At 29.1% G+C, this 72,089-nt stretch overlaps 3 protein-coding genes across 5 annotated transcripts in view; 2 read left to right on the top strand and 1 right to left on the bottom strand.

Moving 5' to 3' along the window:
• LOC129957024 (alpha-crystallin A chain-like) overlaps positions 1-649 on the bottom strand; it is a 734-nt gene extending 85 nt beyond the window's left edge. The window contains exon 1 of the mRNA XM_056069133.1: positions 1-649. This exon is cut by the window's left edge and continues 85 nt beyond it. Within this exon, the coding sequence (XP_055925108.1) occupies positions 1-530 (530 nt within the window). The 5' untranslated portion in view covers positions 531-649.
• Positions 650-19,309: 18,660 nt separating this feature from the next.
• LOC129957025 (histone H2A-like) lies at positions 19,310-19,621 on the top strand. Its single transcript, XM_056069134.1, has one exon. The coding sequence runs from the start codon at positions 19,310-19,312 to the stop codon at positions 19,619-19,621; it is 312 nt and encodes a 103-aa protein (XP_055925109.1).
• Positions 19,622-33,343: 13,722 nt separating this feature from the next.
• Positions 33,344-46,561, top strand: LOC129957027 (probable methylmalonate-semialdehyde dehydrogenase [acylating], mitochondrial). 3 transcript variants are annotated; one of them, XR_008782718.1, is made up of 8 exons: positions 33,344-33,421; positions 34,884-35,026; positions 37,342-37,487; positions 40,407-40,463; positions 41,356-41,420; positions 41,763-41,927; positions 44,863-44,978; positions 46,434-46,561. XR_008782718.1 is itself a non-coding variant. In XM_056069135.1 (8 exons), exons 2-6 carry the CDS (start codon positions 35,012-35,014, stop codon positions 41,816-41,818), a joined length of 309 nt encoding a protein of 102 aa, XP_055925110.1. In that variant the 5' UTR covers positions 33,347-33,421; positions 34,886-35,011; the 3' UTR covers positions 41,819-41,927; positions 44,863-44,978; positions 46,434-46,561. The 3 variants fall into 3 exon arrangements, 2 of the variants coding, with proteins under 2 accessions (XP_055925110.1, XP_055925111.1); XM_056069135.1 differs by having other exon boundaries at positions 33,347-33,421; positions 34,886-35,026; positions 37,342-37,440; positions 41,746-41,927; XM_056069136.1 differs by having other exon boundaries at positions 33,347-33,421; positions 34,886-35,026; positions 37,342-37,440.
• The last annotated feature ends 25,528 nt before the right edge of the window (positions 46,562-72,089 follow it).

Raw genomic sequence — 72,089 nt, forward strand, 5'->3', positions numbered from 1 at the left:
GATAACTTTGCATTCCTTTGAGCACGTGTTCGCCGATGTTCAGCAAATATCTTCCTGTCTTCTTCTAACCACGTTTCAAATTTTTCAATTAAAATTGGTTTTTCGAAGGTGATGGGCACAACTCTTTCCTTTGTACGAGATTTTGGAGTATAGACAGTAAGTACACCATCCGGACTCCACGATGATTTTATTGCATCTCCATCCACATCGGCATGCAGTTGGTAACGTTTCGTGAACTCTCTCGACACAAGACCATGTTGGTCAGCTGGTTGGTCGCGTTTTCCATGGATGACAACAAAATTATCAACTACTTTGACCTCGATGTCGCCTGGACTAAAGTGCTTGACGTTCAGCGTAGCCTTGAAGTGTTTTCTTTTCTTGCTATCAGGCTTGGTATTAAAAGCTTTTGCAGGGAGACAGCGATCACTTTTTTCTTTGAAATAGCTTAACACAATTTCATCGTCACGCATACCGAAATAAGGCCATGGAAAATAAGGATCATATAAACCGAGCGAAAATTTACCAAACATTTTCACAACACGATCTCGAACGTATTCTCAAATAGGCCTTAGAAAAAGAAGAAAGCACGTGGAAGAACAGCAAGACACGCCGCAAACTCAGGTGAGTGATATTTCAAAAATGAATTGATCTTCCCAGGCAAATTTGCTCGAGGGATAGGGTTGCCAACTCATGCACAATAAGTGAAAAAGATTGCCGATTTTCGAATAGCGAATGGGTATCGGGAATAGGGATTGCAATACCGGACCAAAATTTCAATACCGTTATTCGGTATTTTTTAAATCTTAATACCGGTATTAGAAATTTTAGAAAAAGGAAGAAAACACCGGTGTTTCTTTGTTTTATTTGCCAGTTTTGTTAGAGAGTGTAAATATCACAAAAATAATTTGTAACTTATAAATTATAACTATATAATGACAAAAAAAGTAAAGAAATATCTTATTTATTTAAATCACAAATAAAAGTGTAAATATCACTATTCAGTTTGTGGTACTATTACAAATTTTTGAAATGTGATCTAAAAAAACATAATGCATCAATCGTACTGTCATTAAACCTGAAAAGTAATTTTGTGTAAAAATTACCAGCTGTCGAAAACACTCTTTCGACATCTACGCTAGTTGGTGGTACTGTTAGCAATGTGCGATATACTTTTTCCAAGTATTCACCTCTAAATCCCTCATCTTCAAATAAATCGATTTCTCGTCGGATGGTTTTTGGATATAGCTGATTTCTGTATTGTATTTTGGTTCGTTGAAATTTTTTTATTTATCGTAATTTTAATTTTTGTTCAAGTGACAATACCTTTTCCCTATCGACAGTAGTGACGTCATAATCTTCGATAATTGAGCCGAATTCTTCTGAATGTGGATAGTTTGTGGGTAAAAAATTTTAAGAAAATTTATTCTAAACTTAATCAGATTTGAATTGGTTCTTTTCTTTTCTTCTTTTTCATCTTTAAAATCATTATAATTATGTAAATACCATAAGACATTTTTTATTTTGTATGCCTATCTTCTGTGCGATTTTTCAATGTAATATATAATTCTTCAGATAGTGATGTGTGCTGTTTTTTCAGTGACTGCAACATGAAATTTATTGTTGCATTAGCTGTTATTAAATTAGAATCTCTCCGACATAATGCTTCAGTAGTCAGTTTTATTGGAAGTAGAACTGATATAGTTCTGGATATTAAGTCGAATTCATTACCTGAAAAATTAATTTACATGTTTAAGTCGATTATTGCATCGGATTGGATTTCTCAGTTTCAAAAATCGTTCCAACATTAGGAGTAAACTGTTCCAACTTGTTTTAGAATCTAATATTAACGTATATTCTGTTTTATTTTCAGTAAGAATATATTTTAGTAATTTATCCTTTTTATAGGGGAACATTTAAATATCTTAACAATTTTTCGAACTTTATAAATTATAGGTGGCAATTCTTGATAGGTTACTATTTCATCCTCATTAGCAAAGCTTCTTGAATAATTACATTGTCATTATCTTCATTGCCAATATTACTCTCACTCTTACTCTTTTCAAAGTTGGAATCCGAAATTTCTATATCCACAGTATTTGGATTCTTCTGTTCTTTCTTTCTTTCTTTCTTTCTTTTTTTTTTTTTTTTGGTATAATACATCTGTTACTCCTAATTGAATTCCATATGCATAGCACAACTGCTGATTTGCACCAATTAACTTTCCAACTTTTTTCATAATTGTTGCCCCGTCAGTCGTTATAGATACAATATTTTCTTTCAGGGATAATCCATGTTTCGCTTATTTAGATTTAAGCAATTAATTAGCTAATTAATTTCGCCCGTTAGGGAGACATAAAAACAAAAACGTATACTATTTTGCTATGTTCTCGATATCTGAACGTATAGTGGAGACAATTTTAAAAATTTCTAGTAAATACCGAAAAACCGGTATTTAAACTTGCGAATACAGGTATTACAAAATTGTACAAATGGCTCAAAATACCGGTATCCCGGTATACCGGTATTGCAATCCCGATTCGGGAACGAATAATCGCCAAGAGGAAATGGGATGCGTCATAAATAATAAAGCAGTAAAAATGAAAAAAAAAAAAAAAAGTAAAACTATTTTTACATTAATTGTTCCTAGCAGATGCTACGATTCTTTCATGTGTGATAAAAAAATACTTATTATAACATTATGAAACAATAATACATATCTATATGATTTAGCTGAAAGCCAATACGACCATGTGTTGAATATAAAATAATAGTATTAAATATAACTTATACAGTGAAAAAGAGATTGAATGATTGCAAAGATCACAAAGAAGCTCGAAAACTTATTTTAAACAAATTTTTACTTTCTTGTATACGAAACATAGTAAGATTATTGTAAAAAAAAAAAAAAAAAAAAAAAAAAAAAAAAATCAAACTTTGGAATTTGACGAATTTCTATGTTTTAGATCTTCCCGAGTTGAAAAATCACATTTTTGGAAAACGTCTGTTTGTTTGTGGCAAAGATAGCAAAGGAAAAAAAAACCCCTTTTAGCTAGGCAGATGAAATTTGGTAGGTTGTTACCAAATTAGTATATTTCTATTAAATTTACAGCAACATCCGTTCAGAGAATGTCTGTCTGTCTAAACCATCAACGGTTTAGATGACAATGCAAATCAGAACATCTTTTTGCAAATCGATTGATTAAACTGGACACAACTATTTCATTTATATCTTCATTTTCGTTCGATTTCGCAATTGCAATTGCTGAAAATCCATTTTTTGCATAAGTAGTAACTGGTAGATCGCATTAAAATTATGTGAGCTTTATTACTTAGGAGTCAATATGTTTTAGCGACAACTCGGTTAATTTTACTTTGTTCATTTTCTTAATGAACGGATTTGAAATCCAATCCTTGGGTTTGAAATCCAATTTCACTGAAGAACAGCCAAATAATCGTATAGGTGCGGTAAATTTCTGCATCAGTCCTTTATATGACAAGATTAAGACTCCACCGACGTCTCAAAATTAAGAGGTCCGTTATTTTGAATCATAAAGTTGCTCAAAACGATATGGTACTGCAATATAATATAATATATTATTAGAGATATTGAATAAATCTTCGCAAACCATTTTGCTTTTTAAAAATTTGTACAAAATCCTCTTCTTCTTCTCTCTCTCTTTTTTCTCTTTGTTTTCTCAATTATTCCTTTTCTTAAATCTATCTTTTTCTCTCTTTTCTTTTCCTTAAATCTTTCTTTTTCCCTTCATATTTTTCTTATTAATTGCGTTGTCATATTTTTTAATCGCTTCTTTGTAAATTGGATAAGTTAAGAGGTTTTTTTAATTATTATTTATATTTCTATTAAATAAGTCTCTGTTAGACACTTTCAAAGGTAAATCTTTAAGGGGAGATAGGATATTTGCAATAATCAAATACAAATCAAGATAAATCTGGCAAGTTGAAATATGTTAAAACTTCTCCTTTGCCGCATGGTTTTGTGATAAACTACTCCATTGTAAGTTTTCAATCATTTCTGTTAATTTATTAAAAACAATATCACTATGAGTAAACAAATTAAAGCTCTTTGACATTTAAATTTTTTTAAAAAAAATCAACGTTTTCTTCCTAAAACTGGACATTGAACATGTTGGAGGAAGTAGGAATCCATTATTAATTCAAATTTAAAGAGAAGCTGGGATATCTAGCAATGCTTTTTTTGGCACATCATTTCGGACGTAAAAGCAGTCGAAAGAACGGTGTTCAGGTTCAAAATGGCTTCTTTTTTTATAATTATTTTAGTTGAAAATTATTTTACTAAAAGCAAATCGAAAAAATTTGTTATCGTTCTTTTTAGTTTTTATTCCTCGCAAATTGCCCAAGGTAAAAAGAATGCTAATGACAAAACTATATTTTTTATGTTTATATTTAAAGATGTCCATAAATAATTTTTCAATTCCATTAATCTTTTCCTTCAGCTTCTTATTTATTTAGCTCAACAGCATTTGTTATCTGAAGAAAAGGGAATTTAGCTTTTGAAAAGGAATGAGCAATTATATCTGATAAATGAAATTAAGAATTATGAAATCTCAGCCATTACAATAACACGAAAAGAATTCCGTTGTATTGATTCATTTACACATTATAATAGATGTAACTATTATTAGCTATTTATAAAATAAGCTTTAATCAAGACGTAAAGCGTAGGAATTAAAGTGCTTGCAAAACTTAGTATTGACCGTCAAATACGGCAATTGTATAGACCTGTTCTCCGCAACCGGCAATTGCTTAGTTACAAGAAAGGCTGTAATGATCTTTATCTCCAATTTTAAACTGATAGCAACAGAAAATTAAAATAATAATAATAATAACTCGGTTACAAAGCATTTCAACCTTTCGTTTTAATTACTTTGAAGTCACTGTTGTCATCATTATTATGACTTGGTTTCCAGAAATCTAACCAATTTCTTAAGTCATGAAATGGATTTAAAAGAACATCACGAATGAATTGAATTTAACAAAAACAATTTGTTTACAAAGCCGTTGCCAGAAAAATTAAAATAAGTAATTGAGTAAAAAAAAGTTCTAATGCTTTCGCTCACTCGGTTTATTGTACAATTAGATTTTTAGCTCTTTTGAATTAGTTTCGTTAAACAACAATCAAAATTCTGTCAAACAAAACTCTATACGCAAAGAAGGAAAAACAAGGATTTCACTCTTACAAACACTAAGAAAAACTCGTTTCACATGCCGCAGCTCATAGCAGCGATCGGAACCAACAGAAAATACATCATTCGAAGGAACTCCAATAGCTCTGACATTTCATTGTCCTGTCAATCGTACAAATAACTTTGCTTTTCGACAAATATTGTAAAATTTAAGAATACACAAATTTCTATTACCCATTTCTAATAATTCTGACCAGTAATTCTGAAACAGTATTTTTTTCAATATATGTCCCATTTTTAGAGATGCATAATCCACGATTTTTTGAATAACACATAATTTTGCTATTATTATTTTTAAATATTTGTTCCAAATATCTGTTATTTCAATCATATTATTAATTAAAAATTATTACTAAGTATTAAATATAATATTTATTAATTGTAATTAATACTTAATTTACTAATTTAAGTAACGTGTGATTGAATCAATTGATCTATTTCAGCTTCTTAAATTCTACTTTTTTTCAAAACTCTTTATTTAATTTCTTTATTGGAGTAAACCGTTTTCTGAAAAATTTGAGTTAAATACGTATGTCATTTCTTTAAAATGTTTACTTTAGTTCCATATTCTACCAATAGATGGCTCCAGCAGTAAGCAGAATATATGCAAAGTCATGTCACAAGCAATTAAAAATGGCTTATATGGAATAGTGCATCATCAAATGCGAATATCGGAAAGTCAAGGTCACTCTCATGAAGTGGAGCGGCGGCTTCACAGTTTCCAGTGAAGTCACCGCTCCGATAAGTTTCAGTGATATGCAATTCAATGATACGATATTTCCAAAAATAACCGGTTTGTTCACTTTTCAACCCATTCACAGATTTCTCCTTTTCTGTTTTGTTCGAGAGCTTCCAGTGGATAGATCGTATCGATTGTTACTTTCTATCTTGATCCAAAACTTGTAATCGAAATATCACCATTAAGATCGCATCAAGGATTTGAATCACACCCCTCTTTGAAAAGTATTGGTCACTGGTGCTCATTTCTTCCCAATGTTTGTATTTATTATTTCTTATAAATTGCTCGGATAAGGATAAAAATGTCATAAGAGCGGAGATATTTGGTGTTTCTGTTTAAAACGGTACATCCATCCTATTCATTTATTTTTTATCATTTCCATTTATTTTATTTTCTGTAGCTCTTGACTATTTATTTAAATCTAAAAAAAAAAAAAAAAAAAGGACTTTTGATTATAATTTGTAGTGACATCTCTTAAATGAAATATTCCAAAACAAATGAAGAAATGATACAAGAAAGGAACAGGTAGGCAATTACAAGTTTGAAAAATTGCGTGAGATTTTAATTTGATCTAAAACTAAAAAATATTGTATTTGTTTTGCTGATTTATTAGTGAATTTGAAAGTAGTGTATTTCCCGGTTAGAGGGATGAGACTGAATAGAGTTCTAACAAGATGATAACAATCTGAACCTGAGCAGCTGATCCTAATACTTCAGTAAACAAATGTATGAAGTCGATTTTTTTTTTCCAGTTTTAAAGAGATTATGAATGAGGATGCATATCAGACGATGAATGAATGATTGCGCGTATGAGTACATGACAGATGTTAATAAACTTATTCCTTTCTAGCACATCTCTAATAAGTAATTAACTGTTAATATTCACGATCATAAGGTTAAATCAATAGCAACAAGGTTTGAATTAATTAAAAAGATTCGGCGTTAGAGACTGTGATCCATTGAGATTGGATGATCCATCAAAAAATAATAATAATAACCCTGTCACTGGTGGAACTGAATGTACAACAGAAAAAGATACAATTTTATTTGACCAAATTCAAATTCGGGACTGGTAAATGTATATAGTCATGCATGTTATGTCAAAAATATTTCATATTAATGTGGCGCTTTGACACTATTATACGGCATTTTTATATGTTAATCCTATGAACTCTTGTATAATTCCAACGAAAATTTTTTTAGCCTCTTCTTATTATTATAATAAAAAAACGTAAAATGGTCGAATTGGAAGTCCTTTTAAAAATTTGTAAATTTATTTAAAATAGGATGTCATTTACATATATATATTTTGAAAACACTAAATTTTCACACAAGGACACAAGGGAAATATTAGGAGCGCCGGCGCCCTTAGGGCGCCATCTCCGATCGACTAAGACTTTCAGCAGGACGAAAGATGGTTTGCACAGGAGTGGGGAAAGGTCTCAGTTTTTGCTTTCCTTTATATAAAATTTCTTTATTCGCTGACATATCGTTCTAGGGAAATCGGTTCAAAATAGCACGAAATATGCATTAGAGATTATGACAGCAAGTTAGTGCAACACATAGTATAATAAACCAAACGGTGTAAGGTTTCTAAAATGGTATCAGTTATATAACTATCTGAATGAAAATCTAAAGAATAATTTGCCGGAGAAACCATGATATAAAATATTTAATTGAAAATTTGAGCGACCGTTAATCCCAGCGAGCTGGCTGGTCGCCAAATACGGCAAGTTGAAAATTAATTGATATTAAACTTCAGAACACGAGCACAATTCTTTATTTGACAGTATCAAACGTACATCCAGTCGGAAAAGTTCACCACAAACCTTAAAACTTTTTGTATCTTACAGCACAAAACACTCCCCAAATATCCCATAACTAAAAAAATTGAAACCTGTGCGTATCAGTATCATTGGTGTAATTTGGTGCTCATTACTTGGGTAATAGGCCCCATTTGATTGAAATATATTATATCTTTAAAATACTTAATTATTTCATACTAATTGTCTATTTTATTGGTGCTAAAGAAGCCAATTTATAAATCGCAAATAAAAATGACATCAGTGAAATTTTTCGCTTTAATTCACCCCCATAATTATTGGATTTAATAAATATTATACACGTTGAAATTGCTTTTTAGATTATGAGGGAGAATTATTAGTACAACTAAGCACTTATGATGGTTTTAAGAATTCAATTGGAATTTCAAATCCAAGGACTTCTAGCCCGTTACTGTTAATAGGATGGTTCAAATAAAACAGGTATTTGTTTATAAAATTAATATGGCTTTAATATTTGTGACAGAGATGTTTAAAAATACTTTTCGGAAAAATTATAAATTTTGCATTAGAGATTTAATTAAAACAATGAACACAACGATATTCTCGGGAAACCAACGAGTCATCAAAGACGATAAGAATAATAAAATACAACTTGCATAAAAAAAACCCCAATATTTCTATATTTTAAACGTGTAGCGATACGAAACGTGAGAATTGTCCCAGTACAAACTGGGAGAAAATTTTGCCAAAAGTTTATTTTTTTTTTAATTTCTGTAAAATTATATCATTTTTTATAATCCGATAAGAACTTTCTAGTTATGTAATAACCGAATATGTGAGAAATTATGCAGGGAAAAAAAGTCTTCATTAATATACCACTAGAAGAAATGCACACCATTTTTACAAATTATAAACCGGCGTTGAATACCAATGCAATAGCGTAAGGATAGAGGTGCTTGTTAAGCTGAGTGTAGACCGCTTTCAACGGCAATTGTACTTGTCCGGTTTCAATGAGAAACTGGCAACTATGAATATAATATATTTCGATAGCTGACATGAATGTTGGTGATAAAATAACAACAGAAAAATACAAAAAAAGAAAACTTAAAAATATTTCAGTTTATAAGCCTTCTGCCTTTCGCTTTTGTATTTAACTGCAGAAATGTGTAGATCTACGACGAAATATTTCCAATTCTTCAGCTATGTTGTAATTAAAATTCTATCAAACTCTTAAACGATAGATGGCGCTGGAAACAAAACATAATTAAAAAAAGACATTTTATTTTTTTAATGTTGTGAAAGCGCAGAAGATTGTTTTCGCAGCTAAAAATGACGCATCTGTTGTCAATCTGCAGAGATGACTGTAACAGTGTGCATTAGTTCTATTCCTCTTTCATATTGTTTGTTTTCATGTTGTTTCCTCTTTCATGTTTGGGGGGAATTAACAGTCGTCATCAGTTGTTTGTTTTGAGATTCCAAAGAAAATAGAATTCAAGCTTTTAAATGAAACTCATATATATAAACTATATTTTAGAACAAGGCTCTTTCACACTATATGAAAACATTCAATATATTTGTTTGTGAGCGATAAAGAATTTATATATTTTTTTATGGTTTTAGCGCCATTTATCAGGTTGATGAATCGAAGTGAGCGTGGAGAATATTAATATACCATTAAAATTACAATTTAAAATATTGAACAATTCGGGAAAAAGATACAACTGGACACTTTATAATTCTTTTCTAGTAAATTTCAAAAACATGGACCTACATCACCACTAGATCTTTTAAATATCTATGGATACTGCTCTGTTCAATGGTGGCGCGGCGATCGTCTGTACACAAGAAGATCCTTTAAATATAGTTATTAATTTAGGAGAGAAAAAAAATTTCGTATGAAAGTTATTTATTAATAATTAGTTTTTAATTAATAATATCTCATACTGTTTTCATATCATCTAAATTTTATATTGCAATTCGTCAACAACTAATTTGAAATGAAATGAACTCTAGTTGATTAAAATACTATTGAAAGTGACTGACAGACATTTCTGACACGAAGTAATATATTTTTTCATAGCCACCCATACATCTGGTTTTTGCCAATACATCAATTACCTTTTTTTTTTGCAATTTTTTTTATGCTTAATATAGAAAGTGTTGTGGTGAATAGCATATAATCTAGTTAACAACTTCGCTGCACGAGCAATTGTTTTGGTATCATGGTCATGTTACTGGGCTGCGAACCACAACGTCCCAGGTTCTAACCTCGCTCATCTCAATTCGCCACAGTGTATTTATGCGTTCTGAACACATGCTTGATCGAAGGCAATTCTTTAATAATTTTAATGGGCTGAAAAAGCACTCAGCACTTGTTGTAGTAACTGGCAACGTAAAGAAAAGTTTTAAAACAGTTAATACATTTAGAAATAACTCATTATAATTATTATTTAGTATGTATTGCAATATGTCTTGTGCGTTATTTACATATCTTTCATTCACAATTAAACCCCGTACCAAACAACTTTCCAGAATTAGATTTTCATCTACATCTTTGTTATAAATACTTTACAAAGTCTTTAGATAAACATAAACTAGAGAAATGTTCCAAAGTTTTTATATCAGTGATTAATTTGAAATCAGAAATAATATTTGGTATGCTTTTAAATCTATTTTCTATTTGTACAATAAGAGTGTTAAAAAATATAGCACCTAAATTCTTCTACCGGGTTTTTTATAACTTCGTCTTCTGCTAATTCGGAATATAATCTTTTTCGTTTTTCGAATTCGTTTTATAGGAAAATGTTCTGAAATGTTCCAATTATGTGCTAGCACTCTTGTTTCGTCTAAAAAAACGTATTAAATTTTGTTATTAAGTTTTGGATTTCAGTTTTAATTTTATTTACTAAATTGAAAGCCGAGTCAAGAACAATTGCTTTTGCTTGAAATAGTTTATTGATAGTGCTAATTTTGGACAATACTGCAAACCATACTATTTTTACGGATTTTCCTCACCGCCGAGTTCTTTTGATAGTGGGTGTATGGTGTGAAAACACAGTCAGCAAGCCACGGCAGAAAACAACGACGTTTATTTACACGAAGACACTAATACAAAGACGATAAATTTTTACAGCCGAGACGAACACAGGACAGCATACTACAGCACATAGTAGCCCACAAGTAATAATCGTCCACAGTACACGAAGCGGCTAGACAGAATCCAGCAGGAGGGTTGGAGCTTCGCTCTACGGTCTCTCCAACGGCTGAACTTCTTACTGTCTCCTCGCTTTAGCAGCCGACTCGCTACTTCTCACAACTGGCTACTATACAAAAAAATACGACGCTACTTCCATAATAGATAACAGGACTCGATGCTCAGCTCAGCACTGCTCCAGACAACGCTGGCACTCCACTGTTTCTTCACTATCCTCTTGAAGACTCGTTATTTGTCAGCGACTCGTTATTCACGACGACACACACACAGCTTGAGAGTGCCGGCCTTTTATAGTTCCCGGGAAGCGGGCCTAGAATCTTCTAGACCAATCAGGCGTATCTCGGTTCCTAATGAACGGATCGACATAAATCTCGAAGTTTCGAGCATTATCCATTTTGAATCCAAAATCACCAAATTTATCGCCAAGTCGCGAAATGGTTGCCAATCTCTGGGATCACTGGCTCGGCATCCGGCAGCATCTAATACAGATGACTATAAAACGGTCTTTCTTATGATGACACTATTCATGCTGGGAAGCAAAATTACAGGCTTGCAAGACTATTAAACATAAAATAAATGTCATTTCTTGTATTGCATCCAACAAACTTTTAGCTTCGGATACCGCTGTATTATCATTACTAACATCAATAAATTCTTTTAGAGTATTAGAAGTTTGTTCAAGTTGTGTATAGAGTGCTTTAACCGAATCTATTATGGCTTCTCAGTGAGTGTCAAATAATGGCTTAAGAGTAATGTTTAAATGCTTTTTGTAGAATTTCCCATCTTTTTGTAGTCGCAGAAAATAAGCAATATAAGCGTTGCTATATCCCAAAAATTCTTTTACAATTTATATTGCTAGAAGAGGCATTAAAAATTAATAAATTAAAGGATAGTGATAGGCAAGGCACATAAATTGCATTGCGGGTTTAGAGAGAGTATTCTTGACTGTACACCTTTATATTCCCCTTCCATGTTACTAACGTTGTCGTATACTTGCCCTCTACAATTCATATCTAAATCAAGCTCTATCTTTCAATAGAGTTTTTGCTAGTCCTTCTCCAGTCTCATCAGTTACTTCAATAAACCCTATAAATGACTCATTTATAGTTAACCTTTTCTCTTCAAAATTTACATACCTAATAATGACCGAAGTTTGTTCCTTATAGGAAATATCAAGAGTATAATCCATTTGGATACTATACTTCATGTCAAGATATAAAAGCAACCATCTTGAAGTTTAGTTTTTTTTTTCTGATAATTTTCTTTTTTGGCATCCTATGTGTGGACAGGGTTATATTTAATAGTATTAAGTAGTTTATCTCTTTAACATCCAAGCACTTTTCAAGTGGCACTCCCTTTAACATCCAGACTTTCTCAACGTGTCTCTGAAAGACATGGACTCTTCCTAGCTGAGGGGCAGTTACCCCCCGCACTCTGAAGTAATAAAACTGTCGACGCTCTACCTTGAATAATTGCCTTGCGGTTTTCGACAACGAGATCCATTTTCCATCAGCTTAAGAGTTTTATTCTAATGTATTTATATTTTTTAGTGTGAAGTGTTTCGCTCATCGTCTTTGTGGGGTATATTTTTTTACAAAAAATTTGAAATTTATTCTATAATTAATTTTTTTTTGTAAGTTTCATGTTAGGCTTCCAAACCATTTCAATAAAAACGGGCTTTACTAGCAATTTCAAAAACATCTTTATGTTCCATTTAATTCTCAATAGGCTTTTACACTTTTTTTATTGCCAAAATTAAATATGTCATATATTACCATGTAAAAAATTTTTACATAGTAATGTAAAACATACATTATACATATATCAATGCAATTAGTACATTTTTTTACATAGTATAGATGTCAATGCTTTCCAGTGATAAACAAGATAATGTTTTAAATCTTCATTTAATACCGAAATAAAAACAATCGTTGGATAAAAAAAATGTTATTGCTCTTTTTGAAAGATGTTTCGAAAATAATATGTTCTTTCAACACTCAGCTAAGATTTTTTTTTTATTGTCTTTAGCATTTTTTTTAATATAAACGATTATCTTTATTGAATATTTAAATATAAAATATTACCTTGCATTTTCGATAGTGATACTAAGAGAAAAGTTTTAGAACTTTAATTAAATTTTTAAAGAAGTTTTCACATTTTTTTTTCCAAAACCTTACGCATTCTTGCTTTTACATTAAATAATCGAAAAAGAATGTAGGATAAATATAAATTCCAAAAATATCTTTATTTTGCCACTCATTTTTACTAATCTTTTAAAATATAACTATTACATTTTTTTTCTAACCAAGGGAATATATTACGTCAAACGTTATATATCTCATCTATCGAATTGTTTCGATAGATGAGATAACATATTTTTAAAACTTCATTTAATAATGAAATAAAATTCGGGGGAAAAATTACTCAGCGAAATATATTTCGAAAATACATTCCTTCAGTTTTCAGCCTGAACATTTTACTAAAACATTACATTCTTCATAAACTAAATATGAAGATTTAACACATTTAAAATTACATTAATCATAAATATTACATTTTTAGTATGAACTTTCATGTTGAATTTTTCAAGCTGAATTTCTGATTTTAAAATGTTATGTGAAGTTTTCTATAGTATTGTTAAGACAAGATAAATTTTTGAACGAAAGCTTCATATTAAATTTCCACAAATTTTCACACGAGGGAATCATTTGCAAATTTTTGATAATATGTACATTATATAGCATTTTTTGACTCCTCATCTCTATCGTTCATCTGAACCTCGTTAATTTCATCTCCTGCTTCTTTGCTTAGAATAAACGAGAGATCAGCTAAAGTATCATTTTTTAACCAACCATCATCTTCGTTGATAGATCACTGTGACTTTCATCAGAATCAAGTAAAATTGCTTTATTTTTTTCTTCAGTGTGTTCACGATTTCTTTTACTCATAATGAAGAAATAATAAGCGTTTCAATAGAAAAATTACTCTGATAATCCAAACACCCGATTCACAGTACATAAAATAAAGATTCAGAAATTCACAACTGAAGAAAAATTTTCAGAATGGCATTCTAAAAAGGAACTCAGTATTTATATAACTTATCTCATTCTTTGAAGAGGGCGATAAACCCAATCTTTTTTTTTAAAATTCTATTTTAAAAGCGGTAGTTTGTACACGGCCTCAGAATTTCCGAAAGTCCTTTGATGAAAGAATAAGATGCTTGGAGTGTAAAACGACTTCCTTCCATAGTAACAACTGTCGCTACCCATTTTGTGAGAAAACTGCGATGTGAATAGGCAGCATTGACAATGCAATGGTTTGTCTTTATATCATTACAATAGTCTTACTACTGAAAAGGGCTTCTGATGCTTGTCCGAAAAATAAAGAACGTGTCGGTATCCTTATATATCATTCATCGTTACCAGAGAACTTCAGTGGAAAATTTCTTTTATAAATGGCCATAAAATCTTTCCGATTTTGAGCTAACAACACGTGAAAACAGAAACTAAAACCCTTTCAAAATACAAAATGTACGCCGACAACCCATTTAGTGAATTCCTCCTCAACCCCTACCGCCCTAAGGCACAGGGGAAACTACTGTGAAAAAGCCGCGATTGTCAAAGATAACGAGGACCTCCTGGAGTGTTCTGTAGAGTAGCCTCTTTTAATACCCATCACCCCTAAAACGGCTTACAGCCGCCCCAAACCGCCCCACGTGGATGTTATAGGGTAAATTCTCAAACCGCCCCAAACCGCCCCGCTGGAATCGAGAGGGTTATAGAATGAATTATCAAATTACTATATGCTATACTACGCACTATTACCTAGTAGGTGTGGTAAGTGACTGTAAATTTACTTACCTTATATTAACAATATTTGCAGGCAATACAATATAATATATATTGTATACCCAAATCCGTCTACTGCTCCATTTAAACTTCTTCCTTAAATCTTTTCATTCCGGTCGTGGCCGGTGAAGCAGTAATGTAATATGCATTGCTAGGAGTTGATCGTTTAATTTATCTTAGTTTTAGTTTTTGTTGCAACAATTTCATATAAACAAACATACAGAGATGCACGCATAAAAAATGTTACATTGGATGTAGAAAAAAGTATATAGCTGGTGATTTATAAGTCCATTTGAATGCAGCTTCAGCCTCGACTTTTGGCTTCCACTTGCGCCCAGAAGTCGCGCCGCTCTGTCTTAACATGTCTGCAAGGGATTTCCGTATTCATAAATGAAATTTTTTCCCTTTTCTATGGGCATCAATGCGATATTGCCTAGTGACAGCGTCAATCGACGGTCAGCCAGGCACGTGGAAACAAACTTGTATACTTTCAGTACGTGTAAACGCTATTATTGTTCAGAACACTATTTTAATTCTTAAAACGGTGCCTCCGCCCATCAGTCGTGGAGCCTCGGTGCATAGCACACGCCGCAACCTCCAGATGCCCGGCCCTGCTGTGGTCATAAAAACATTGCAAAAAAAAAAAAAAAAAAGTATTTTTTTCCCCCTTGCAAGCTATAGCTTGCTGTGAATTTCATGAACACAAACGTGTCAGGAATCATTTGTTTGTAAAATGTTTCATATTTGAACTTATTGATTAAGATTTAACAATGTAAAGAATTTTATATTTATAAGCGAAGACAAATTATTATCATGTTATTTGTTTTCTCATTCGATTCATTTTTCATAAAAAAGTTGGTTTTCGTACAAACTCATACGTAATTGATATTTACTAATTGTTATTTTGAATGTCTGATGCCACTTTGTGAAATCTGAGGAATTCTTTGATTTAAAAATAAATAAATAAATTATCTTTAGAGATAAAGATAATTTTCTTTTTTCTGAATTTATATGATGTAATAGAAAAGAAAAGTCTACTGTACATGAAAAAAATATCGTTCAGAAGGGAGAACACAATAGCGAATGAAAATTATAAATAATTGAAAATAAACAAAACAAAAGGATTAATTTTTGTGAATTAAAATTTTTCTTGAGGGAAAACTAAAATCAAGATTAAGCATCTATATTAAAGCAATATCCCGTGCACTTTGAAAGCATGAATATATAAAATATGCAATATTAATGAAAATATCGCAGCTAAATAAAACTATCTCAGCATCAAAAATGCGTAAAGAGAAAGCGCAAGTGAGAGAGAGAAAAGAATTGTTAAAAATTATTTTATGTATGCAATATTCTCCTTTCAAGTAAACGTTGTATTCTCATCTACAACTTCTCACATTGCATCGAAAAAAATACTCTTTTCAATAAACTCTCATGAAATATGTTAAAAAATATACTTTGCGAGAATATGCATTACAGAAAATATTGCATTACGAAAATAACTTTTCAAGTTTTGTGAATCAATTTTCCATAGAGCTCGATTTCGTAAAGCGCAGCTTCATCAAAGCGCGGCATTTTAACCATTCATATGAGTCTTCTGGACTAATTTCTATTTAAGAAGTATACTTTGCCCCTAGCAGACAAGCAGACGTACAAATAAAACCACGCAAGAAAGCACCAATAGTATTTTTAAGATATTAGCTCATTTTTTTGTAGCTATTTTAAGCAATGTTGTTACATCTGCAAAAAAATCGATTATCTACTTCACTGAAATTCAGACTTCTATATTTTTGACAATTCAGAAAGTTAATTAAGTACATTTAGTTGAGCATCGTAATCAGCTACCAACAACGTTTTTCATTTAAACAGGAATGGATTTTGAATAACCGTGTGATTTGGCCAGCATTTGATTATGGTGCGATGAATTCTCCCAACGAAACTGGCTCCATGCATTTGGCATGGCATATGAATACAATTCATTGATGCATATCATGCTTTCATAAAATGTTCTTTATTTCCTTAGTTCTGTACATTGCTATTTCGACTAAAAGTTAGTGAAGAAGGATAAGGCTTAAAGACTTTAAACGAGCACCCTGACGATATTGTCACAGCAATTGTCAAAAATGGGCGAACTTCTGATTACGACACATTCATCACGTCTGAAATATTTTTGTGACGTCAGACAAATGTCATGCGGTCAATGAAATGAAGAATTATATAAAAAATATGAAAAAACATATCAATAAAATGTTTACTTGGAAGAACTTACCACTATTATTAATATATATATTCATGGAATTATATATTATGTGTTATAGCTGCCTTTTATAGCGATGGGATTGATGTGCCTGATGAACTGAGTGTAGACCGTACACAACGGCAATGGATATTTGACCGGTTACTCCCTCGTAACTGGCAATTGATTTGGAACTGATCATGTTCAATTAGCGACCCATATATTGATCATATAAAAACAATGAAAAAACCAAAAAAAAAGTAATTATAAAATATCAGTTCGCAAGTCATCATCCTTTCGCTTTTGGCAAAATTGCTCTAGTTTGATAGTGTGATTAATTCGTTAATTGCAAGAACATTTTCGACTGTGACAAGCATTTTCTATTCGGTAAAATAATTAAAATTTTATCAGACGCGTTATAGCCAGAGGTCGCTGCGAAAGAAATAACTTTAAATGCGTTTTATGCCTATCAATGCCATGCAATGCAATTGTTATTATATTCTTTTTTTGGAAGATTTATTCGAATAAACAGTTTCACTTAAAAGACATTCATTTGTTAAACATAAATATCCTAACAAACTTTGTATGATATACTGTAACCACGACCTGCGTAATACGTGTTTTACGAAGGTCGTGCTGTAGCCCACTTAGATCGTTCAACAAGGTGCAACCCTCAGTTAGAGCTTCATGATTCGAAATTTATTGAAATAAAAATGATAAAAGATGTTAAGAAAAGGGAATAGAATCAATAATTTAGTAGGAAGTTTTATATAAGTGGAACAATTTCAGGGCAATGTATATTAAAACTGTTTTGATTTTTCAGCGTAGAACGCCATCTGTCAACGCCTGTGAATGTCTGCTTGCAAGCTATATAGATGTCGACGTTTTCCCTTTCGTTTTCAGTAAATTTTACGAAATTTATCCTTCGTGTCTTCCTTTGAACCTTCAATTACAATTTCTCATTCGATAAAGGTTTTGAAAGAATTTTTCATTAAGAAGTTATGCATAAATAATTTAATATAATTATTCTTCATATTCATGGCTAAAATTACTACATCTGATACTGCATTTTGGCAGCACACAATTTTATGGAATGTAGATATATTTATATTTTCATATTTCTAAAATGAAATATATAATTTTACAGCCTGCATGTTTGTTTTTATTGTCAGATATTTGTTAGAAAAGCGGTTTTGTATAGCAAAGCGAATATGTTTTAGAAATATTATTCAGTCCAATTTTAAAAATAAACGCTTAATGAATTGCTAGGATATTCATCGTACAAAAAAGTCTATTCCAAAAGAATATCCTGAATCAAACAATAATGAAATTGAAATGTTTTTCAGTAAAGGTAAAAGGATCGATACTAAGCAAAAGGAGTTAATGCAAAAGACAGTTTTGTCTAGATTACTTTATTTGTTAGGACATTTATATTAAAATCAAGGGACATCTTTAAGCACTTAAATTATATTATCAAGGATATTTTCATAACAAAAAGTTACTCCCCTGCTTATTGTTGCATTCTTGAAGTGCAATTGTCTTGATATTTCTTCCCAGTTAATATAATATATAACTGGAATTGGAATATGCCTATGATACGACTGGCCGAACAGCGTTTGCCAGTTTCCTGCATAAAATTGGTGAAGTAGAATTGCCGCTATGTGAGCTCAGTTCCGCAAGCTCTTCAATCCTCACACGTTGCAAAAAAATGATACGATACATATACATACGAATAAAGATCATTTTAATTCTTGCGATGGTAATTTAAATAAACATAAAAGCAAATTTTTAAAAGCATTTGTAATGAATCATGCATTCATTTATTGCATAAATCATGACTTCATAGATAGCATTTTATCGAAGGTCTCTGGTCAATTTTTTTTCTAACTTTCCTTTTCTTGCTGCGACAAAAATTCCTCAAACATATAGGTTTCAATGAGCTACAGAAAAACATAACGGGAGTGAGAAAAAAAAAATGAGTAGAGAGTACATGTATTCGCAATATATATATATATATATATATATATATATATATATATATATATATATATATATATATATATATATATATATATATATATATTCACTTTAATCAAGCATTCTTCATAAATATTTGTAATTTTCTAATACGTAAGATCAATCCTGATCTTAGTTTCGTTTTCTCTGTTGAATAATTATTATACACCAAAAATGTAAGCCTTTTGTTTCTTTACTAACTTGACGACGTGATGAGTATTTCAACGGAGCACCTGGACTCGTAGTCATGTCTGGGCGTGGCAAAGGCGGTAAAGTTAAGAGAAAGAGCAAGACTCGTTCTAGCCGAGTAGGGCTTCAATCCCCTGTCGGTCGTATCCATCGACTTCTCCGAAAAGGCAATTATGCCGAACGTGTTGGAGCTGGAGCACCAGTGTACCTGGCTGCCGTGTTAGAATACTTAGCTGCTGAAGTGTTGGAGTTGGCTGGTAATGCCGCCAGAGACAACAAGAAAACTAGGATCATCCCTAGACATCTCCAACTCGCCATCCGAAACGACGAGGAGTTGAACAAACTCCTTTCCGGAGTAACTATTGCTTAGGGCGGTGTATTGCCTAACATTCAAGCTGTCTTGCTCCCCAAGAAAACCGAAAAGAAAGCCTAAATTAAGACTTTACAAGTTAAAAAAAAAGGCCCTTTTAAGGGCCAACAAATTATTAAGAATTAGCTACTGAACACTTGTAAAAATAAAAAAAGGGCAATATATTGAATTTTAAAAAAAAGTTATACATTGATTTTTTTTAATTTTAAATTTATTGATTTTTTTAAATTTATTGATTTTTTTAAAATTTATTACTTTTTTTAAATTTATTACTTTTTAATTTATAAACTGAATGAATTTCCATAATGCATTGTATGGAAGGGACTTCAGTTCGCTCTCCCTTTTTCTTTCCTTTTTTGGTGACGAATAACTTTCAGATATGAAATTTGACGCAGAAGAATTTCATCTTTTATTACGACGTCTTATTTAAGAAAAATTGATATTTTCTTTATTCCAGGTTTTAATTTACTCTTCCTTTTAACTTTTTTAAAACTTTTTTTTTTTTACTTTTTCTCAGAAAACACCAGATTTCCCCCTGTAATTCAGAATTTATAATAAAATTCAACATGCAGGTAACCGGAATGAGATTTTGTAAAATTGATGATAAAATTAATGGCCAGATGATTATTTAAAACGAGAGCAACTGAAGTGGCAAATGCTGCAATTATATTTCGGCTCTGTTTTTAAAAAGCAAAATATTAACCAATAGCATACTGAATTTAATAAGAATTCAATTTACAAAGGAAAAAAATTCAAAAAGTCATGTTGCTCTTTAATTTGCTAATTGTTATTAAATCTATAAAAACTTACACTTTTCAGAAAGGAAAAAAAAAAAAAAAAAAAAAAATCGTGATAAATTTCTACGTATAATAAATTTGTAACATGATATTACTATTTGCACTGCATAGGGTTTTTCTTTCCCGAAATGTTTTAAATAATTTTAATTAGTCAAAAAATTAAGCGAGATTTTAGATTTTTTTTTTTTTTTTTTTTTTTTTTTTTTGTAGAGAAAAGATTTTTACACCAATTTAAAGGAGTATAAGCAGTATTTTTAATGGTGCAAATTTAATTTTCGTGTACTTTTTTTTTTTTCTCGATTTGACTGTTAGCGTGTTTATAACTAACAATGTTTATGAAATGAATGATATCTCATTAAGTCGAAATTCTTCAACACTAATTCCGGAATATTTAGAATTTCTCCCGTAGAATAAGACATTTATCTAACCGTCGCTGATGCGCCGTATGTTGTTCAGTAGTTTACAGTTATAGGAAACATTCATCCAGTATAACTGAAAATAGTTTTAATGATTCACATACTTTTCATCACATACTTTTGTGTAACCGAAATAATTAAAGCATTAAGTACCTATTATAACATGCTGAAATTTCTTTCCATGTCATTAGGAAGTTTTAGTAACGAACACTAAGTGTTTATAATTATTGTTAAAACTCAGTTGAAATTTCAAAGAAAGGGACCAGTTAAGGGAAAGGCCAGTTAAAGCTATTGAACTGGCCTTTAAAGGTGAAGCTGAAGAATAAAGGTGAATTATCTGTGCATGTAATATTTAATCATAAAATTTCATAGATTTTTAATACAATGCTTTACTTGAAAAATGCGGAAAGTTGTTTTATCGTGCTTATTTCTTACCGTTGCTTTTATTTATTATTTCTGATAAATTGCTGGAGTAAGAAAAGGTCATAAAAGATGATATATTTGATGCTTCTGATTTAAACTCAACATATATAATATTAAAATTTTTGCCGCTGCTATTTATTTTCCTCCGTTGCTCTTTTCTGTTCAAATCGGGAGCTTTTATTTCCTCAAGAAAATGGCTTTTGACAAACAAGATGCAGTGACATTGGTGAAATGAAATATTGACAAGTAAGAATTATGCAAGAAACAAACATCTAAATAAATGATTTGTTTCAAAAAGATGCGTGAATTTTCATTTAATCTACCACTAAAAATTGATACTTAGGTTTCTTTGTATTTAAAGTAGCTTTTACACTGCAAGATACTAGCGGAAGGTTTGAAGTGCTTGCAGAACTGAGTGTAGACCGATAATAACGGCAATTTGCTTGACCGGTTTCGGATTCGTAACTGGCAATTTTCCTTTACAACAGATGTAAGGATTTGCGGTAAAATAACACAAAAAAATATTAAAAAAAAATAAAAATTATCAGTTAACAAGTCTTCAACCTTTCGCTTTTAGTGTTTACTAAATGCTTCAAAGATGATTTTTTAATATATATATATTATCTTTGCTGAATCGGGCAAGGGAGTAAATCTAGAGTACTATTATAATTGTGAAAATTTGGATGGATGGATAGATAGATATTTGTCAGTCAATCACGTCAGAACGGCTGAACAGAATTAGATGAAATTTAGCACAGAGGTAGATTATAGTCTGGAATAGGACATAGGCTACTATTTTTTCCGGTTAATTGAATGGTTAATTTTTTATTAATTAAAAACTAGCTTTCTCGCCAAAAATGTGAGGCCAAATCCCGCCAAAAATGAATAAGGCTTGTTTTTTTTTCTCCACTCTAATCAGGTTAGGCTTAACGTGTTTTCGACCGAATATTTCAAACGATTCTATTTATTTTCTTAGAGTTTGGTGCATTTGAAATTAAATATTGTTAATTAATCGATCTTTTGGATTCATTCTGAAGTACTTTTAAATTAAAATAAAACATGAATTAAGGATATTGAAAATATTTAATTTACCCCAACTGGCATAGAAAATTCACGCATGCGCACTGTGTTCTGATTGTTGACAATTATGTTTTCATTTTAATTGAAAGTTGAAAAATTATGTGTATTATACTGTTGTAGCTATCTCAATCTCGATCGATAAATAAAATAGACTTGACTTGATTTTAAAGAAACACAAGACTTGATTTCCTGATTTGTTTTATTTCAGGTATACTATGTAAATAAATTGATTTTAGGTTAGTTGAATGCTTTTGTAATTAAACTGCATTTATAGCTATACCACTATTATAAATGTGAAAGTTTGGATGGATGGATGGATGTTAGTCAATCACGCCAGAACGGCTGAGCAGAATTGGTTGAAATTTAGCTGAGAGATAGATTATAGTCTGGAATAGGACATAAGCTACTATTTATTCCGTTTAATTGAGTGGTTAATTGCTTATTAATTGAAAACTAACTTTCCCTGCAAAAATCGCCAAATGAGTAAAGCTTCAGGGTTGGTTTTTTTCCCCCACGCCAATGAGATTAGGCTTAACATGATTTTGACTATTATTTCAAACGATTCTGTTTATTTTCTTAGTGTTCGATACATTTAAAATGAAACATTGTTAATTAACCGATCTTTCGGATTCATTCTGAAGTACTTTTTAATTAAAATAAAACAGAATAAAGGAAATTAAAAATTTATAATCTATATTGCGTTACACCAACTGGCATAGAAAATTCATACATTTGTGTTGCCCCAATTGGCGTTGAAAATTCACGCAAGCGCAGGAGTAACAAAAGATAAAGCCATTGATTCTATAAATTCCAATCTATTTCCACGCGTACGAAGTCGCAGGTAAAAGCTAGTATTATATATTTTCTTTAGCGGCGCTTTTGAACTACTCAAAATTCTGAAAAAAGCTGACGTTCTGTAAAAATATTCCTAGTAATATAATACATTTATTGAAGAGAAATACCATAACTAATGGAAGAACTAATCTACCCGACTGAATTAATTACTCAATAGATGACAGCGTAGGGTTAGGGTTAGGCGTGGCATAAACGAACGCACATTTCTTTCATGAGCAAAGATCAGAAATGTTGAAAAAATTTATTAAACTTGTCCAGAATAGAGAATGAAATTTTTAAATAAATATTTTCAGTAGAGTTTTTGCTAGTCCTTCACCAGTTAGATTAGTTGCTTCAATAAAACGTATAAATGACTCATTTATAGTTAATCTTTTCTCTTCAAAATTTACATATCTAATAATGATTGAAATGTGTTACTTATAAGAAATATCAGGAGTACAATTCATTTAAATACTATAGTACATGGCTGCTTTTATATCGTGTTTAATTTTGCTAAGCACTTCATTTCCTTACGCAGAAATAATTTTTACTTGTGACCTATTTTTAGAATTGATTATTTTGTTTATATGATCTATTAGCACAGGATCGTATTTACCTAATAATTCGATTAAACTTAAAAAATTTTCATGATTAGACTTACCTATTATTTCCTGTGTTCCTCGAAATGGAAGATTTTTTTTCACACTAAAAATAGAATCACATCTACAATTCTTTGAAATAGTAATTTGAGTCGTGTCGTTTCCTTACTTTTATTAACTTGATTTTTTTTATCAATAGTCGAACATAAATTTATTCGTTTTAATAATTCTTTCCAAGCAATAAACGAATTAATATGACAACTAGTGCGTTCATTGTCTTGGATTACGTTTGACAACTTTCTTCAGTTATTATATCCACCTATAAATCGTGTAGTTTTGTCATTTCCTCTTCTTTTGGAAAATAGTACACGATAAAAACAAAATAAGGAGTCTTGCGTCTTTGAATAAATTAACCAGCTGCGAAGTTGAGTTTTACCATTTGGTTATTTTTTTAAAGTAGTATGTAGTGGAAAATGATCTACCTTCAGCATTTTTAGCAGAAACTCCTTTGTGTTGCACAGGTCTGATCTTAACATAAAACATTATAAATTTATCAGTTATAATACTTGACCATAAACCAGCATCATTTATACTGTCTTGATCCTATTTGTTATTGTCATTTTCGTCATTGATTTCTGATTCGGTCACATTTGTATAAATACACCATTCTTCAACAAATTTCACAGTTTCAACATTTTAATTGCTCGGCTGTGTACTTCGATCTGAACTTTCTTCTCCAATTGAAGTTTGAATTGTAATTTCTGAAGTTGAGGCAATTTCTTTGCCAGAATTACTTCGCACCCAAGAATACAAATCTACTTGTGACTTCTTGAAGTTTGGCTTTTCTTTTTTCTTTTCTGATAATTTTCTTTTTTGACACCCAGAGGGAAATTTCCTTGGCGTGGACATGATTATATCTAACAGTATTAAGCAGTTTATAGAATGAATTATGAAATTATTATATGCTATACTATAAGCTATTAACTAGTAGGTAAGGTAAGTGATTGCAAATCTATTTACCTTATATTAACAATATTTTGCACACTTTCACAAGACTATAATATATACATGAACTTCGTATATATCCGAATCTGCCGACTGCTAAACTTCTTAATTCTTTTCATTCCGGTCAAGCTGTAATGTAATGTGCGTTGCTAGGAGTTTATCGTTTAATTTATCTTCGTTTCACTTTTTGTTTTAGCAACTTAATATAAATAAGCATAATAGATGCAGGCATAAAAAATATTACATTAGATGCAAAAAAAAAAAAAAAGTATATAGCTGATGATTTGCAAGTTCATTTGAACCTAGCCTCAGCCTTGACTTCTGGTCGCCGCTAGCGCCCAGAAGTCGCGCCGCTCTGTCTTAACATGTCTAAAGGGGATTTCTTTATTCATAAATCAACTTCCTCCCTTTTAAATATATCACTATGATCATTACCCAATAACGGCGTCAGTCGAAGCTCAGCCAGCCACGTGGAAACAAACTTGTATACTTTCACTACGTGTAAACGCTATTATTGTTCAGAACACTATTTTGATTTTTATTTACTGTGGGACGCCCCTCAGTCGCGGGTGCATAGCACAACCCCCCCCGCAGATGGCCGGTCCTGGCTAGTGTGAGTGTGAAATTGCTTGCTATCAAAGGAAATTTTAAAACAACGTTGAAATATTTGACTAAAATTTAAGAAGAAATGATGTAGCTTTGATCCTTTTATTGGAATAGTAAGCTATCATCAGATTTAGATGCGAGATCCTTCCTAGCTCTGTTATATATTGTAGCGACATAAATTATAAATATTTCACTTAAAAGTAATTCAAGGGTAGTTTAATAATTATAAATGTTATTTTGTAAATAGTTGTTAATTCAAATTGGCAACAGTGATTATGTTATGCACTTTTTGAGTTAGTTGTTTTAATAAGGATATTAGAATTTGAATGAAAATACATTGATGTTAACTTGGTAATATATATAATGTTGTAAGATTTCGTTTAATAGTAAGTTTGTCTGTATCCCATTTTTGCTGATTCACGAACGCAACAATATAAAGAAAAATTCAGGATAGCAAACTCAAAGAATTCTTCAAGTAAGAAGCAATATATGTCTATCTGAAATGTTTTGAAAGATTGAGGATTGGAAAATAAGTCGTAAATTCTCCGTTTTGGCACAATCATTTCAGGCACTGGTTGCATGAACAATGCTTATCTAGAACTGTATGCAGTTGTGGCACAAACTTCTCCCATCTTGAACTTTGGAATCCGACAGCAGCGCCGCTGTATTCGAATCAGTTGACACCGAGATCTTCTGTAAACATAAACGCATGGCCTTTGGGTTAGACTGTAACTGGAATTTAAGACGCCTTTAATTCTACATATCATTTGTGTTTATGTCCGTGAAGTGTGAATAATTGTTTCGTCTCAAAGAATGTGGATTATTTTTGCAAAAGTGATATTATTACTCATCTATACTGGTGGTCTTGGATTATAAGGTAAGCCTAATTACCTTATTTGAAATATTTTTTTTCTTAATTTTTTGCTAAAAAATTCAAAAGATGGAATTTTCCATATCAGCACACCATATTCGAATTAGTGAATAAAATGCATTTGAAACCAGAACTACCTTAAATGGTTATGTTTTAAAAGATAGTGGAGAAATAGAACAATTTGGAAAAAAAGGAAATTATGTGGATGAATATGCACACTTAAACGAAATTTATAATCTGAGAGAAATGCTGATTAATCTGAATTATCTCTTTAATACTAAAAAATGAAATATTGAACCCTGATACTTCATTTAATTTTGTATAGTTTTTATTAGAATTCCTATTCAATTATCGAAATCAAGTCACTAGGAATTTCACATAATTAATGGATGGCAATGGCAATTTACTTTTTGAGACGTTTTTATTTAGATACCAATTGTCTTTAAAACTGCCTGAAATGTATGATCTGAGGTGCATTTGCTTGCGATGCTGTATGTAAAAACATGGATCAAATGCTCCTCTAAAATTAGTACTCCATTTACGACTTAATGTTTATTAAGAAATATGTAGATATAAGCTTCTTTGTTTGGAAGGAAATACAAGTAAAAGAATATTAGAAATTTTAAATTGATTTATTAATATGAGAAATAAATAAGCGATGGCTGTAAAGCATCAACATAGTCATAATGAACAAACATTCATAGAAAATGAAACCTCATTTCATTTCATAGATTTTCAGAGATTTCATTTTCATAGATCTTAACGGTAATAGTACAGTAACAGTGCATTCCTTATAGAAAGGAGCATCTTCATTTTTATAAAACGGAACTAACCAGAAATATCTGAATATGAAGCCATTTCCTGTGGTCAAAAAAAATAATGTAATTATGTATTTGCTTTTATTAAGACTTTTCATGTTTTAATACAGTCTCCCATGGGGATTCGATTAAAACGTTTTGAAGAATAGTTTCTTCCTTCCGATAATTTTTAAATCAAATCATGCAAGTTTGTAATAACGTTCCTTTTTTCTCTATTTACTTATCAGTCAATAGAGAAATCCATTATAATTTTGGAGTTTAATTTATATTAAAAAAGCAGTTTATGGTACAAATCCAATAATCATTTAAAAATATTTAAATTATTTTTTAAATTAATAAATTAAATGTTTTTCAAGATAAACTTTGTCATATTTGTAATTTAATTTAATATGATACTAATTTTTTTAATTTTATTACTGTTATTCAGTCTTTCAGAATATTTTTTTAAACTTCAATAATAAATTTTTTTCACTCTTATTCAGATTATAAATTTATTCAGTATTATTTAAAAGCAAAATTATTAGCAAAATTTATCATTCGGTCAATGAAAACAAATTATACAATTTCTTTTGATTTACCGTCTAATGTAATAATAAATACCATGCGGTTTGTGAGACCATTAGCGATGGATTTTCGGTCACCCCTATTCTATTTTTAGCTCAATTGAATGGATTGACCCTGTAGCTTCCTGTTTTGTGACCTTCAATACACATGCACTTTTTCAACTGATTTCAGCAGATGCTTTTTTAAATAATTCAGTTATTTCTTAAAGTGCGGTCTCTAAGACCACATCTCCCTGTTAGTGTCCCAGTGATAAACAAGGCTTAGCAGATGGCACTAAAACTAAGGACCCAAAATATCATCCAGTTACTGATTAGGAAGCAGTGCTCCGAACACTTTTAAATGAAGCAGAAAGTGATTTTAATGATAAGGATAATTGTACAGAAGAGTTCTTTGATGAAAGTTCGCATTCAACTGATTTTGATATGTATGTTCAGACATAATTAATTTTCCTAGTGATAAGGTATTTAGAAAAATTTATAAAATATATTAATATACCAAGAGATATATACAGAAGAGTTCTTTGATGAAAGTTCACATTCAACTGATTTTGATATGTATGTTCAAACATAATTAATTTTTCTAGTGATAATGTATTTAGAAAAATTTATAAAATATATTAATATACCAAAAGATATATATACAGAATTTACAGGTTGATTTTTATACTAGTTTTTAACCTATATGTTTAAAATGCTCTAGAAAACAGTGCTATGAAAGTCGCACAAGCCTATAAAAAAGGGCCAATTTTACCTATTGTCATTTTTTATTTTTCATATAATTGTTGAATTTTACATTATATTTTCTTCTATATACCTTCATATACTGTAAAAATAAATATGATTTAAAAAGTAAAAAGTAATATGCTTTTTCAAGAATATTATTTATTGTAACATTTAATTTGAGAAGAAAATATATGTTACTTTTTTCGATGATAATATATTTTGAAAATTTCTAAAACATATCTATATATCAAGAAAAATATCTGCAAATTATAGTGGCAGTTTTTCATACTAATACATTCATTAGAAAATTTGAGTGTAAATGAAATGTGGTCTTGTAGATCGCACCTCCCCAGTTAAGTCCTAAAATTTCACCTCCCCAGTTAAGGGTTAAAGGAAATTTTGAAAATTACTTTTGATTAAATTAGGATAATGTTTCTGTAAATTTTGTGAAAACCAAAGATACTTGTTTCACATCCATTACAAACAGTAGGTAGTAGCATATAATTTTTTTTAAATCGGTTGCAAACACACTCTCAGGAAGATGCTCCTTTCCATGAGAGTTTATGTGGTTTTAACAACAATAAAGTATGAGCTTCAAAGGATTAAGATTAAATATACTTTCCAAGTGTTGTGTGACACTACATCAAAATATTTTTGATATTTTATTGAGTCATTTGCATACAAAACTTCAAAAAAAAAAAAATTAAGCTTTAAATGGTGCTTTTCTTTAAACAAAATGTGTACTTTTTTTAGTGACTGATATTTGAGAAACCTAGAAATTTTTATTTCTTTGAACCATCTGAATTATCACTAAAGACAAAAGTATGGTCATTGTTGAGTGCTTCCTGCAAGCTTTGTCTGAATGTAAAAGAATAATGGCAATATTTCTTTTAAATTTGGTTGATATATTTTACACAAATATGAAAATTTAGTTAAGAAAACACTGATGTAATGATTAAATATCAATGAAAATGCATTAGGAAAACTTAAAGCCTGAAAAAAAAAGGATATTGGTTCAAAAAGGTGTGTATTGTGTTTCTGCAAAAAATATAGGAAAAGCACACAAAAGATTAATTTGATCTTATTAATTTTTCTGTATTTCATTTAGTTATTTCATACAATTTATGATGTAATTACTAAAATGAAAATAATTTAAACTTGCAGAAATACAGATTCCTCTCAAGACATATGGCCTTGATTATAAATATTGAAATTAAATTTATTAAAAAATATAATTTATAATTATTTTTTAAAACCTTGATTGAAGATGTTTTGATATGAATTAAAATACTTAATTTATAGCCAACTACTAAACTGTTTATTGATGGGAAATTTAACGAATCCAAGACTTCAGATTGGATTGATTTGCACAATCCTGTAAGTAAGCAAACTAATTTATATATCTAGATGCCATTTGTTAAAATATTATGGAGGAATTCATTCATCTGTGAATATAAGGGGTAGTGATTAAAAACAGTCTTTTCAATGTTCATGATACAAGAATTTAATTTTTTACTGTGAATTGCTTATTATAAGTCATTGAATTTTATGGTAATTTTTGTTATGGGAAAACTCAATAAATAAAGCAGGATCAGACTATCAAATAGGCAATGTACATAACTGCCTAGGAACCCCACAACTTTGGAGGACTGCAAGTTTTTTCTAAATATGTGTTTTATTATTTGAGTAATTTAGTTTTAAAATTATCCAGATAATTTTATACAAATTTACAAAATAAAGAAAAACATTCAAATTAATATCAACTAACATTTACATTTCAAAATACTAAATTTGGCAATGTTTCCCATGTTTTCAAAACCACTTGCAGATTATTAACTTTGTTCAAGATGTTTTTCATTTGGTCAAATGATTCCCTGTTCAGTAATCTTAGCAAAAAATTATGCATTGTATTAGAAAAATTTTACATTTTTTAAAAACCATTTTGTTGAAAATTGATTTTGATTTTTTTCTGTGTGTGCGTCTGTTTTATATATTGAGAACAATTTCTTAAAGGAAACTTGCATTTAAATTTTTCCTTTTTTAAAATTTCAATCATAAGTAATTAATAATCATAATGCAATAATAAAAGTAAGCAACTGTAAATATACATGCATAATAATCTTTCATTTTCATCAAAGGTCTTCTTCACTGTTAATGGAGAGTTAAAGAATTATTCAAAGGATTGTTTTCTTCTCTTTTTCAAAATATTTTTTAAAGGAAAGATTAATGGCATAGTGACTGCAGAGATATGTATTTTCTATGTTTCTACTTTGAGATGGATTTTCTGAGTATATAAACCATAAACAAATTTTCTTGGTGTCATATTTGGATATATGAATTTGGAGTTGGTTATAGTGTGAAATTGAGCAGAATTTAAATACGATGACTTAAAAAAAAGCTAAAATACGTACTAATCAATGAAGCAAAGTTGTAAATATTTAATAAATAGTGATAATTTGTTCAATCAACAAAATATTGCGAAATTTTTTTATAAAATTTGTTTCACTTGTATATTTAGTTAATAATAATTGAAATTTTTTTTAATTAATTATAATTATTACTTGTAGTTTTAAAATGAAACTAAATATTTTTTTTATACTTAAATCAAAATTCTTCATAAAATTTTTTTTTTTTAATAATTTGTGGATTCTACGTTATATGTATTGTAGCATATAGATAAGAAGTATTACTGTTAAATAGGTAATCAATGTTCAAGGGTATGTAGTCTTTATTGAATATTGAGATACTTATTTTAAACTTCAGTTTAGAAAATTTTCGCATTCTGTTCTTCAGTACCAATCTTGAATGAATAACCATACTAATTAATTTGTACATTTTTGCTTTTATCAAACAAAAAATCTGCCTGCTTCATAATCTGATTTTTGAAAATATTGACTTTTTTTGTTGTTGATTATTTTATATACATAAAAAAATTTATTAATTGAATATATTTCTTGTGTCCGAATAACAACTTTATTTCTTTTCAGGCAACAAATCAAGTTGTGACAAGAGTGCCTAAATCTACCAAAAATGAAATGGAATGAGCAATTGCCAGTGCAAAAGAAACATTTCAAACGTGGTCCAATACATTAATTCTTACTCGACAGTAGACTATGTTCAGGTTGCAGCATTTAATAAAAGAAAATATGGTAATATCATTTGTGTTCTTTATGGTTGTTTCTATTTATACTGGATTTGTGATTTAAACATTTTTAAAATCTTACTGATCTTTGATAATATTATCAAACAATACATATCATTTAATTTTAGAAAAAAAAATCCTATCAAACTACTAAATATAATTAACAATAAGAATGATCCAAAAGTTGTTTAGATATTTATTTTTACTATCATTTCTAAGATTTTTTTATTTAATGCAAAAATGGCAAAAGAAATACATCAAATTGTACAACATTATTAATTCTCAGTGAAGTAGTACATGGATATGAGGTCAACTTGAGTTCTGAATTTTATTTGGGAAATATTTATGTGAGTCCTGGATGTCTGAAATTATAATTTAAAATAGAAATTGAGAGCAAGCATTAATATAATTAATTTTTTAATTAAAGCTAACACTGAAAAATTGAAAATTTTGTTTGCTAGCTTTCTCTACCCACTCCCCCTGATTATTTGGCTGATCGTTCATGAAAACATTTATATCTAATTAATGATTTTATTTTTGTATTTAATTTATATATATCATGTGTAGTTTTACAGTCAAAAGTTTGCAAGAATATTTACTGAGTAAGGAATTATTTACAGAGTAAAATAATTCCTTAAGTCTTAACAAAACAAGCAATAACTGTCAAAAACAAGTGAATAAATTCCACTTGTGAATTTTATAGCTGAACTAGTTAGTAATGTATTAAAGAATCCAATATTCATCTTCAATGTAATTTAAAAAGAATCCAATCTAAATGCTTAAAATGAAATATATGCATTTATGTATACAGAAAAATATATACAATAAATGAGGAAATCTGGAATTATGGAATATGTTCTGAAATTATTGCAAACAGTGGCTATAATTTGAATTTTTATAAGATATTTTCAACGAAATTATCTTTACAGTTGGCCAACAGTTAGTGCAAACTGCATGATTTGTCACTAAAAATAAAGGAGTACGTTATTTTTAGGCATATTGTAGTACATGAAATCACTGCTGACTGTATATGACATATGAACTGTGGCATTACATATAAGATAATTGCAATTTAAAAAAAAATTATAAAGGCTCTAGTATTATACAAATTTTTGGTTAAAGTAATAGTTTTATTAATTAGTTAAAAAGAAAATGTCATACTTCATTCTTTGTGTGACATAGTTAATGTAGTGACTGGGTATCTTATGTCTTGAGTTAGTACGTATAGACAGTATTTTATAGTATATCAAACTTTTACTTGAATTCTTTAATTTTCAATAATCTGTACTAAAGGTACTGTAATTCAGCTCAGATGACTGAATGAGAGTTGAGATAGGCACTGCTTCCACAACTTTGAAATTAAAAAAAAAAAGTGTAATTTTTCCAGATGTTTCTCTGTATGTTCGATTTTATTCTTTAATAGTAAAAAAACAGTGTGTAAACATTAGTATTTGAAAATAGGTTGGATGTGTTAAATGTTAAATTGAATAAAATATTATTTCATGTATGGATATTTTTTAAATTGAATATTGATATTGCATCAAAGTATTTCACATGACCTATGATATACTATACTGAGCACATTAATTTCATATGGAACTTTCAATAAAACAAATGAATTCTTGGCTTTGTATAATGGTCACTGTTTCTTTTTTTTATATTTTAAAAGAATTCAATTTTATAAATTTTGAGCAATGTATATATGTATTGTGCTTTTTTAATTCTTAACCAGTTTTATGGTATCTTCTACATATATGTCAAGATGAGATAACACATATAAAGATTAATGTGTTCAAGATGGCATTTGTAATTTTATAATAAAGTTCTAATTATTTTATTTTTAGAATATATTAAAAGAAAGTACTATTTTAGAACAAGGCAAAACTCTAATAGATCCAAAAGTGGATGTACACAGAGGATTACGTAAGTTCATATGTTATTGTTGTTCCAGTATATATTTTATTTGAAAGATAAATTTTATATATGATTGTGATTGTAATTTTTCTGTGAATAATAAAATATTTGATTTTATTAAGTGCTTCTATCCGAGTTATTTAATTTAATTATTTATTGATTATTATTAAGTGCTTTCCAGCATTAGCATTTTATCATGTTAAATAATCCATAAATTAAAAATATATATATAATTTTGTGAAGTAAGAATACCTTATTATTGCATTAGAAACGTTAAAAACTAGCTTTAGAATTTGGAATATCAATACATATATATATATATATATATATATAAGTTTAGAAGAATTCTATATGCAGGATAATATTATTAGAACCAAATTGAATTTTCAACACCTTCATTAGTTTATTTTATCTGTTATCCAATTAAATTTCATGTTCTATTTTAAGGATTTTTTTTTTTTTTTTTTGTGATTTGAAAGAAAATTCATTGGATACTTTAGATATTTATATATTTCGTATAATTTTTGTGTTGAATTGTAATAAATGACATGATTGTTTTAATGTATAAAAACCTGGTAAATCTATGATTTCGTAATAATAAAAATTATTTAAAATTGTTTATAAATATTTAAAGAGTTAAAATTTATATATATATAAATTTTATATATATATATATATATATATATATATATATATATATATATACACTGAGTTTTGAACTCGGGTTATGTAACTATTAAGTAAGGCTTAAAACAGATGGCGTAAGTACAGAATAAATAAAATCAATGAGAGAGCAAAAGTGAAAATATTAGAATTATATGAAATATCAAGCAATCTTATTTTTTGTGTGTTTTTACACATGCTTTCAATTATTTTATTTTTAAATATATATCTATCTAATAAGCAAAGATTTTTTAAAATGGTATTGTCTGTTATGTGATTGAATGTCCCATTTTTTAAGTATTAGAAAAATACTTAGAATCTGTTTTTGTTTTATAGCATATTTATATATTTAAGACACATTATTTTAAATCTGAGTTTTATACATATTATTTTGTGAATAGGAAAGAGCAAGAATGGTTGAGCTGAATCTTATATGAATTCAAACTCTATGAAAGTCATTGATACTTGAATTATTTGAGTATTTTATTCTAATAATTTGCTATTGATTTTTGTTATTATTATTGTCATCATTATATTTGTTAAAGAGTCGAATGTAATTGAATTTTGCTTTAGAATTTAAGGTGTTTAAATTTAGCTTTTTATGGGATATTCTATTGTATTTGCCCAATACAAATTATAGTAACTGGAAGATAAAAAGTAAACTTAAGAACTAGTTAATTATAAGCTTTTAATTGTATTTCATCTGATAGTTATTTATTGAATCCATCACCTGATAATTATTTAATGAATTTTTCTTTTGATAATTATTTATTGAATCCATCATCTAATAGTTATTTATTGAATTCAGAGGTTGTGGGGTCACATCCTTACAGTTGGGAGAAACCTTACCATTAATATCTCAAGACATGGATACCACATTGTATTGCTTACCTCTTGGAGTGTGTACTGGTATTTGCACCATTTAATTTTCCTGCAATGATACCATTTTGGGTGAGTTCTTACATTTTATTCCTCTTCTTAAGTGTCAACATTTGTGATACAATTTCTTGTAAGAAGGGAATTCAATAGCATTAAATAAGGTACAATTGATTGAACTCAAAATAATGAAAACATATTCTTTGGGCAGTGTTAAAAGTTGAAATATATATGTGTTAAATTATTGCTCTTTTAAACCTTATTATTCCCTTTTCTTATCTACTGTTTTGTGTAATTTCTGTTGAATCATTAATTCATCAAATAAAGTAGATTTATTTTTAGTTTCCTAACTTTTGTAATTGTTGATTTAATCTTACTGATTTATTTTCATTATTTGATATTAATATAATTATTAATTCTTTCTTTATTTTCCAGATTTATTTTTAAGCCATGAAATTTTATTTTGAAATGTATTTTGACAGCCATGTTTCAAAATTATAAGGCTTGTTGCAAGGAATGTTTTTTCCTATTCACCTTTTAATCTCCAAAATATATGTTATCTTTAAAGTGTATAATTTGGCAATATCTTGAAATGTTTGGCTTTTTAAAAAAAATAACTAAAACCAATTCGTTATTATAGTAAATTATATAATTCCATGTATCAATTAGGCATGTAAATTAAGTAATTTATTAATTTATAGAACAATACTTTACTTAATAATTTAATAATAAAGTTAACATTTTAAATTGCAAAATGAATGTGTTTATAAAGCATGCAACAATTCATTAATAAGCATATATTTATTGCATCAAGGTGTGCTAAAATAGCACTTTACGTAGCACATAAAGTTGTTTTAAAAAGAAGAACATTTATAATTGTCACTTTACTCACTGCATGGAGTAATTTTTAATCCTAATACAACATTTCTCAGTATTTACATTCCAACAGATATTTTTCCTTCAAGATTCCTATTCCTTCAAGGTTTTTTTTCCTTTATTAGCTTTTTTGTCACAGATTTTGGAGCTATGCTTGTCGTTTAATGCTTCACTATGGTGTAGCCATTCTTTCTAAGAAATTACAAGTTACATTCCTAATAAATTCTCTTCACTTCTGTGACTAAACTGAATATATGCCACTGTTATTTTTGTGTATTAAACCAGTTTATATTTCCAAAATGAAAAATTTCACCTAACCATGCATTTGTCATATTTTCAAGTCAGTGTTGTTGTTTTGAAATTTATTTTTAACTTCATTTTTGAGAAAACATTTTAATTTTGAAAGTGCCCTGTTTTTTAAAATATTTTAAGTTTTTATATATATAATGTGTAAATAATGTAATCTTTTTAATGAGTCAACTGCTAATTTATTTTTTTAATCTGCCAAGTTCCCCTTTTTTAAAATCAAGTGATGATGCATATATACATTGAGGTTGTATAGTAATTACAATAGTATACAATATAATAATAATACAATATAATAATAGTAATATAATAGGTTGTATACAATATAATATACAGTATAATAATAGTAATACAATATAATAATACAATATAATAATAGTAATATAATAGGTTGTATGGTAAATTTTGCAGAAAATTGTAATAATGTGAATAAGATTTCATATTAGATAAAAAAAATTACACATTGAATGCACTTAACTGGTCAATGGAAGATGCCAATTGTGAAAGCGAAATTTCCATTTGAAGCATATTAATTTCAACATAAAGAGGAATTGAAAATTCTAAATTCTGAAATTTCTGCCAATAAAATGCTTGTTCATTCTATAGTCATATAATATTCCTGGTTACTCTAATAAAGTTTTTGTTTGCTATAAGTAAAAAGTAGAAATCTTAGTGATAATCTTTATTTAGAATATTATGATCATTTGCTACTCTTTTCTTAAGAAATAAATTTTCAGCATTACTATAAACAAATATAAATTTCATGAAATAGCTTTAAAGCTTTCTCTACATTTATAAGAATTAAGAATTAGGTTATCACATACAAATTAATGGATTCACAAATGTTTTGTCCTCAAATATTGCAATTTTAGAGCACATAATATTGAATTATTGTATATATAGTTTTTGTATTTTAAATTTTTAAGAAAAATGTAGGATATATTTTCTTTCCTTTTGGGTTTCAAGCGGCACATCCTTCTAATATCCTTTATTAAAACCAATATTGTTGGAGAATTCTAAATGATATGAAGAAATCAAAATTAATCTGCAAGTCATCAGCATAACAATTAAAAATTTTCCCCTATCATTTGTTGCATTTAAGAATTGAACTAGAATTATTTTAATTTTTATTACAATATACAATATTACTTTTTAATTTTTATTATAATACAAAATTAATAGCCTTATTAATTTTTTGTAAATTTCAGATGCTTCCTCTAGCATTGGTATGTGGTAATACCATGATTCTTGCACCATTGGAAAGAGATCCAGGTGCTGCAATGATTTTAATGAAGTTAACAAAAGAAGTTGGTATACCTGATAGTTGTTAATGTTATTCATGGTGCACATGAAGGTATAGAATTAAGTTAAAAATTCCTGTAATTTATATGTAGGATATGTTTTATACAAATAATGTATTGGATTTCCAGTATTTATTAGTAGACTAACAGATATTTGCCAGATGGTTTATTAAAGTGATATTTTCTATTTTCATTTAATAAATACTCACTGACATTAGGACTGTAATATTGCTTGCAACTATTCATTTTTGGTGGCATTTGTCAATCTTATATTTCTGAGACTTTAATGATCATACAAATTTAAGAATAAAATTTGTTAGATTGAAATTTACAATTACCATTTGGTTTTGAAAATTCTTCATTAAAATATTAATCAATTCATTATGAATTCATGCTTAGCATTTATCCATTGCAGCCCCAAGTAATGGAATAATGTATTAAAAGGAAAAGAATGGAGAGGTAGGTTGTTATGGGGGCTTTAGAAGTGTATCCCTAATAGGGAAATTATTTATCAATTTACTCTTCCATTAACCTACTTTCTTTTCTTTTTCCTTTTTTTTTTTTATTTACTCTTTCATTAACCTTATTATTTTTTTTTCTTTTTATTCTCCTTATCTTTTGAACTGCTTGCTTTTAATTGATTTTGAACACTTCGTATATATATTTAAATACTTATGTCATTGCCAACTTTTATGTTATTTTTTTAAACAATCTTGTTATCAATCAAAATATTTATATAAAGATAAATTTTTCTTCTGATTTAATGTCGTATACTTAAAAAAATTAAATTCCCTAATCAGATAAAAAAAAGTAGTAACTATTTTAGATTAATTTTTCTAATGAATATGTCATTATAAAGTTAGCATTCATTTATATATATAAAAATATTATTATTTTCTATTGCATTATTAGACATATTTCAACTTTTAATATTTTTACTATTACCTTGTTTATGTGGCAATCCAACTATTAGAGCTATATCTTTTGTGGGTTCTAGGTGTTTTATGACTGTTTTTGTAATTTTCTTAGATTTTAACCATATGAATTCTTTTATATATTTTTCTTGTAATATGTCCTAGAATATTTTTGTAAAACATGAAGAAAAATTACTAATTTTTTATAATTGTCATGGTCATTATGGAGTCATAATATTGAGTTAAATTTTATTGATTATATATAATCTTAATTTAAAATTCTAATCAATTTTTTAAATTTATCTTTACCTACCTGATTTTATTTTATTCTAAATTTTTCTATTTCCTGTTTAATTTCTCACTTTTTAATTATTTCTAACATGCACTCTACAAAATTGACTCTTTTTTTTCCTTTTTTTTCCCCCCACACAATGAGCAAAAGGATAAAATTTCTTAATACATTGCATTCTTTTCAAAGACATTCTAAAATTTTCTTTTCTAAATCTATATGTATAAAAAGAAATCCCCATTAGAATGTTATCAAAATCACTAAAAAAAGAACAATTTCTGTAACTTTGCTCTTTTGTTTTGAACAAACGTCTTACACCTTTTGTTCCCTTATATAAATTATGGCTACTGTAATGAAATAAATTGAAGTTCATTCCAAAAGTTTCTCCTTTTCACCACATATCTGCAAAATTCTGTGTACAGTACACACACATTCACACACAGTGATTGTTAAAGTCCTTAGATTAAAAACAGCATCTCATATATCCAGGGAAGTAATGTGTACCTGTAATAAAGTGGCTATAATTTAATAAATTTGAGTCAAATTGCAGCACCCCTATAAGCAAAATAAAAAGAATGTGAAAAAAAAAAAAACTAAAATAAGATATCAGATTTATAGTTCAATTAGAATAACATACACTATACCATAATAGAAACACAGAAAAGTGTTCACGTTCTATACAATTTGTTCAGATATTTGTGATTTAAATGACAAATTTTACATTTGATCAAAGATTTATCGTATAGTTGAAAAATGTATCCACAGATTCCTCTTTCTTCCCCCACTAGTTTATTTTCTGAATTATTATTTTTTTTTGATGCAAAAACTTCACTTCACTGTTGCTTAACTTGAAAAAAACTATATAATAATACAGGGGAATGCATTTTTCAGTACAAACCTTTTTTCAAGTCATAGAAAGTTCATAATTTTAATTGCAAATATCTTTAACAATTTTATTGATAACTCCACATAAATTTTTTTTGTTTTTTTTTTTGTAAGTTTCTTATTTCAATGGTAGAGGAACTATGAACTTCAATGAATTCAGCATAATGATTTACTATAGATACGTATTACTTCCCTGCCTATGCAAAATACCATTTGAATTGGACGTCTTAAAATTCCAATTCAGTAGTATATGTGTGTTTTGTAACATTATTATGTTGAATTAATTTAATAAAAATCAATATCAATATTGTATTATATTATCTTATTCTAATTCATTCTATTAAATAGAACTATGAAACATCAAGATAATGTTTTATATGTAATGTAAACTTATATTTATATAAATGAAAATAATGATCAAATGTTTAGATTTCTTAAAGTTTAAAAATATTTTTTCTATATATTGATATTATAGAAAAAATGTTATAATATTTCAATGGTATCTCATTTTGTTCATTTAGCATAGAATGATATAAATATATTTTTTATTTTATTTCAAATTTATTCTTTTGTGATTGATTTTAAAAATAAAGAAGCTAAATTTTATATTTTTTGCTTTCTATTCATTTTTAAAGATATGTTTTATTAAATATATTATTTATTTCTTCAGTTGCCCATGTTTCAAATATCTTTCGGTGATGTTTTTTTAAAGTGGGGTTTTAAAAATTAAAATTTGCAGTCAGTGCTGATAATGTTTAGCATACATTTAGATTTTAATTTCTAAAAAAAATTATATCAAATTCTGATTTGGATAAATTAGAATAAAGCATATTTTATATATAATGTATTGTTATACTATATTCTAACAAAATCCTTTTTCTTAGGGTAAATATGTCTATGAACGAGGCTCCAAGAATGTCAAACGAGTGCAGTGTAATATGGTAATTATTTTTTAATTAGTTTTTTTTTTCAGTTTTCACTTTATAATCAGTTTTTTTGGGGGGGGAGAGAATTAATTGGGTCTAATTTATATCTTTCGAAATCTTCTAGTATAAATATATAGTTTTTTTACTGCTCTTTTATATTTTTATCCCAATCATCACATTCTTTCAGAAATTTTTAATTTACAGTTTAACTTTTTACTGCACCTCTCCAATTAAAAAGATTTCCTGTTGTCAAACCAGAAAAGGGCAAATTTTATTTACATGGGAATATAATCAATATCTTTGTCATTTTTTTCCTTCCAGTTTCATAAGTGAATTTGAAGATAAAGGTTTAATTTCATAGCTATTGCTATAATTTTTTTTTTTTTTTTAGCTCTTTATGATGAAAGGGCAATTTTTCTGATTTGATTTATTCTTTTTACCTTCAATCATAAATGTTATGAGTAATTAGCATTTATTTCATTCCCACACACTCATAATTTCCATGTTCTTTGAGTTGCATAATTCATCTATGAACCTGTCTAAGATTTTCATTCATCTTTAAAACATATTTTTTACTGATTCAAACCTGATGAAAAGGGCTTGAGTTATTTTGGTCAAAAATTAACATGTCAAATATTTATATAAATTTTTAGTTTGGGATTCCAAGAGCCATGATTGTTGAAGTTTTGCTAAAAGTTTTTAGAATTTTGACTAAATTAATAAAATTTGCAGAATTTCTATTCAAGAAAATTGCTTGATAAAATAAATTTATTTTATTAGTCTATATTCATTATTTTGTTGTTCTATCTCTATGTATAGTTTGCCTTAATAAAATGAATAATCATATCTTTCATTATATCTAAGTTGTCTTTAAATGATTATTGATATATCCAAAATATTTTTTCAGCTTGTAGGTGCAGCAGGTCAGCCTTGTATGGCCTTATCAACAGCTGTTTCAGGTTTTACAGAAAGGTAAGGTTCTTGTTAATGATTGATTTTTAGAAAACTAAAACATTTAAATTATTTTCTATTGAAATTAAATTTTTTTACTTTTAACCATCAGCTTTTGTTATTAAGTATAAAATTAATAATTGCAAGTTATTACTTGGATCTACTTGTCATTCATTTAAATACATTAATCTAAATCGTATTCTGAAGAGAATAATGGTAATATTATCAACTTTTATAATTGCACTACCCTTTTTTGTATTTATAATAAAATTGAGTTATGAAACTTAAAATGATTAACACCTCTTGTGCATATGCTCATATTAAAAAGAAAAAAAAATATTCTAAGGCATATTCCAAATATAGATCTTGGACCTGTCATATCACCTGGAAGCCAAAAAGAGAATTTGCAATTTAGTTGAATCGGAAGTAAAGGAGGGTGCCAAATTGTTGTTGGATGGAAGAGGCATTGTAGTTCCAGGTTTTGAAAAAGGAAACTTTGTTGGTCCGACTATTCTTTCTGATGTGAAGGTACCGGAAAGTTCTTGTTTGACTTCTATATTTCTCAAATTTTTATATAATATATATTCTACTCATGTCAGTATGATTTGATGAAACTTTAATTTTAACTTTTCCTTGTATATCTTCTAAATTGAACTATTTCTGTGTTTTTCATATGTTATGTGGATATTTTGGATTGGTTATTACAAATTCATTTATAAATAAACTTGCACATAAAGTAAAAAAAGATACAAAAATTTCAAGGCAGTACTAAATTTGGTTTATAAATTCTTGAATTAGGGAATTTGTTACATATGCATCACTGTCTAATAATTTTTAAAATGCAGTATAGCGTGAAACTGTCAGACAAGAAGTTACTAATCAAAATGTTGCAATCTGTATAAGATATATATATTTTTTATAGATTGTCTGATGTAGATTGTTTTTGAAGATTGTAAACCAAGCATTGTCACGGTGTTTCCATTTGTTCTGTACTAATATATTTTCAGATAAGAGTTTAAAAGATATCATTTAGTTAAATATTTTTCTAAAAGCAACCAGATTTATTTAGGGCTTTATAACATTAATATGGTGTGTTAAAATGTTTGATTAAATGCGTTAAGAATAAAAGTATTGAAAGTAATTTTTGAAGTAATTTAAATTTGAAAGATTGCTTTCCATATTTATCAAATTTTTAAGATGTGTGAAATTAGTGAAATTATTCTACACATGTTAATATAATTTCATAAAACTTTGATTTTTTTTGTGTATATCTACAAAATTAAAATGATTTCCATATTCACATCATATTGATATTTTGTGTTGATTTTGAATTTTTTTCGAGCAAACATAGTCATAAAGTAAAATAATAATTACATAAATTTTAAAGCCCATATTAATTTGATAGTTAAATTCTTGAATTAGGAAACAGGTTAATATATTGTACTTCATTGTTTAATAATTTTAAAATGTTGTTGAATGTTAAATTGTTAATTAACAAGCTACCAAAAAAATGTTATGATCCCTATAGGTTTATTTTTTCGTAAATGCCAAAAGAATCATCAAAGGGCTCTCTTATGCTAATATGTTTCCAGATTAAAGAGGTTAATAGTAAAAAAATATCAATAATTACAGTTGAAGAAAATTATTAATAAAAAACTGTGTGTTGATATATACTGGTATGCTATGTCTGAAAGAAAACAATCTTATTAGCTGATGTCTTTTTCATTGCTGTAAATGAGAAGAAAGGATGTTGATAACAGAGAGATTGGAAGATATTCAAAATGGACAATAAGCAAACCTTTTAAAACTTTTTTTATTGAAAATTTATGCTTAAAGATTTAAACAATTCAATTGGGTAACCTGCCTAGTAAATATAAAATTAAAAAAAATTACATCATTAATTACAAGAAGAGTAGTAATTAATATTGTAATACTAAGTAGAGCTGATTCATGTGAAATATGCCATAACTAGATGACATAAAAATTCAGAATCAACATTACCATGGTGTGAAGTGGATAGAAATAAAACTGTTCTAAAATTACGGTTGGGTAGGTACTGTGATGGCTTATGAACTTGAAAATGGTCATTATTTATTGGCTATAGATTTCTATAGAGTTTTCCAGTATTTTATAAAAGCTACATCATATTGGCATATGAGTTACTTATTTTGTTCATTTAACTTATAATTATTGATGTTTATTTTGTATTATTAAATTATTTTATAAATATTTATTGTTTTTAAGTTCACTGCAAATGATAAAAATGGAAATGATAGTTAATAAATATTTCTTCATTAAAAATAGGAAAAGTAATTAATTGTGATGTTAATTTAAAAACTGCAATTTTTAATATTGTTTTATCTTTTATTCCCCAGATTTGTGCATAGGCTAGTTTTAAAAGTTCCTAATTCTAATCTAAAACTATTCTCATTCATGTTAATGTTTTTTTTTAAATCCTATCTTTAAAAAAATAAAGCTTCAATGAAAATTATACTTCACCAAAATACATTCATTCACTACTTAAAATTTTATTTTGTTTAAATCTGGCTTGTTTTGCCATTTCTCCATTACTCTTTTTGTTTAAAAGTAGTGAAATAATTTAAAAAGAATAAATGGAATGAAAATTTTAAATTTTGTAATATTGTATATAATCTATTTAGTGGTTTAAAGTTTATTTATATTTATTTAATTTTGAAAACTTTTTTAATTAGAAAAATATTTATTTTTGGATTTTAACTAAATATTAGCTTTTCTTAATCTCAGATTTTTGCATATAATTATTTGATTTTTAAAGAAGAAGACTAAACTAATTTTTGAAGTATGAGAATATAGTCCCATCGATTGTTTTATGAGTTAAAAGTATTACATGATTTAAAAAAATTTCAATTGAAAAATTTTAAATTCCATTCTAGTATTATTCAAAATCTAATAGACTAATGTGCATTTTAACAATGTATCTTTTTTTTCCCCTTGTGTGCTGAAGTTGAATTATGAAGATTGTTCTCCTAACAGAATAGAAATGTGGTTCAGTTTCCCCTGAAAGCTCTCTAACTTACACCCAATTATTGGAACTGAAGTCAGACTTCTATCTCATGTGATATACAAGTGCTTCAATACTACCTTAACTAACAGAAGCTTTAATACCTTCCTTGTATCAGGTGGCCTTCTGGGTTTATTTCCTTATGCTAGACCCAGTATGATTTATTATACCAACAGTGTTTACAAAATTAAAGTAATAAATATGTTAACATAAAATACCTAATAGTTTGATATACTATACTTTGTGAAAAAAAATTTTTACATCATTATTATTTTAAACTGCATTTCACTTTGTTTCCATACAGTATATTGAAAACAACCATGATTTGATTTTATAATATTTTGGCCTGTAAAACATTTTAAATATTAATAATGGCTGTTTGAAAATCTATATTTATTACTGTTAATGATTTTCTTTGTACAGCCTTTGATGATGCTATTAATCTTATTAATTGTAATCCTTATGGATATGGAACAGCAGTGTTTACTGCAAATAGAGCTACAGCAAAGAAATTTGTGGCAGAAATTGATATTGGTCAAGTAAGAAATTTTACTTCATTATAACTTTTATTATTATAGTATATGATAATTCTTGGTGATAATTTTCCTTTCTTTCCTATCTTTTATTCTGTTTTGTCAACCAATATACTTATATTACTTAAATTTATAGTAGATTAATTATTAATTTTATAAAAAAAAATGCATAAATATATTTTGCAACTGTCTTTTTGAAAGGAATTATATATTTTGGCTTAAATATTGAGAATTTCTATAAATAAAATTATATTGTTCTCCCTTTTCCTATTTTAAGCCCTTGTTTTATATTTACAACATAACTTTCACTTACTCCCAGGAGTATGGACACTATTGAGAACCTCTTCACTTCTGCATTTTGAAGCTTTATATTTTACCTTAGAAGACACATATTTAAACTTTTCTGGCTTTCATCTGGAATTAAAACTTTTCTTTTTACCACAAAATCTCTGAAGAATATGTCTGCATAGCTAATAACAGTTAATAATTCTCTGCTATTTAATCATCTAAATTTTATTGAATCTTAATGAAAAAGTGTGTGATCCCACTATAAAATGTGTTTTGAAGCCATCTTTTATTGGAAAGTTCCTGGTTTTAATAGAAAAAAAGTGTAATAAAATGAATTTTATTTTGATTTCAAATAATATTTTTCATTGAATTTTAAGCCCAGTTTGTAGTGCTAGTTGAAAATGAAGGATCCATCAATTCCCTACTTCAAATCTGATAACATTAAACAATGATAAAATTTGAATTTAAAATTTTGATATTTGATCCAATAAATATATTACTGAAAACATTATGAAATCTACATTTTTATCTTGATCTAATTAATTATACAATATTGTTGCAAAAAGACTAGTTTCAATAATAAAAAATATTTCACTCCTCTGTAACTAAAACTCACCAAGTGATGAAGCTAACATTAATTTTATTGTTTAAAGCCAGTCAACAGCTGTGTTGATTAAAATCTGCTCATTTGAGCAGATTGGTTTTTCAGACACAGGTTGAAATATTCTAATATTGTTTAAAATAGTGGTATTCAGAGTTTCTTAATCTTATGGTAATCAGCTCGTTAAACTGATAGTCTTTTCAATGTTAAGAATGACTAAAATTAGACTGTTTTTTTCAACAGCAAATTTGATTCAAACATAACATATAATATTGTGCATTCTTTAAACCAATATTAGAAATATATGCCTACATATGAAAGTTGAAAATGAGTTATACGGCCTGTTAGAATGGACATTTTGTATACTATCATCTTGCATAACAGTAGGAATACATTTTATTTGAAAAGTTTTGAAGTATTTGATCTGAAGAGCAATTAAGAATAGTTCAATGCTTGTGGGAGGATTAATGAATTGTTATATCCAACAGTTACACTAATGTGTAAGAGCCTTATATTCATTTCTAAACATTATGCAGAAATTAGATAATGCTTAATGCTCTTTCATTTTTCAGGTTTCAGTTTCTACACGCAGCTGAAGATGATAACCCAGTTGGGGAGAGAACAAGATGCTACTGATTCTAAAGTAACAACGAGCATGCCAGTCATGAAGTGAATAACATGAAGTGCTAATATATCTTCCAAAGATGAATTTATTGTTAAAAATTTAAAATCTTATTTGTAAATTTTTTTATTTTAATAAAATTTTGTATTTCATTTGGAGTTGGAATTTTAACTATTGTTACTGTAATTTTTTCTATTGAAGTAATTTATAAGTATCTTGTATAATGAGCAAGTATAAATTTCTAAACATTGGATTAAACATTAATATCTTTCAAAATGAATAAAAACTATTATTGTTTTATTATTAAATTCATTATTCAATGTAAACAGAATAATTCTACTGATGGAAAATATATGCCATGGTTTAGTCAATATTTTAATTGTAATGTTTTAAATCTTTAATTTTTTAAAAGCTTGAAATATTTTTTATTCGAATGAAGAATCAGAAAAAAATGCCATTTAAGTAACCAGAATTCTTGAATATTTAAGCCTTTGTGTGGCAAAATCATTATTTATATTTTTTACAATGAGTTTCAAAGCAATTCAAATTTACTTGCACATTTTCTTAACAAACTGGGACAGTGAATATTACTTATTAAATAAATAAATAAAAAGTGATTTGAAATTTGAGTTCTTTAGACTGAAGCATCATAGTATGATAATATTTTGCAAGATAAATCGTTTAGATATAACTTAATGTCTAAGATTCCGCCATATTTTCTGAAAATAACACCGACTTCAATGTTATACATAAGTTCTTTTTCTTGCGTACACGAAACTCTCCAACTGAGACCATGACATCAGGCACTAGTGAAGATGTAAATGTATGTTTCATCTATCTTGTAAATTTCGCCCCATTGCAACTTCATTTTTTTTATACGTATTGTAAATTACACAGATATAAAATAGAATCTTTCATCTTTAATTTTCAACAATAGAAAAAAAAATTACGTGATCAGATACTTGATGGAACAATGAAACCGTTCTGAACTTCACTGAAACAATGTAATCTATTGTTGGAAATTAGTTAAAAAAAATTGCCAAAATGCAGCAAAAATTTCCACGATTATTAATTTGTTATCATCAAAAAGATAATTTGAAAAGGTATAATTTTATTTTTGTGCGATAATATTTTCGAAATTAAAAGCGGAAAATTTCAAAAATTCAGCTTTATTTTTATAATTTAAAATTCTATTTAAAAATAAATAAATAAATAAAAAAATGTCTCCGAGTACAAATTTCCGACTTCAAATGCACGTTTGAAACTTTATTGTCTTAGGCTAAACGGTCTGGCCTGTAGGACGCCGACACAGACACAGCACCCCCCCCCCCCCCCTTTGTTGCACACAAACTCATTCATCATTATTTTTCGTATAAATAGATTAGAGAGCAAGATGGACGATAATATTCTATCAAAATAACACGTTTAAAGTATTGGAATGAAGTAGGTATGATACACACGTGATTCTAAATCAGTAAAATTTTATGTATTTTTTCTGAAAATTATTCTGCTCAGTTAAAAAATGGAAAGCTGTTGTATCATGCTTTTTCTTTCAACTTTTTACATATTAGATTTTACATATTTTTTTACATATAGATTAGTTGGTTCACTGGGATGAATGGTTGCTAACAATTACATTTTGTTTCTTTATTAAAACATTTTCCCATTTCAAATTTTGATAGATATATCATTTTAATTATTCCAAAAATCTTACACTGTTCTGTTCATTGTGTTTTTCATTTGTTTACATCTTTACACGTCCAATTATATCACAGGGGGGGGGAGCAACTGTATTTTACATTTAAAAATTTTCAGCCATTGCTTGAATCTGAACTTAAAACTTAATTTTAAATGCAACAAATTACCAAAAAATTTAATAAAAACATGATTTAACCTAATCATTATGGAAAAACTAGCCAAATCTTCATGTCCTCATCCCAACAACGGAAATCAAAGCCGAAATGTAATATTATGATCAATAATGAGTTTCACTTCAATAATGAAATATATTATTCAAAATAAGCTTAAAATATTAAAAGAAAAACTGTAACGTATCATAGAATTGACAATTTTTTTGAATTTTTAAATGTTGTTAAAAGTCATTATTCTACTTTAATATTTTCGGAAGTAATCGCGAAAAGATGCTAAAATTTCGCCTACTTTTAAATTAATTCAAATTTCCAAAAAATCACTCCTAAGTACACAGTGGAACTTTGGTGCACTCCAGAATATATATATTTGCCAACTTTGATAGCTGTAAGTGAAATGGTCTCTTCTCTGTAGAGCTCTAACACACATGTAGAAATGGTTCATGTCAACAAAAATGTAAAATCCGGTATTTGGTCTTTCCCTTTAAAAAAGATAATTTAGTAAGGAAAAAAATGGATTTATCACTTCAAGGAAAGGGTAAATTCCCTTTGGAAAAGAATCTTGTATGATGACTCATTCATTAAATGTCACGAACAAAATGAACTAAATGATTATGAGAATTAATAGTAGAAAGATGAAAAATAGTTTCAGAGTAAATTACCACTACAAAAATTATCCTTTTCTTCTTGCATTATATATACATATTTGATCCTTAGTTTATACTTATCATGTGGAAGGCTTGAAGCGCTTGTAAAACTACATTATAGAAGGTGTGTATCGGCAATTAACTGACCGACTTCTAACAGATGCTCATGTTTTAAACTTTCGATTTTCTGCAAGCATACTTTATGATACTGCGGTCACAATAAAAAATGTGAAGAAATGTAAACGTCAGTTGGCGAGCTTACTACCTTTCGTTTTTGGAGTTATTAAAATTCAAAAGGATGTTGTGAGCAGTTCTGTGATAAATATAGAATATGTTGATTTGCGACAGACATTTTTTACCCCTTTCGCGCTACTGCGAACAAAACTCAATGACGAATGCATTGCAAGACTATCAACAATAAACAGAGCCGTAACTATTATAATTCAATTAAATTTGAATATTCTTATGGTATCATCCGTTACATTACACAAGGAAAATCAGTACTAAAGATAATTTCAAATAATAATTTCACAAAACAGCCGGTTTCAAGATTTTGTTTTCTAATACTAGTCAGATCTTGCAAACGTGCGACTAATAGATACACAAATTATGCACATTTTTCATCTTGGTTAAACTTTGTAGGAAAACGGGCGAGACATATCTTTAATTATTGTAACTATATATGGAATAAATGAACGAACCTTTTTCATGGATTTCTGTGGTTATTTCACCAATCTTTTCAAGGATTTCACCTTACAAGCTGCAATTGTGAGTCCAGGGGTCTAGACTGTAGTGCCATCACCCACACACACGGAGAGAGAGAGAGAACCTGGATTTAATTTAAATGTACATCCCAATGAAATACCAACAATGTTTCTTTATTTAAACACAAATAGCATTATTATTTCTTTATGATATTCACGTACAACTCTTCATTTATTGTGTAATCGATTACAAAGTCAAACTGCCGCGAAGCATTTCATTCGTCCCGTATCAACAGGATTTAGGTTCGTATGACGCATATTATGGCTCTTATATATTGTTTGGTACTGCCACGACCTCCGTAATACATTATTACGAAGGTCGTGGTACTGCACACTGCTATTTCAGCGAATCGTTATCAAAAAGGGAGAAGGTTTCAAAACAGGAAAAGGACAGAACACAAAAATCGACAAAAATGAGCAATCATCTCATGAACTAAAATTTACACGATAAACGTAACATAAAATGCTATTTATTTTATTGACTTCTTATAAAAGTAATACTGTCAAGGTTCTAAAAAATTATGTAATAAACATTTGTAAGCTTTAAGAAAAGTATGAAAGAATTTGTATTAAGTTAAGATGTAGTACCACTAAAAGAGTGGCATTTATGTCCTACTGTTTATAAATTATCAATCGTAGCCATTTCTTCAGCGAAGGGATTGAAGTGCTTGTTGAACTGAGTGTTGACCGTATTACACGGCAATTGTTCTTGACCGGTCACTTAGAACTGGCAATCGTGCATACTAAACAAGATTTGCATCATTCAAGGTAGTCTACGCTGCAAAATGAAAACAATAGAAAATGAAAAAAAAAAAAAAAATACTGTGTCAATTCACGAGTCTTTAGCCACTCGCTTTTGCACAACCTGTTACTATATCGTTTCAATTTCATAAAATGGCCAATTTTCGACGATTATATCTTACTAACAGGTGAGACGCGGAAAAATGAACGCACTTCGGAATTTTTCATCATTTCTTGTGTTATTCGTATAATACGGCAATAGTTCTTTGACCGGCATACTAAACAAGATTTGCCTTTTTCAAGGTAGTCTACGCTGCAAAATGAAAATAATAGAAAATTAAAATAAATACTTTGTCAGTTCGCAAGTTTTCACCATCTCCCTTTTGCACAACCTGTTACTATTCGTTTCAGTTTCATGAAACTGCCACATTTTGATGATTCTATCGGACTAAGGGGTGTAAGACGAAGGATGAATGCATTTCCGGAATTCTTCATTATTCTTTTACCTTGATTTCTGCCCTATTAAACACTTTTTCGTTCCATTTTTTCACATGTATGTCAGTAATGTGTCGTTTCTGATTGTATTATTTTATTTTAATTCAGTCCACATGTCATTCGAATTTACCTTGTTGTAAAATGTAAACATCATCTTTCCTTTTTAGCATATTGAGAATAAACTACGTTTTAATTTGTCGTCTTGCAGAGGTTTTACCAGAATCAAGTGCACCAAATATAATGTTTCTATATGCTTGAATAAGAACGACTGTTTTAAAAATGATCACTTAAAATAGATTCCAAAAAGCGTATGTTCTTTCATTTCTATGCAAAATTGCATTATCTAAAGTACTGTTTTGAGTTATGTAACAATAAAATTGTCCGTTCTGATTTAAATTTCAAAGCTATTTTTCCTTCTACACTAGCCATTTGAATGATATTCAAAATATTACGTTGATATTGTACTTAAATCTCATATATTGATGATTTAAACGCATTTTTTATAATAACATAAAATAATATATAAAAGTAATGTATAGTAAATCTGAAATTGCAGTAAAGATGTTGTTCACGACCCGTCGAATGAGACTATTTGTCTGAACACATTTTAGAGGAATACAGTATATATTATGTCGAAACTTTATTCATTTAGAAGATATAAATCTTTTCCCAATTTCTTTAAGTTGTCGAATATTTTGAGCGGCCTCATTGCAAGTTAAAGTAGACTATTTAAGCACGCGCACTTGAGAATTTCTTGATATCGCAAATGGTTAAAATAATTGAATGATAAAACCTATATTTTGATACTAAATTTCGAGATGGCAGTTCATTATGATAATTAACTCGGTTAATCAGTTTGTCTATGTCAGAAACCTTGTCTCTTTAATCCATTTCCATCGACAACAATTTTATGAAGATACAATAATAAATAACTAAGTTACAAAGGTGTTCCTTTTTTTTTTTTTTTTTTTTTTTTTAACAACTGTACAAAATTTTATGCTTAAAAAATATTGTTCTCAAGGGAGACACAGCAGCGAATAGAAATCAAAAATAGTTGACAACAACAACAAAAAAAAGAATACTTTTTCCGTCTTCCTGTGAGTTAAAATTTTTCGTGATGAAAAACAAAAATTAAATCGAAATTAACCATTCATAATAAAGCAGCATGTCGTGAAATCATGAATGTATAAAATGTGCAATATTAAAGAAAATATCCTAGTTTTAAAAAATTTATTCCAACATCAAAAGTGCGCAAGGAGAAAGAAAGCTGGAGAGATAAAGAGAGAGACAGAGAAATAGAGAGAAAAGAATTGTCATAAATGCTTTTCTGCGTGCAATATTCTCCTCTCAAGTAAACGTAGCATTCTCATCTAACATTTCACACATTGCATCATGTTTTCCGTTCTCATTAGAAGAGTCTATGTATGCAGAATATAGTGAATAGGTAGGGAGAAAAAGCAAAGCTTCGATGGCCACAGCAAAGACTGCAAGCATGCGGGCTTCTTTTTTCCTTTAGTCTGCAAGGACAGGAGGACTTTGGGAAGAACATATTTCCATCGTCATTATAAGAGTATACGATTCAGAAGCATAAAGAAATATGCTACAATTTCATCTTTGTAGTATAAAGTGGAAAACCGAATATATGCTTTGAACGCCTTGTTTTCAATTAAATAAAATCCAATTTCGATATAGATAAACAGATTTGCTTACAACAAATATCAAATGTCGTTCATATGCTTTTTATTTATAGTTTTTGCAAAAGTTGGAATATATAAACCGATGGACAACTATCCCTGTAAAGGATTTTTGAAGAATTTTCATATATGTATTATTTTGAAGTGAACTGTGTTTGGAGTTCTATATAAGATTTCACATTTTTTACTTATACCGTTCATATGAACCCGGATACATAGATTTCTTCCAGATAAATTTCGAAAGAAATTTGATAGAAATGGAAATTTAGTAAAATCGTATATAAATAGGAGGTCCTTAGATTTAGGTAGCTTTTCTGCCACTTCAAAAAAAACTGAGTGTTTTTTTTTAAAATTATATTTCTAAATTCGTGTAGTAAAAATAAAACTCTTTCCTAGTTATTCCACATTAAATATTCAATAGCATAGATTTTTATTGTTGAAAAAATAGTTCTGTTTACAATTTGTACAATTTATATGAAGAATAAGAAAATGAAATTGGGGCAAAGTGAAAGAACAACCTGCAATAAGAAAATAAATTACTTTGACATTTGATTTTTTTAATGGCACTACGATGTCATGGAACATGATTCCATTCAGGAGGTTCAATAACCATTATAGGATTATTAATAAAAGCTGCTTTAATATCTGTAACAATTTGCTGAATTAAAACACTTTATTAAGGGAAACGAGTTCCAAAAAAAAAAAAAAAATGCCTAATAGATTAAATTGAGATCAAACGCAATTAACTTCTCAGTCACCATAGACGGATAGTTTATGAAGAAACATTAATTTATCGTTATAAAATATTTTTGTATTCCACTTTAAGGGTGAAATTTGGTTTTTTAAAAAAATACTTAAGGGATACTTTTTGAATTTTTTTTATCTATACTTTTATTAAATTCTAAATCTAATGATCATGTCTGCTGCAGTAATATATCTTGAACACCAAGTAATCTTGCATTTTACAAATAAAAATAATATTAATAAAAAAATGATGCTAATTTTCACAAGCACGATTATTTCATTGTCAGAAACATTTTAGGCTATCAAAGAGAATCATTAAGAGATTCTAAAAGCCTATGGTGGTTTCGAGAATACATTTGAAACTTCAGAAGGAAGGCTTACCAGCCATTTAAATCTATCTTAATGATGGTGAATTTTCTGCACGTGTCTCATCTAATCATAACATGCTGAAAGCACCGGTTTATTACTAAAATCCCTTTGTATGATGATTCACTTCCTGAATATAAAATGCGCCCCAGAGCGGTTCTTTTCAGATAATCAATAACTGCTCCTCCATGTCTCCGTAAACCACGCCCCATCCGCCTATTCCCTTTTGTAACCAGTTTTTCTTAATTTCTCATATCATTTCTAGGTCTTTTGAAACTTTCTCCTAGGTTCGATCCTAGCGACAGTCCCACTTTTGACGGACTCCTAAAACCTCGCTATTTCAGTATTTTTTTAAAAATCTTCCCATATTTTATCACTTATAGTATCAATTTTATAAGAAATATTTATCATATTTTTATTTTTAATTTTCCTCTTTCAATTTTTTAATATCATTTCAGTCATTCTATATAAAATTAATTTCTGCTTTTCACATTGCACATTTTTTTCTACACTTCACGGAATTTCACACATTTCAAGCCAAAATTTTTCCCTGAATGCAGCTGAAGGCCCGGCCGGTGGCCACTGATGTGCAGTAAACTTCCATAACGATAATGATGATTTAATCAATAAAATTTTAAATATTTTCTGATTATTTTTATTTCACGCAAACTTATTACTAACGCAAGGTTGTATTATTTTGTTTATTTCTTTCTAATTTTTATTTATTTACTACCTATCTACTATTTGCTGAGATAAGGATAAAAATGTCGTAGAAGATAAGAGTTGTTTAATTATTCTATTTAAAAAGGTACACACATCCTACTCAATTTTATTTCTTTCCATTCATTTATTTTTCGCCATTGTTCTTCACTATTTCTCAAGTTAAATTATTTGATTGGACAAGAAAAATGGCTTTCGAGAAACGGGGGGGGGATCTTCAATGACGTCTTATTCATGATATGATGTCAACGAAATGAATTTGAATGAATAAATGAGTCATCCGAAAGACATGAAAAAAATTGGTGGTTTTCCATACCACTAGAATAAATATTCTCATGTCCTGTATGTTATAAATTTACCATTCCACCCTAGAACACCAGCAGAAGGTTTTGAGTGCTTGCGAAACTGAGTATTGTCCGATTATGAACGGCAATTTTACTTGACCGGCTTCTAACAGAAGTTGGCAATGATGTACAGCACAAGCAAGTCTGGCTAAATTATCTCTAACAAGCGGAATCTTGATAACAAAAAAAAAAAAAAAAAGAAACAGTGATATTAACAATCAGTTAGCAATTCTCAAGCCTTTTGCTTTTGCCGTTTCATTAACTAAGCACAAATATATAAATTGATCTGTTCTGAATTCAAAATTCTGTTTGCGTCTTAGCCAAATGCTACTGAAAACCAAACTCAATTACAAATGCATTACAAGACTGTCGGTGATGGGCAGAGAAATAACTATTCTATTCCTTTTAAATCTGCAAGTTCACATAATAATAAGCATTGAATTCAAAAGACTTTACCTTTTTAAATATAAATTTCCTAACAAAGATATGATGGTATCTACCCTATTTAGCAAACTGTTCAATAGATAATAGCACTCTTTTACAGACAGGTTAGGAATGAATGAGAGCACATAATTCGTGAGGATAAGGTGTTTTTGAAACAGAATTGTAAAAACTGTACAAAAGTAGTAAAGAAAATTCAAAAACTTGGTCAGTATTTTAGTATCTTTTGAGCATCATCCTTTTTTTTTTTTTTTACAATGTGGAAGCGTTAAAACAAGAAGTCGGCGGAAGAGAAATGAAGTCCTCTGATTGTCAGTTTTGAGCGCCATCTGTCCACTAAGTAGATATAATTTTACAACTACATTCAGCGGAAAGGATGAAAGTCTACCTAAATTACACAAATAGATTACCAGCTTCATTTTTTTTCTCATTTGTTAACAATGAAATCGTATTTTTTTTAACTATTAGACTTACGTTTTTTGAGATTTTCATTGTTGGACTCGGTATACTTCTTGGTTGGTTAGATAAGAATTTCAATGTTTCCTTATTTCCGTTTTTCAAATATAATTATTCTTATGACAGTTTTTAATCTGAATTCCACATGATGTTTCTAATGCTTTTAAATATGATGCTGCCTTTCAGTATAAATATAAATATTTGGGCAATATAGATGTAGTTTGACTGATTTAAATTTCATTGACTTGTGGATGTTGTGTCTAATATTTAATTCAATGACGGCGTAAAAAAAATAACATCTTTATGTAACCGAAACATTAAGAAGAAAAGAAAAAAGATACAGTTGCAGTATAATGAAATGCAGTGTAATAATATCTCGTGCACATATAATAAATCCGCTTGCAGGATCACGCAACTTAAACTGTGACGTCATTTTGATGAAAGCAGGTCCACCACAGACTTATGGGTATTGATTATTAGACAGTGTTGTTTCTTAAGTAAAATATATACAAGGTAATCGAAAAAGCCCTTTAAAGTCAAATGGCTTCTCGTATTCCTAAAGAAGTAATGCGTGACGGTATGCCACAGCAATTGTCAAAAATAGGTGAACTTCTGATGGTGACAAATTCATCACGTGTGAAATATTTTAGTGACGTCAGACAAATGTAATGCGGTCATGGAAATGAAGAATTATATAACTATAAACATGGAAAAACATACAAAAATTTTTTACTTAAAACAACTTATTACTATTATTGATATATATATTCACAGAATTAAATAAGTTGTCCTCTTTGTGCTGCTATTGAATAGCGTAGGGATTGATGTGCTTGATGAGCTGAGTGTAGATCATACACAACGGCAATGGTTATTGGAACGGTTACTCCTTCGTAACTGGTAAGGGGTTTGGAATTGAACATGCTTCACCCCTTACGTTACAATAAATGAAAACAATGAAAAAGCCACAGCAACAAATAATAATTATAAAATATCTGTTCAGATGCCTTCATCCTTTTGCTTTTGGTGAAATTGCATTAAGTTGATGTATGTGATCAATTCGTTAATTGCATAAACATTTCTGGCAGTGACAAGCATTTTCTATTTGGTACAATGATTAAATTTTACCAAACGCGCCGTAGCCAGAGGGCGCTACGAATGAAAATTTTTAAATGCATTGTCTGACTATCAGTGCTTTGCAATATCATCTTAATGATATTCCTTTTTCAGATTTATTCTAATGTTACTTAAAAGAAGTGCAAGTTTTAAATATGAGTATCCCAACAAGCTTTGTACGATGTACAGTACAAACTTTGTACTGTAACCCACTTAGATCATTCAACAAGAGAGAACAATCAGTTTGTGCTTCATGATTCGATATTTATTGATAAAAATATTGTGAGATGTCAAGAAAATGGAATAGAAATCAATAACTTAGTTGGAAGTTTTATATAAGCTGAATATTTTTAGGACAATGTCTATTAAAACTTTTTTTATTTTTCAGCATAGAGCGCCATCTGTCAACGTTTGTTAATGTCTGCTTGCAAACGATGTCGACGTTTTCCGTTTTATTTTCAATAAATTTTAAGAAATTGATCCTTTGTGTCTTCTTTTGAACCTTCAATTAGAATTTCTCATTCGATAAAGGCCATAAAAGAAGTTTCCGTTATGAAATTATGCATAAATAATTTATTATAGTATATTTATTCCTCATATTCTTTGCTAAAGTTACGACATTTGATCCTGCATTTCGGCAACACAAAATTTTATGGAATGTAGATGCATTTAAAATTATTTCGATTTCAATGTATGTATATCATTGACAAATGCATACAGATATTTCTAAAATGAAATGTATAATTTCACAGCCTCACATGCATTTCTTTATTGTCAGATATTTGGTGGAAAGGCGATGTTGTTTAGCGATGTGAATACATCTTAGAAATATTATTCCGTCCAATTTTAAAAATAAACGCTTCTATGATGATTATAATTTTAGGACTTTCATCATAAATAAAGGTCTATTCCTAGGAATATCCTGAATCGGACAATAATGAAATTGAAATGTTATTCAGTGAAGGTGAAAAGACGGATACAAGGCAGTAGGAGTTATCCAAAAAATAATTTCTCAATATTTCTTACAATTTCAATTGATATATGTAAATATGTTGTATACAATTCTACAAAAATACCGCTAATATATATATATATATATATATATATATATATATATATATATATATAATGAGATCGTTCACATAAGAAGATTAAAACAAAGGGGATCGCTATTATCAATTATGATGTTTAAAAAATGTTACATCATTATGGCATTAAAGTGTTGAATTTCTTATGAGATATACTTGCCCTTGCATGGAAATCCTATGAAATTCTTGTACGTTCCATCAAAAAAATATTCGACCAATTCGTATTGCCTTAACGGAAGAAAAAAATTCATACATCTGTGATGCACATTTCCTTAAAAATATTTAAATGGAACTTTAAATATTTATGATTATCACACGAATTATCTTACTTATTTTCATCCAATTATATCTATGCAGCACTCAGTTTTGCGTTTTTTTTTAAAAATGTTTTATTTAATAAATAATCCTTTGATATAAAAAACCTAGAAAAATCGAACAAAAATAGCGGCAAATGTACAAGGAAAAATATTTAGAGGTTCTTTAAATTCTTAGAAACGCAGCAAAAGCTCACCCAATAACCTTTATTCTAATTTTCCTTTCATCTATTAAATATGATAATCTTATTCTAAGAAATGTTAATATCTTTTTTAAAATCTATCGTTTCAGACGACATAACGATATAAAATAAGATCTCAAAATGCATCCTTTTATTTTCACGATAATAAAAATAATAAAATCACATTCAGGAGACATATCATTTAAAATAATCAAAAATTCCAAGATTCGGAATTCAAACGTTGCAGTTATTTATGACTCATTGAAGATTTATTGAAATTTTCAAAAATGTTATAAGTATTGGAATTATTTTAATATCGAAAATTTGTATATTTTGTCGTAATTAAATACTAGTATTTGATGAAGTTGAATTTGTATTGATCTACCTATAAAGGTATTCACTAATATATGATTTTTTACTGTTTATATAAAAATATTATCCTGCGCCATGGGTCTAATTTTATTATTTTATTATAAACCAGGTGTTTGAAAATAATTGAAATGATTTTATGATTAGTGTGAGTATAGTATTAACTGCAGTCAAAGAAATTCTTAAAATGATTTTAAAGCAATTATTTTTGAATTGAAATCTTTAAGTTAAAATTAGACTGAAAAAAAAATGCAGAAAACTAAGAATTTTCTATATTGAAGTGTATATTATAAATTTGGCTATATTTTTTATAAATTTAAAAAAAAGCAATTTCTTAAAACAGTTTTCATTGTTTATAACGCTTTCTTTCATCTGTGCCTAGACATATTTTAACACACAAGCTCTCAACAGGGAATGGCCTGAAAGCTGCTGAAGACAGACTGAGTGCTACGTGGCGAATGGAGTCCAATTTTTGCAATATGCTTTTTCTAGACGAATCGTAAATTCAGCAATACAGTCTAGTTTAGAAAATATTTCGACTTTTTTGTAAAGCTTTTAAATGAAGGAGAGTGGTGAGCTTTTTTTATCAAAGGTAATGCATAAAACTCCAATTTTCTTTTTTTTAAAAATGAATTACCTTATTCAATTACAGTTCAAGTCAAAATTAAAGTTATGTTTCCGAAAGAAATGGACACCACCGTTTTCAAATAATATTTACTATTAGATAAAAGAGAGACGAATATATAGAAACCCCTAAAATCACGTTTCCTTGCCTAATAGGGTGCAGGCCAACCGTTGGCAATCAAAATAGTTTGTATTCTTCTAGAGATGGATAATTACAGGTTCTGTATGTTTTGCCAAGGAAATTTTGTTCCATTTTTTTTCCCTGCAAAGCGGGGACAAGTTCAGACAGCGATGATGTTAGTGGATAGAGGTCACACACTCTCTTTTCCAATGCAGACTACAAAGGTTAAGTAATATTGATGTCTATCGATTGTGGTGCCACAAAAAATCATCTTAGTGCTCAGAAAACCAATAATAGACGATGTGAGCCATGAAAACAGGGGATTTACTGTCTTATAAGACCTCATTGCCATTAGGGAACATATTTTGCACCAAGGAAAGGCCTTGGTTAGCCAAAATGTTCATCTACATCCAGTCTTCGGAATAATCTGCTATTGCTGAGTAATCACGAGGCTCCCAGAAAACCATCACGATACAGCTGCCCAAATCAACAAAGAACTCCCCTCAATGTTTCATTCTTGGTAACAAGCTGCCTGTATTATAGATTTGAGATGGAATCCACTATACATAAATTCGGCAAATCGGGGAAACAACACTAGTCAAAAGTGGAAAAAAAGACTCATCTAACCCAGATACTGTTTTTCATAGTACCATAGTTTAAGCTTTATAATCTTTATACCATCTTTCCTTGTTATTGACATTATAATCACTGATGAATGTTTTTGAATTGCAGCTCGGCTTGAAATACCCTGCTCATGGAGCTCCCTTTTGATTTGGTGCTCTCAAAGTTTTTGAGAATGGCATTCATTTCAGTAGCAGCTGTGGTGTCTTCTTCCTCACATTCCAGCTTAACACTAAACAGACCGCATTTCACCGACGTATTGGAACTAACTACCATTGGAAAGTGGCCAGAACGCGGCAGGTTTTGTATTAATGTTTGTCAGTCATGATCCCCGAGCTCAGAGTTTCATCAGCGTCATGATTTAGCAGATAAATATTTTTTCGTTTTCAAGTATGCAGAATAAATCTTGGATACAGTGTCTCTTGAAACACTAGACTCTTCTTTTACTCTGCTTACGGAAGCATCCCCACTCTTCCAGGTAAGCTCCAAATTTTGCGAAGTTTGAACATTGCAATTCTGACATGAACCAATTGCAATTTTACAGAATAATTTTCCGAAAATGATTGACTGTGCATCGTAAGGTGGACATTAAGGACACCGTATAGTTGGCGTCTGTATTTTCCTTTCAAATATGCATTTCACGAGGTGTTTGATAATTTTGTCCACCCCCTATAATCACAGCTATGAGAACGAATTCTGGTTGTGAAATTTTAGTTTTCTAATCATATAGTGCATCCATATCGAAATTAAATTTAAAAGATTGATACATTCGATATTTCGAAAAATTCTTATTCCATGATGAAAAATTAAGTTATTTTTTTAAAAAAGTCTATATGAATTTTGTAAATATTACAACTTTTGATATTGTTGCTATTTTTAGAGCCATCTTTTTTTAATTTTATCTAATTACTGATATAATAGTAATTTCTGTATAAAGACGGATTTAACAGAGAAATTTTTACGAATTGTATTTGTCACATTAAAAAAATAATAAACTGTCCTAATTGATCTTAAACAAAGAAATAATTACAAATAAGTGAGGATTTTTCAACCTGCGAATTGAAAAAAAGACATTATCTGCTTTATAAAAGCAATGTTAACATTCTAACAATCTGCACTGCCACTTGGATTTGGATTAGAATAAAATTGTGATAGAAAGAATGGAAGTTTGTACAGTCTGTGTGAAAATTCGAAGTATGAATACAAAATAGCATTTCGGGTAAATCAGCGGCGATGCTTTCTTTAATCTTTTGGAATAAGTTTTATATGTGAAAAACGGCAGCTCTACGAAACATTAAAAACAGAAAGAATACAAAAGATAATTTTATTAATGGCCTGATTAAAAGCTAAAGATTCATGTGATATCCTCCCCCCTCCCCACAACTGACTTTTCTATTGAAATTGTATAATGGCTAAAATAATGAGAAAAAAAAATGAAAAATTATGTTCACCCTATTCTTATTTGGAAAACGCTTTACTTGAAATTATAAGATTCGTCAAATACTAAATTTAAAAAATCAATTTGAGAGTTATAATCTTTAAAATGATAATAATAAATCTCCAAAAAATATTCCTTTTTATCAGTTATCTTTATCAAAGAGGCATTATAACCAATTATAAATCTTGAGGAATTTCAAGGGCGATAATTTTAGAAAAAAAAATATTTTATTAAATCATACTTACATTCGGAAAGAGAAATATACTAATATTCACTTGAATACCAAATACTTATTATTTATCTGCCGAAATAAGAAGAAATTTCGTTAAAAATTTAAAAGTTTATCACTACTTTCAAAATACTTTTCTAAAAGAAAAAAATAGTAATTTAAAGAAAATACTTAAAACTGAATCATTTAATAAAAATTTAAAGAGCAATTTTTTACAATTACAATGTGCATTGTATGTTTATAATGTGTTGTGGATATTTAATTTTAAAATAAATAAATTTTGCATTTGCAATCAACTTCTTAAAATTATTGCTTTTATTTATTGAAACGTATTTTTTTAAAAATAAAATACCACTAATTTTTGTTTAGAATCTTATTTCTGCAAGTTTGAAGTTACCCTTTAATTTATGTGATTTTTAAATCATCGGATCTAAATGACTCATTAAAATATAAATTCAGAAAATAAAGAAATATAATAAAATATCACACACATTATCAAATAAAAAATGCTATAGTTAATCAAGTCCAAATGACCAGAATAAAAATTCACAATTACTAGAATCAAAATTATAGTTAGCATAGAATGATCCCAATGCGTAAAGCCACATTTAAGGCTTTATGTTATAATTTTCATTTGCATGTATATATTACATACGTATATTTGATGTTGACATCTATAAGCAGAATTATGTACTCTTAAATTTTAAAGTGTGGTAAAAATTCTAGTACCTAAAGGCAAATCTAAAATGGTTCTTTTTCACATTTTCATGGTGTCATAATATATATTGTATTAGAAGAAATGCGTTAAAAACATCATAGAATTTTTAAAAGCCATACTCGAAGTTATACAATGAATGTTCCTACAGTTCGTTAGGTAATGTAACATTCTCTTAGTATTCGTGGTATGTTTTTCTCGTTCTCGTGTACGAAATACTGTCATCATCAAAAAATTCGAACCCCAAATTTTGACGAAGTTCCATGTTTTAGACCTGCCTGTCTCTGAAAAAACATGTCTAAGAATAAGGTCATTCAAAAACACAAACGGTTAGATTGTTGATATTTGGTATATGGAATTACTACAAAATGTGTAAGTTTCTATCAATGGTTAAATGAAATCATTCATAAAAAGTCTATCTGGTTTTTCAAATACAAATGAACTCAATAACTCCAAAACATAAAGAACTAGGCAAAAAAAATAAAAAAAAAATTAAGTACACAGGTTTAGCATTTAAAACATAAATACTTATCAAATTCTGAACCAAATTCGTCAAACGGTTGACCGTCTGTATGTTTGTTCTATCGCATGTATGTCAACGCAATGACTTAATGAAATATACGTTATCGTCTAACAACGGCTGTCATTTTCGTATCAAAATGTGGTATTAATCGGCCTCCAGAAAAGTGTCCAAAATAAATATTCTGGCGATAGAATCTGTGAAAATTCTAGATGGATTTTAAAGATCTATATTTCGTAACAATCATTCGCCAGTTCCGTGCACGGTATTTGCAATCTTTCTCAAGGCTCACAATCTTATGCGTAGGAAGACACTAGAAAGTTTCAGGGAGACCAACCTTGCGAGTTCTGCATAACGATCAACAAATTTAGGTTTAAAAGTACGCCATTTTTCCCACTATAAATATACAGATTGGAAACGAAACAATTCTAAATTAAGATATATATATATATGCAGATAAATACATAAAGAATGCGGAAAATTCGTCTTACCTGAGAAAATCCTTAAAAGCAGGCAAAAAGCAAAGAGCTTCCATAGCTCATGAACAAGATTAGAACGGAAGAAAAAGGGTTCAAATAAGTAAATGTAACAAAAATCAGTTTTATGTGAATGCTTTTGATAACCATCTCTGTAGATTACCAATCAGAATATCTACAATAAAAATCAGTGCTAAAGCAAATTTCAAATAAGGTTTTCAAAAAGTAGCCAATTTCAATATTTTGTTTTCTAATTCTAGTCAGATCTTGCAAGAAACTGTTGTAGCAAGCGAACGGTCAATAGATACACAAATTACGCAGTCAAGTGCTGGTGTTTTCATCTTCGATATACTTCAAAAGACAACTGATAGAGCAGCGTTTATACGAAGCCAACTGTGGCGCGCAATAGGTCAAGCCTACCTCATGAAGAACACGTGATAGCAGTTGGACAACAGTTAATAGTTGTCACAATTAGATAATCATTCACCATTGTCCCGTTTGGGTCGCATGATAATGCTGAAATAGGCACATAGCAGTCACCACAGCGGGCGAGAGATCTAAGATTCTTAATAAGACAATCCAATTCAAGTTTCAAATAGGGTGAGAATCTTATCGAAAAGCACAATGCTAAGAATTGGAATCATTTCTGCGCATGTACACGGTTTTGACATTTAAAACTTCAAACAAATACATAAATATTTTAACGAGAAATTTTATATTTGAATTAATAGTTTTGGAATAAATCAGGATTACTATAAAATTAGTATTCAGGAATTTTTTCAAAATAAATAAATAAAAATGATGAAATATGCATCAAAGCATTTTGCGATTTCGAGACTCGAAACTGAAGGCCAGCAAAAATATATGTTCCATCCTGCCGCGCTACTCTCCAAGCCAAATATCACTACAACGAGCGAGAAGACTAAGATTCTTAATACGACAATCCAATTCAGTTTTCAAATACGGTGGGAATCTGGTCGAAAAGCACAATGTTGAGAATAGGAATCATTACTGCGCATGTGCATGGTCTTGACACTTAAATTTTCAAACAAATATATAAATATTTTAACGCAAAATTTTATTTTTGAATTAATAGCTTTGGAATAAATCAGGAGAACTATAGAATCAGTATTCATTAAAATATTCAAAAGAAACAAAAAAGAGGAAATATATAAAAAAGCATTTTGCGGTTTCGAGACTCGAACTGAAGACCAACAAAAATTTGTGTTTTTCCCTGCCGCGCTATCCAACAAGCTATATATCATACAGCGTACGAGGGGTTTAAGATGCTTAATCTGACAATCCAATTCAAGTTTCAAATACGTTGGGTTTGGTTTTGTTTGGTTTATTGGTGCAAGAGCCATATCTGGCTATACTGCGCCAATCAAATGGTAACAGTATAAAATATATTAAAAAACATTCATTTATTAAATTATAAACACAGATGTGTAAAGATAATATTGCGTAAGTAAGACGAAAAAAAAAATGATTTTAGCATCTTAAAATTTAAAACAATGATTAAGGAAAATTTGATACAATTATGAACATAAACTTAAAAAAAGGAATGTTCCTCATAAACAGAATATAAAACATCAAATATGGTGGGAGTCTGGTCTAAAAGCACAATGCTAAGAATCGGAATGATTTCTGCGCATGTGCATGATCTTGATACTTATAATTTCAAATGAATATATAAATGTTTTAACGTAAAATTTTATTTTCGAAGTATAAAATTTGGAATAATTCGAAGCAACTGCAAAATTAGTATGGAGAATAATATTGAAAATCAATAAAAAGAAATGCAGAATTCTTTCTTTCATTTAATCATTCTTGGCATTGAGCTTTTAGACCAAAAAACCATCATATTTCAAACTAGGAATTGTTAATCGTATTCAGAATCTTAGAGCTCCCTGCTGCTTGAATGATGGTTGGGTTGATGGGTGAAACGAAAGTTTGTTTTTTTGAGTGTTGCAGGTCGTTCGTTCAAGTTTCAATACCAACTGACAGTTTCATAGGTTTTTCTTCTATAATTGTTTTGTAGTGGTCTTCTGTTCGAGTCTCAAAACGGACCGATGTATTACACATATTTCTTCTTTTTAGTTTATTTCGAATATTCAACTTTTACTACAAATTATTCCAAACGTTATGCTTGAAAAATAAAATTTTGTTTCGTTTTATCCATAAATTACATTGAAATTTTAAGTATCATGATCTTGCACATACGCAGAATTCTGTCATTGCACTTTTAGACAAGATTCTGAAAGTATTTGGAACTTGGATTGTCTTATTAAGAATCTTAGATCCTCACCTGCTCTCGGAATATATGAATTTTAAGTACCAAGATCTTGCACATGTGCTGGTAACTATTCCTAACATTAGCATTGTGATTTTATACGAGATTTACATCGTATTGTAAACTAGGAATGGGTAATCATATTAAGAATCTTAGAACTCCCAGCGGCTTGAAATGTTTGTGTCTGAGTAGATGGAGCAAGCTGTGTTTCATTCTACTTCAGTTCGAATCTTGAAACCAACGAATGGATCCTAATATATTTTTCTCTTTTTTTGTCCATACTAATTCAACAGTTACTAGGAATTATTACTCGTATTCTTAGCATTATTCTTTTAGAACAGAAGCCTATCATATTTGAAACTAGGAATGGTTAATCGTATTCTTAGACATCCCGATCGCTTGAAAACTGTGCAGGCTGGTGGATAGAACGACATGGTGTTTCACACCTTTATGCTGGTCTTCCATTCGAGTCTAGAAACTGACGAAAGGTTTTATACATTTTTCTTATTTTTTATTCATTTCAAATTTGAATTTCCATCCTAATTGCACAGTTAGTACGAAATTTTCGATTTCTTGTACATCCACAATAAAATTTTTCATCAAAATATCTATACATTTAATTGAAATTTAACTGTCAAGATTTGCACACGCGCAAATATTCTTAATATTCTTACCACTGTGGTTTTCTTCCAGATATTTCATATTTGAAACCAAAAATCGTTAATCACATTAAGAATCTTAGACTCCCTTGGCGCTAGAGGTATGTGAAGTTTGTCTTTAGTTCGAGTCTTGATACTGACAATTAGTTATATATATTTTACGTCTTTTTTTATTTATTTATGAGTATTAACAGTTCTAGAGTCACTCTTAATTTTTCACATTTTATACTTCTCAGAATAAAATTTTGTTTCAAAATATCTTTAAATTTAAGTGTCAAGATCTTCAAATTCGCAGAAATTTTTCCAATTCTTAGCATTGTGCTTTTGGACCAAATGGCCATAATATTTCAAGCTAGGAATGTTTATTCGTATTAAGAATCTTGGACCCCTCCGGCGGTGGAGGAAAGCGTGTCATGGTATACAGAGCTGCAAGGCGTTTTACTGCTTTTTGCCGGTTTACAGTTCGAGTTTCACTACCGACGAATAATTTTATATATTTTACTTTTTTAAAAACAGCATTTTCTATATTAATTCTACAATTACCATGAATTTTTCCCAACTCTTATACTTCAAAAATAATTTTTTTCTTCAAAATATCTGTAAATTTAATTGAAATTTTAAGTGACAAGATCTTGCAGAAATCGTTCCTATTCATACCATTTTCCTTTTTGACCAGAGGTATTGAAATTTTCAAGCTGGGAATTATGAATTCTATATAGAATCTTAGATCTGGTTGGCTTTCGTTGAAAGTGTGGCTTGAGGAGTACAACGTAAGAGCTTTTTCTTTGCATTTTCGAGGTCGTTAATTTGAATGCCGGTGCCGATAAAAAGTTTTATTTTTTGTCATTTTGAATATTATACTCTAGAGTCTAGATTGATTCCACAGTTACTACAAATTATTGCAATAGTTACTCCTCATCAAATCAAATTTTACGACGAATATTTATAAAATGAATTCCATTTTTAGATGTCAAGATCTTTAACATGCGCAGAAATCGTTCACATTCATGGCATTGTGCTTTGAGACCAATGACCCATCGGTTTAAAAGCCAGGAATAGTTAATAGTATACAGAATCGTAGGCTACTTTCGCTTACGATGAAAGCATATTTTTATTCTTTTTTTTTATTTTGTATATTATGCTTCAAAATAGTTCTATAGTTACTACAATTATTCCAATAGTTCATTTCATAAAATAAAAATTTTCGATGAATATCGATAAATTTAATTCAGTTTTCAGATGTCAAAGTCTTGTATTAAGAATCTTAGACCCTTCGGCCACTCTAGGGATATGTGGCAGGAAGGAACCCAAATTTTTTGCTGGTCTTCAGTTAGAGTATATCTCTTCTTTTTATTTATTTATTTTGAGTACTGAATACTATTCTATTCTGAATACTAATTATGTAGTTACTCTGAATTATTGCGAAAGAAATCATTCAAAAATAAAATTTTACGTTAAAATATTTATTTGAAATTTTAAGTGTCAAAATCATGCACATGCGCAGAAATCGTTCCCATTCACAGCATTGTGCCTTTACCACTGCACGAGCAATGGTAACTGCCAACATATCTGCTATAGGAATTACTTCAGGCTATTTGGTACTCCCGTCTGTGACAGTGAGAGAATACTTGATCCATTTGATGTATGACATGTTCCTGTATAGTCAATATGGATAGGTGTTAAGTGGAGTTTTGTTGGTATTTGAATGAGTTAGCTTGCTGACTTTTATCACAAGTACAAACTCTGTTTTTGATGCCTTTCCTAATTTATAGCCAAAAGAAATGTTTCAAAATTATATCAGTCACTACTATTTCAAGTTGATAAAAAAGAAAAATGCTTTTTAAATGTCGCTTGTCATAAGTCTTGAGGAGTTAAAGTTTGAATAATTTCAAACGAATTTTCACAGTATAAAGAAACATCTTCTGGCAGGAAGTTTTTTTTTTCCTGAATTATTTAATGGCCTGGCTGAAAGACAGATTGTCATTCAGGGGCATGAAGTTGAATTTCAGCAAGCTTTTTTGTAAGCTAATGTGGGCGATTTTGTAATTGCCTTAATTTTGATTCCAGATAGTTCTTCCGCAACTTTTGTTATCAATTCCAACTGCATAGCAAATATCTGTGAAGATTTCTGAAATATAATCTAGTAATATCTGAGTTGGCATTGAGAACCTTTTTATTATTATTCCTGGTAAAAAGCGTAAGGTTACAATGAATGATAAAAAATAAATGGTTTTGTAATTTGATTATAAATCCAAAGCACGTGTTTGAATTTCTTAATTGAAGTTAAAAAAAAAAGCTAAAGTTTCTTATTATAACATCAGACCAATTTTACTGACTTTTAGAAAGTTTTAATATAAAATGCGGTTGGATCCCAGTTGAAATTAAAAAGCTGCATTAACCCTATGAATCCTGACCGTCCCGTTCGACTGGGGCCTAATTCAGGCTCTTTGGGGCGGTTAAACGAGTTTAACAGGTGGAAGAAATTTCTGGATGGGAGCCCGAGTTAGGCCCCTGTGGGACGGGGCGGTCAGGGTTCATATGGTTAAATTAGTCGGATTACTAAAATTCGATTTTGATTCTCTTTGTTGGACAGGGATTTTATGTATTGTATCACGTCTTTGGCCGTCATTAGCATATCTAGAATACGACATCTTTGAATTATTTGCGTTCATTGCACTTACGATAGTTTCGAAAATTCGTAATTTTTCTTTAAACTCAGGATAACATTTTGCACCATAAAGAACAATTTTATCAGAAGGGGAACCCTGTATCCCATTTATTGTGTATTGAATAACAGAATATTCATCAATAAGGGTTTCAGACTGATTCGCAATTTCACGCATGGCAATAAAATATTGCATAAAAGTTTCATTCGAGCGCATTTTACGTCTTTCTAGTTGTTTATGTATTTCAATAGAAGTTACTTTATCGGAAAATTCATTAATTAATGCACTTTTAAAAGCTTGATAGGAATTTAGATTTCTTTGGGAGAATAAAAAAAAATTTAGCAGTACCGGAAACTAACCTCTTTGCAAAGATTAATTTTTGTTGTTCGCTTAAAGAAGAAAAAAGCGAAAAATTCTCTTCAACATCACAAAAAAAATACTTTTAATCGAATAGGAATCATTTCCTGTGAAGTTTCTACAACTACCACAGAGATCGCGTAATAAAAAACAAAACTGAAGGTTTATTTCATTCATCGTTTGGTTATTCGGGGGATCATTTTCGAGTGATTCCCTTTTGGCGCCAGTAATTAATGCCTGACTGTTATTTATTAATGTTTCGTCTGAAGTTACGGGGATGGGGAAGGAAGAATTATTACCCCCATTACTTGATGAACTTTGGGTTTCAGAAATCTGTTGAGGAGATAAAGGTTTTACTTCTGTTTCCGATAAAAAACTAGTATCTAGCGAGTTCTGAAATTCATTTAAATTTGTTAGGGCTTTAAAAATATTTTCACACAAATCATCTTTGTTACTTTCGTTTACTTCTAAATGTAATAAATCAGAAACGGAGATAAAATCAGATAAAGAAAAATTATTCAACAACTCTTGTTTATGTTTTTCTACATCTAAATTTTCAAATCTTTCAAAATTTCTCATTCTTTTTCGAGAAGAATGGTCAAAATTACTGTAACCTAACACAGAGTTAAGCAATTTTACTGAATTAGTTTTTGCATATTTAACTGAGTTAGAGATTAATTGAATATCGCCTAGTTTTAAAGACATTGTAATGAATTAAAACAGAACTAATGCACATTCACTCGGGATTAAAATTTAAAGGGAGAATGGAATAAAGTAACATACTATACTATAAATTACAAACTTGGGAAAAAATTGCGCCTACCTGGTTGGGAGCAGTCGAATTATTCACTCTAAAAAGTCCCTTTTTTTAAAGCAGCCAGTATATGTCAGCACAGTTGCACAAGAACACGAAGTAATTGAACCTTTAACGTTTTCACTTGAATCATATCCATCCAAAACGTGCACTAACGTCCATTCACCAGTCCAGTAAAATATCCACGGCAAAAATCCACTCTTATCAAAATTTTTAGCATCAATTTAACGTCTTAAATTGTACTAACGTCCACAGCTTTTCAACAATTTGGCGGGATTTGCTAGGGGTATTCACGAGAAAGGCCGAGCCCCCAAAAATGTGGGAAAAGGCAACGACCAGCATTACTATGTGAAATATATTTATTAAGATTAAAGTACAAAACATTACTACATAGAACATAAAAGATACATGAGCGTGAGCTGCACGTCTTGCAGTCTCACTGCCCAACTCTCGTCTGCCAATAATGTCGGGAAAGCATCACGTGATTAATGACGTGACGCAACATGGCCAGCATGGCGCCATACAGGATACGGGATCTGTCAGCGCTTTGCCTATGGCGAAATTTGATGCATCATTTGAAACAATACAGCAGTAAATGATTTTTAAGCTTCATCAATCCATTCAAGAGAGTTTGCAGACTTTCCTAATAGGAGTGAAAATTTCTTTTTGTTTGAATGTTCTTTTATTTTTTAATGAGGGTGCTAAAATAAGCTCTACTGAAAAAAGGAATCTATGATAAAAATGATACATTCCCCCAAATCTATGCAATTGAGTAATAAAATTTTATCTAGAAAATTTTGAATAATCTTCACTCAGTCAGGGAGAGGAGAAAGACCTTCACCGGAAATTTGAAATCCAAGAAGTCTTAACCCTCTCGCTGCGTATTTTTTTAAAATCAATGTTTAGATGCAAATAAGTTCAAATATTTTTCAAATAAAGGGAACTGATACGACATCTTAAATAATAATAATATAATATAATAAAAATCTGTAATAGTAAAAATAAACACTCTAAACTGCGAAAAGCGCGGGATGCAACAAAAAATGTACTAAACGCAAACCCGTAGAAATCGTGGATAGGCAGCTGAAGGGTTAAACTACGCACTAGAAGTACATTTAGAAGTGTAATTTCTAAACATAATAATCCAGTTTCCAAAATAAAAATGCATGCAGATAAGCAGTATGTTCATTAAACACTTAGATGGAATTGGAATTCATTTTTTAAATTTAAATTTTCCGCTTCTGCTTTAGGCTGAACTCTCGGCACTCGATTAAGGGGACTGTCTACGTTTAAAAGGCAGTTTTTGGTCAAAATTCACACATTTTTTATTGTTTTATTTTAAGAACCATTTATTTGCGTTTCCAAAGCTGTGCTTGTTTTAATTCTTTTTAATAAATAGAAACAGAGATATGAGATGTATTATAAACCACTGTAGCTGAAAAAGAAACCGGAAGTTGAATGTTTTCCTACATTTCATCAAATACGTGCCTCATTGAATTGAAATTTATTTTATATGTTCTGTCAGCAAGCTACGCGTATTAGAATACGTTTTGAATACCTTTAATGCCGAAACGATTGACAATTGCATCTCCTTTGGAACAATGTTTATATTTACAAAGCCTTTTTAAGTACAAGACAATAAAAACTTTAAATTCATTTTTTGAAAAGCTTGGATTTCGTAAAAAATTTCATACGCAAAACATGATATCTTAAAAGCTTATTAATAT

This window comes from Argiope bruennichi, chromosome 11 (assembly GCF_947563725.1).
Source record: "Argiope bruennichi chromosome 11, qqArgBrue1.1, whole genome shotgun sequence".
Lineage (NCBI taxonomy): Eukaryota > Metazoa > Arthropoda > Arachnida > Araneae > Araneidae > Argiope > Argiope bruennichi.

Coding starts and splice junctions, on each gene's coding strand:
- LOC129957025 (XM_056069134.1), top strand. CDS start 19,310: ATGTCTGGGCGTGGCAAAGGCGGTAAAGTTAAGAGAAAGAGCAAGACT.
- LOC129957027 (XM_056069135.1), top strand. Junction 37,441..40,406: donor TAATGAAGTTAACAAAAGAA/GTTGGTATACCT, acceptor CCTTTTTCTTAG/GGTAAATATGTCTATGAACG. Junction 41,421..41,745: donor GTTTCAGGTTTTACAGAAAG/GTAAGGTTCTTG, acceptor AAATATTCTAAG/GCATATTCCAAATATAGATC.